This window comes from Symsagittifera roscoffensis, chromosome 6 (genome assembly GCF_963678635.1).
Source record: "Symsagittifera roscoffensis chromosome 6, txSymRosc1.1, whole genome shotgun sequence".
NCBI lineage: Eukaryota > Metazoa > Xenacoelomorpha > Acoela > Convolutidae > Symsagittifera > Symsagittifera roscoffensis.
The window spans coordinates 28,389,960-28,442,094 of NC_087067.1; the positions used below are offsets into that span (position 1 = coordinate 28,389,960).

The 52,135-nt window shown below is 35.3% G+C and overlaps 4 protein-coding genes across 6 annotated transcripts; all 4 read left to right on the forward strand.

Annotated features, from left to right (window-relative positions):
* The first annotated feature begins 2,616 nt into the window (after positions 1 to 2,616).
* LOC134847903 (NSFL1 cofactor p47-like) lies at positions 2,617 to 3,750 on the forward strand. The gene has a single exon (XM_063865169.1). It carries the CDS (start codon positions 2,617 to 2,619, stop codon positions 3,508 to 3,510), a length of 894 nt encoding a protein of 297 aa, XP_063721239.1. The 3' UTR covers positions 3,511 to 3,750.
* A 2,858-nt stretch (positions 3,751 to 6,608) lies between these two features.
* LOC134848677 (uncharacterized) lies at positions 6,609 to 12,117 on the forward strand. The gene is made up of 4 exons (XM_063866194.1): positions 6,609 to 6,999; positions 7,724 to 8,079; positions 11,483 to 11,545; positions 11,917 to 12,117. The coding sequence occupies exons 2-4, from the start codon at positions 7,840 to 7,842 to the stop codon at positions 12,115 to 12,117; spliced, it is 504 nt and encodes a 167-aa protein (XP_063722264.1). The 5' UTR covers positions 6,609 to 6,999; positions 7,724 to 7,839.
* A 1,435-nt stretch (positions 12,118 to 13,552) lies between these two features.
* On the forward strand, positions 13,553 to 37,620 carry LOC134848901 (equilibrative nucleobase transporter 1-like). Of its 2 annotated transcripts, XR_010162966.1 has the most exons (13): positions 13,553 to 13,916; positions 17,333 to 17,395; positions 17,767 to 17,939; positions 21,434 to 21,480; positions 21,791 to 21,870; positions 28,070 to 28,162; positions 28,658 to 28,889; positions 29,295 to 29,450; positions 30,060 to 30,230; positions 30,671 to 30,763; positions 35,753 to 35,951; positions 36,209 to 37,153; positions 37,318 to 37,620. XR_010162966.1 is itself a non-coding variant. In XM_063866439.1 (12 exons), the coding sequence occupies exons 1-12, from the start codon at positions 13,677 to 13,679 to the stop codon at positions 36,534 to 36,536; spliced, it is 1,875 nt and encodes a 624-aa protein (XP_063722509.1). In that variant the 5' UTR covers positions 13,553 to 13,676; the 3' UTR covers positions 36,537 to 37,620. The 2 variants fall into 2 exon arrangements, 1 of the variants encoding a protein (XP_063722509.1); XM_063866439.1 differs by having other exon boundaries at positions 36,209 to 37,620.
* A 1,646-nt stretch (positions 37,621 to 39,266) lies between these two features.
* LOC134848902 (cyanocobalamin reductase / alkylcobalamin dealkylase-like) lies at positions 39,267 to 43,468 on the forward strand. 2 transcript variants are annotated; one of them, XM_063866440.1, is made up of 4 exons: positions 39,267 to 40,324; positions 41,469 to 41,892; positions 42,204 to 42,416; positions 42,877 to 43,468. In XM_063866440.1, the coding sequence occupies exons 2-4, from the start codon at positions 41,568 to 41,570 to the stop codon at positions 43,146 to 43,148; spliced, it is 810 nt and encodes a 269-aa protein (XP_063722510.1). In that variant the 5' UTR covers positions 39,267 to 40,324; positions 41,469 to 41,567; the 3' UTR covers positions 43,149 to 43,468. The 2 variants fall into 2 exon arrangements, with proteins under 2 accessions (XP_063722510.1, XP_063722512.1); XM_063866442.1 differs by having other exon boundaries at positions 42,866 to 43,008.
* Positions 43,469 to 52,135: the final 8,667 nt, after the last annotated feature.

Genomic DNA, 52,135 nt, shown 5'->3' on the forward strand with positions numbered 1-52,135 from the left:
TTTCTTAAAAACAACCCTATCAAAGTTGAATCAAAGGAAGAGGTCGCATTCATTTTTCCTGCCAAATCGGCTGCTCCCTATTTTTTGTAAGAGGGTTATGTCTTTAGGTCTCAAAAATGTACTTTCTTACCTATTTTAGTAGAGAAACAACTAAGGTCTTAGTCAAAGTCCAATTTTTGGAATAACGCATTTCGTCCCGCATCATTATAACAAAAATATCAAACAGGTACCTCCAGTTTTAGCTGGGCTCTAGGTGTCCTTCATAGAGACATTCTAAAATTATCGTTAACTAGTTTTTTAAAACATTTTTTATTTTTTTTCGGCTTGTGCTTTCTTTTGTGACTGTGTTGTATCGCAAATGGTGCGAAGCTCCGCTTCACCTCTGTATTAAACCAATTTGAATGTTTACAATGTTCTTAATTTGATGGTTTTTTAAATAAAATTTTATTCAAGCAACTTTAAAAAGCGATTACGAAGTATATTGAAGGAAATTGAATCCGTTCTTTATAAAAAAGTTATTTGAAAAACGACATATTAAAACATCTCACAAAAATATGGCCAAATTTGTAACTGGCTGTGGTTCTAAATTTTTTTGATATAATTGGTTGAGATTTTATTTTAACGACGCGATCGATAGAATTAAGTTCATCAAAAAGACAAATGACCCTTGACGTCACTGAAAAATGACCCTTGACGAGTTTTTCTTGACGTATTTTTCTTGAACTTTGCGCTGACAGAATTAAAAATTTATGATATTAAGACAATAGGAGCGAACTGTATTTTAAATGGTTGCAAGAAAACTGCACTGACAGTTTTCATCTGCCAGACGACTGTTCAGTATTTTTATAGCTCATTTGGTGTTATAGACATCAGATGTTTGATAACAGAACGCGTGGTTTCTTCAAAAGATAATGGAGTGGAATTGGAATAGTTTGTTTGATAAATAAGTTGTAATTTGCCTAAAACAAGACATACTATATGATGAGACGCTCAAACATCTGGGTATTTAAAACGGGCTCTTTTCCAGTTCCTGCCCTTTCAAAATACCGAGTTTATGTTTGTTTTACGAGTTATTACGACTAAATACGTGATGTTACGCTGATAAGTATGAAGAACAAATCGGTTCAGAATTGTCGATTTCTTCACCACGGCAAATTTCATTGTATTATGACAACGTTAAATAGACTTTTCAAAATTGAGTTTGAAAGGATGGCATCTGGAAAAGAGCCATAAAATGTTACCCTTGGTTGATCTCTGAAGCACTTCTTGCGCAGAGTATCCCATGGTTAGGTCTTTTTGTTTTTGGTCAATTTAAAATTTTTTTTGACAGTCTGAGCAGTAGCGCGAATGATTTGAGTTGTCTTTTAAGCATTCGAGTATCTCTATCTAAAAAATCGTACTGGTTAGGATTTCGAAGAAATTAATTCTAGATAGTTTTAGAAATCTTTTTCAGCGAATTGAATCGTTAGAAAAATAAATCAAACGGATTGAAATTTATTAATGATCATAATTCTTCCGATTACTTTTTTATTTTGATGGAAAATTCAACGAGAAATTGTTTTGAAAGAGTTCATTGTGTCAGTCCTTACTGTTCTTCTAAACAAGTTTTTTTGAACCAGCTAAATCGTATAACAAAATTTTATAAAATTTTTTGTATGATTTTGATTCATTTTTCTTTCTGAATTTCTTATTATAATTTGTCATTTTTCAATTCAAGTGTTTATGCGAGAGTGAATTATCAGCTTTGAATTCCACGATGCACTGAGGTAAATTATATTAAGTTTGTTTTAGTAAGATTTTATCTTTTTGTTTTTGATCCTGCTTCCCGTCGGCTCCCTGCTCAGTTGCAATTAGTTTGTAAACGTTCATCAGGAAGGTAAATCAGGTTCGCAATATCTTCTACTGCTGCGTTTCGGACAATAAATGAGGCCTAGCAAGTCTTTCTTTTCGATATCTTATTTTCACTGTTGTTTTCCAGTACGCATTAGCTGAGGAACCAGTCTTTTTCACCTTGCATATGGTCCGTGAGAAAACTCTGTCTCCTGTCTTAGAATTTAATTTTTGAATAGCTCTTTCTAGTTTAATTTCCTTGGAATTCAATTTTTGCAAAGTAATTTGTTTTCTCATTAATTGACGATCTACTACATAAGCACGCGCAGATACCTGAAGTTGCTAATTTTCAGTTTTAATTCAGACTAATATTTCGAGTCCAAAACAGAAGATTTTCAAGTTTTGAACACTGGATAATAAATTGTGTTATGAACTTTGTTTTTTTAACTAGTATTCAAGTTTGTTGTATTTCAAGCTAATCTGAATTACTTATCATTCAAAGTTACCAACTTGAAAATTAAAGGTTTTTTGTTTAATTTTCAAGTTGGTAACTTTGAATGATAAGTAATTCAGATTAGCTTGAAATACAACTTTAAAATTTTTCGTTTGCAAAATTTGCTCTCAATTAGTTCAAACATTTCGTGCTTAGTGATGCCTAGTTTAATCAGCTGAGATTTAGAGCCCGAAATATTTAGAATTGTATTTAAAAACTCCGGAGAATTGCGAATTAGTTTGTCAACCGAAAAGAATTTAGCCGAATCTGTCAATTGTTATGCCTTTTCAGATATGGCTAGTGGCGCTGGCAGCGATAGTAGCGACGAAGAAGGTCAAGCTTTTTACGTTGGAGGCAGCGAGCACTCTGGTCAGCAAGTCGTGGGCCCGAATCGCAACAAACCCGGCAAAATTATCCAGCATATGTTCGAATCCGCTAGAGCCCATGGAGCGGAACCGGTTGCAGGCGGAAGTGGCTCCGAAGCACAGCCGACTCAAAGGTTCCGAGGCACTGGCTACAAATTAGGAGAAACTGGAGATGATACAGAAGTGATTGCAGACCCCTCCGGAGGAGCTGCTGGAGGATCCAAAACCGTTGACATTGTTTTAAAATTGTGGAAAAATGGATTCTCAGTTTCAGGCGAAGGCATAGACGAAGAATTGAGATCGTATAGTGACCCTAACAGCGCAAAGGCGTTGAACATGATTGCTAAAGGTCAAGTTCCTGATGAGTTTGTAGCTCTTGCAAATGGAGGCAAGGTTAACATGGATATGGAGGATCACAGGGAGCAGGATTTTGAACCGCCTAAGAAGAAGTTGAAGGCGTTTTCAGGAGCCGGTCAGACGTTGGGAACCCCGACGCCCGCGGTGCTCAATTCTGCAGAAGCGAACAAGCCTGCAAGTTATACTTCATCGGCAGTGACCACTACGCCGACGGTTCCTTTGGACGAAACGAAACCGATGACAAATGTTCAAATACGATTGGCCGATGGTTCTAGAAAAGTGCAGAAGTTTAACCACACCCACACTGTTGGCGATTTAAGGCAATTTGTAGCTCAAATTCCAGGCTATGAGGCAGTGACTTTTGTGCTTCAGACAAATTTTCCAGTTAAAAATTTAGATGATGATTCGCTTACTTTGAAAGACGCTCAGTTATTGAACGCTACTATCATACAACGCCTTGTTTGAAACCGTTGTGGAATTGAGTTGAAATTAGCCGATTTTTTAGTTGGATCTGGCCAGACAGGTTAAGTAGATTTAGACAGGGTGACTCTAATTTAAAAGCCATTTGAATTTTTTTTTCGGCTAGTTTCATGTGAGCTGAGTTTGAATAGCTAAAAATATGTGTAAATTTTCAGTAATTTTTGTTGATATTATCCCGATGTAATTTAATCATTAAAAAGCTTTGAATTAAAGTGGTACACATTTTTTTTAAAGTCCGTGGCATCATGTGATTCAATCTCGGTTCAATATCAAAACTTTTAATGGTGCGAAGTGCATTTTAGTTGGTAATTACCAGCGCATAAACAAATTTTAATTGAATTGGATTAGTTTATACAAAAAACTGTGCATCATAAAAGTTTCTTGAAGTTTTAAAAGCTATAAAGTGATTAAAATTTTTTGAAACTCGTAGGATCAAAACGTATCTGCCATTTGTTTCATCAGTTTTTTGTGTTATTCAAATTTGTCCAATTTTCCAATGGCTGGATTAATGCATTTTAGAACGGCCTTTTTTTAATGCGCGGCTTGTGAAATTCGTCTTCGCGTAGCCTCTTAGACTGTGATGATTGTTCTAAGTTAAACTTTTTTGTACCTAATTTTTTTTCGTCTGCAATTTTTGTTCTGTTTTTCCTAATCCTATGAGATTTCGGAACTTCACGGAAGAAGGAGGAATCGGTTCAATTGTTTTCTTTAGATCTTCTTTCATAGTTTCTTCTCTGTCCTTTCTAAGTTTCTATTTTCCCTGTTGCACGCGTGAGAAAAACTGAGCTTAAAGGTTTCTTAAGCTTTTAAGAAAGATTTATGTCTGAGAAGGAAGAATTTTTGAATTTTTTTTGTTTCAAGTTTGTTTTAAGTTTTTATTTCGAAAATGGACCATCATTTTCAGAGTTGCGAGCGGTATAAGCAAATAGCTTTTTGACCCAGTTTTCTCTAATTCGGTTAGTTTTATGAAAATCAAATGGTATATTTTTAAGAATATTAAAAATTAGAGAGCTTTAATTTGATGTATTTTTTGTCGAAATTCGAAAGCTTTTCTGGTTTTCTTTATTGCAATTTTTTGTTGGCTTAGTTTGTGGTTTTGTTGTTCCAGCTGTATGTTTGCTAATTTCAAGCGTATTGTTGTCGGGATGCTGATTTGCTTTTAGTTACGGCTAGCGAAGAAGAATTCACCTATTGTTGCGTTTTTGCTGACCATTGAAAATGGGGAGGAAATTTGTTTTCTAGTGAGTTTTAGCTATTTTTTAGGTTTGTTTCCTACGCAAAATCAGATGCCAAAATAATTATCAAACTGGTTCGAATCATACATCGTATGGAAGCCATTCCAGTCTTGAATCGATCTACATTAGAAAAAGATTGAACGTGTCGAGAAAAATTTTTCGAAATTTTTGATTTTAGGTGCTTACTTGTAATTATCATTGCGACAAGCAACGGTTTTGCAACTGGGTATCAAATTTTCTTTTCCGTAAAAAAGAACTTTGTTTACAGAAAGTGGTAAATGCAAAATAAGTGTAAGATGCAAGATTTGGGGTATAGATGGAAGATAGATGGTAGATGCAGATAGGTTGCTTTGTTGGTGGTAGAAGCACCTTTTTGTTGCTGCAATTGTTTCGTCTATTTTTCAGCTTATTAAGAGTCTGTTATAGTTCCGTCGGCTCATTTACCTAATGATTTTTAATTGTTATGGGTCGTTTTTTGATACTGACAAATTCGTCTTTGTTCGATACTTTTCTTTGATACTTCTTGAGCGGCATGCTATTTTTATCATATTATTTTTGGCGAAGATAATTGAAGTCATAAGTTTATTCGCATGTTTCTTATAATTTTCAATCAGTTTTTTCGTTTTGTTTTGGTTTAAATGCTTGCTAGCCTATATGTTTTTGTAATACAATAAGTTCTCTAAACAAGAGACTCGGGTTTATGAGGCGGTTAGTGCTATCAGGTCGCAAATAACCTTTATAAACTGATTATCACGTTTTGCTCGTAATTTTCATATTTTTAAAGAAAATAACATATTTAGTTTGTTTGCCATTTGTTTCAAGTACTCAATGTTCTCCTAATTTGGTTTATTTTCGTTGTTACTTTCTAGGACACTTAATGTAATTAAACGTTTTGTTTTTATACCTACCAAAGTTTTCGGGATAGCGAAAAAAAAAACGAAATCGACGACAGTTTTTTTGCTAGCATTTTTTGGATATTGTTTTTGTCTTAGTTTCGTTGGACTCATTTCTAGCAGGTTTTCGTCTTAATTCCTTGTGATCTTCTAAAGTTTTTCAAATTGATGGCACATTGAGTTGATAGAAAAAATCAAAAATTTTTCTACATTCTCTGCTTTTAAAACATCTCACGTTAAATTTTTTCATGACCATTTTCCTCAGTTTTGTCTTCATAGTTACCGCTCAGTAATTTTGTAATGCTAATCCAATGCTGACGGTTGTGTGCCACCGCAGGTTCTCAACAAACTGAGTTTTGTTAGAGACAAAAACATAAAAATCAAAGGTGTTGATTTTTCAAGTTTTAGTAGCGTTTCGTTGTATTTCTGTATTGCAAGTGTTGCGAAGCTCATCTGAAACAAAATGATAGATTATGACTAATTTACCTATGATCTAAGGGTTTGTTTTGTTCCTCTCGTCGCACTACAGACAAAGTGGTCGGAACTTTTTTGTGCTACTTGCACAGCAACTGTGTACTCTTGATCCAATTCACTTTTATTTTAAGTTGCTGGAACGTTTTCTCGCAGAGCTAGTCCTTGCATAATAAGATGTATTCTTCTCTTTAAGCAGCTCTTGCTCGTCTGCCCGTTATCATAATCGATTTTAAAGTTTAAAAATGATCATTCAACTGGTATCATTTATATCTCTAATCAAGGTTCAATTATGTGGGTGTTTTCACATGCAAGCAAAATGTGGGTGTTTTCTGTGATGCTGCTCAAATTTACCGGAATGTTAAATGACAATCTCTGTTCTGAATTAAGTCTCAGTTATGTTTCTTAGTATTGAAGTCCAACATGAGTAACAGAAAGACCTCGAAATGTGTTCATATATGTCATCATCAATTACGATTAGATAATTTTCAGACCATTGAATGGTAATCCATAGTTCATCACACAACATAATAATGGTGTTTTGGGATATTTAGAAGTCTGGCATGACCTGCTAATCTGTCCAAAATTATCATCTTAATTTATTCATCGTCTTCATTCATTGCTGATCACGTGATTACAGTCTAGAGGAGTATTTGAGGTCACGGGTAATACATAATTACATTGTGATGCTGTTAAACAGCTGAACTAACGTTCGTAGTCAAGTTTTCTTCAAATTCATCACTTGTGCTGGTAGCGAGAGAAATTGTTATTCAATTAATTGGTCTTTTCAGTTTTGTCTACTGTTAGCTTTTATCATCGACATTATTCACCAAATTAGCTAATCAAAAGCATCGTTAAAACCTTCTCAAAGTGAGGTTGTCAGTGATGTCTACAATGGTTAACAGAATTTGAGTTATTGGCTACTATTCCCAAAGCGTGGAAATAGCAATCAAAATTCAAAAATCAGTCCCATAAGTCCTAAAATTATTCAACTCGACATCTGATTTGTACGTTTTGAGTCAACGAATGGTTAAAATAATTTTCTATCGTTCAAATTGCATAAAACCAAACAGCAAAAAAGTGACAGCGAAAAAGTTGTTGCGAGCTCGCCAATCGAGGTTAAGCGTCTGTAAAAAAAAAGAACCGCCCACAGGCAACTTTAAACCGAGAGTTAAAAATTGATTAACGGTAGCCGACTCGGGAGTTTTTGACCAATTGATTAGTTTCTAGGGCTTATGCGACTGCATTTTCAATTTTGGGGTAAATTGAAATGTTTTTTTTTTTCATGAATACCCAACAATTTTCGAATACTTAAGCAAGTTTTTGGGACTGATGCTGTATTAACGAAGAAATTCGCTTCGGGTTATGTACTAGACAAGTACTTCAGAATGATAATTGGTTCTTTTCTTAATAAGTGTTGGCGTAAAGGCTTTGGTCAATGCTTTGGTCTTGCGTGAAAAAGATAACCGAAAATAGATTTTTCGTAAATTAGCTTGACTTCACTAGTAAAATGATTATTCATCGAATTTATAACATAAAAAAGTAAAAAGATTTAAAAAAATTGAAAGTGAACTCTGGACATCGCTGAATTTGTACGAGGAGGTGAAACTGAAGACCTTGTTATATAGTTGTTATATCAGAGAAGTTACCTAATTTTTGATTTACAACTGAAGTAAGTTACATAATCGCGAGCAACCAGAGTTACTTAATCAATCATGAAAGGGGAGAAAAGAGTGAAATACCACCGGGAGTTGAATGTAGTTACGTTCGTATTGGCGCTGTTCGAATGTCTCTGCTTCGCTGGCATTATATTCGGCTGGTTCAGCATTCGGCCAGTGTTAGAGCAAGAAGGCTTTTTTGGAGCTCAGACACACGAAAAAGCCATTTCTATCAGTAAAATGATGGATAAAATGGGGTCAGGAGAAAAAAATGCGAATGAAACAATAAACGGACCGGTAAGTTCATCAGTTTTCATATTAATTGATTATTTATGTCTGTATGTTGTGTTAATGAAGCAATTGAAAGCAAGCACCTTTTGCAAGAATTGAAAAAACATGAGTTTAGTTTCGAAGAACAAGGATTTTAATATGTACTCACAACACACGAGCAAGCGAGCTAAGTGTTTTATTGAAAATCATATTATCCTTTTTTTCTATCCCAACTCGCATAGTGCTGATTAGGTGGCGTTTTCGTTGCTATAGAATTGGCAACATCAGATAGCATCTATTGTATCTGCTTTATTGGTGGCTAGTATTATCTTATTAACAAGTCGCAGATGCTAATAAGGATAGCCGGTTGCTGTGCAAGTAGCACAAAAAGTTCCGACCATAGTCTTAAGAAATACAACAAAGATTTTTCAAATTATAGTCGTTTTTTTTCTGCGTAGTGTGATAAAAGCATCTGAACGAAATTATAGAGCTTAGGTATATTCGACAGTCATAGAAAAAATAAGCAGATTGGAAGCCAATTTTTGTGGAAAATGACTCGAAAAAAAAATATAAAAAACGCAAGAATTTTTTCAAGTTGTTTTTTGCAGTTTTTTGAATTATTGACATTTTTGTTTTCAAAAAGGCGCTAATATACGAAAAAACTAAGTTTTTACCCCTTAAATTAAGCAGTTGAAAGCTTTAAGCTATTTACATAAACTATTGTAAGCCTGATCGATAATTCGAAATTAGACATTATCAAAAATTTCAAACCGTTTTTTTTCGATACTGGGAAAATTTTTTGAATTTTGTAATGTTGTTCGAAAAATAATACAATTTTTGTAATGTTGGTCGGGCTTTAAAATGATATATCGCTCAACTCTCTCCGATGATTATTTAGGTTTGTTGATTTTGCGTGGAAAAAAAGAACAACAAACTAAAACATGATCTCAGGGAAAAAACATCAATGGTAAAACGTTTTCGACATTATGTCATCATCAGGAACTGCAAAATAGCAAAATTGTACAAATTAAAAGCACATTAAAAAAAGGAAAACTGGAAAGCAATTAAAAACAGATAGAACTGTGATAAACAAGTTTGATTGGAACAAGCCACTGGAATGTGGGACAATGTAACAATGTTACAGCTTCAGGGTCAACTCGCGAGCCTTGTACTCTTCCTTCCGGTTGATTGAAGGCTTTCTCTGGTTGATATGCAATGCTTCCAAGGTTAAAAGTTTAGCGGAGTCTCTTGCTGTGTCAATGATCTTTACTTCGGAGCTGTCAATGGTAACACCACACCAATTGAGGTGTTCTCCTACTGGGCTAGTACCTTAGGAATGTTCGTGCACTCTCGTGGCTAGGTGGCGGGTTGTTTGCCCGACGTAGCTAGACTGGCATCTAGAACAAGTGATTTCGTAAACCACGTTGCCACGAACATTCTCTGGTGTTTTTGGTTTCAGCGATGGTAAGGCTGTCTTCATCTGTCTAGTTGTGAAGATGACAGAAATATTGGCCGTTTTTCGGAGACGCTTGGAGAAAACGTCACTTTTGTTGCCCCTATATTGCATAACAAAGGGTATCCGTTTCTTGGTAGCTTTTTCTGGTGTCTTGGTATTTGTGTCTTGTTTCATGTGTTTCTCAATGATCTTGTTAGGAGTCTCATGGATGATGGGTTCATATAACTGAGGTGGGTATTGGTTTTTCTCCAGCATACATCCAACCTCAGCTATGCTTTCCGTGAAAGCATGCCAGTTGGAAGAGGCATTAAAAACACGATGCACAGTTCCTTGCACAATGTTCTTCTTGTATCTCATCGGTGCTTTTATGAACCCATCATCCGTGAGACTCTTAACAAAAACTAAAACACACCCGAATACAAAATTCCTCCCAATTTTCAAATGGTCGGAGATGAACAACAAATCACAGATGAATCCGGCACAGACATTTTTTTCAAGGCCTATACTCACAGTTTTTTCCTTATTTTAGCGTTTCACCTTTTAAGAGCTTCTTTTTGCCGTTTTCTTGCTTGTGTTTGCGATGTGCAGATTCGCCATTGGGTAAGATGTTTCCATTGAGATGCGAACGAATACTGATTGCCTAAACAGCACATTAAAACTCCTATATGCTGACTTAACGAAAAGCTGAGTATTCTTTTTTAGCTTATTTTTCGGGCTATTCTTATATCAAAAAGGCCGAAAGGCTAAAACACTCTGGGTTTGTTATTGGTTGGTACTCTCTAAACGATGAAAGCTGAAATTAAATCATTGTTAAAAATACTTAAAAAACTAATCCGGTTCAGCCCACAGTGAAGCAATAGCTTCGTGAAAATTAGTTTTCTTTCCTCGCAAAATCAGGTGTCTCAAAAGATCATGGTGCCTCAAATAGGTGCTTCAAAAAATCATCCGAGAGAGTTGAGTGTTATATCATATTAAAGCGTTTACAGTCCTGATTTGAACGACATAAAAAGTTTTGAAAATTTTTTTCAATTTCGAGAAAAACAGATTTTAAACTTTTGATTGATTTTTGGTCTAACCTCGAAAGAATAATATGAGCGAGCGGGCTTACAATAGCTCATTTATGCTTAATTAAAACCGTGAAAACCTAGTTCTACTTTAGTAAAAGTTCGTTTTTGGAGTTTTTTAGCGCCATTTTGAAAATGGGAAGGAAATTTCTGTTCGTGTTTTTTTTTTTTTTTCCACACAAAGTAAGGAGCCACAAATGTTCACCGGGTTGAAGCATATTGAAGCCTTTTCAGTCGTAGTTCGAACGACAATGAAGAAGTTTTTGCAAAGTTCTCCCAGTATCGAGAAAAACAGGTTTAAAATTTTTGAACTGTGTTAAATATTTGAACTTTTTTGTTGTATTTTTTGGACTATGATCGGAACGTTCTGTGCGACTTGCACATCAACCATCTATCCTTGTTTTGATTGTTTTTTCATATAAATTCTCTCTAATATAATTCACAGTACGTTCCGTGTTTTCGATTATTTCTCATTTTTGCAAATTTGTAGGTTTGTTTAATATTCTGGATATCAGCCACGGCATCGGCGTCATCTAAATTGAGTTTGTTTCATTTTCACTCTTTGGAAACTTGATCTGCCTAATTTATCCTTTAAATGGGGCATTACCGTAAAGACCCAAACTCACTGATTTCTCCACTTTCTGTCAGATTTTTATACCGAATGTAATTAGCCTTTCAAACTTTTCGTCATCCTCTTCCCTTCAGCGAAGGAATTCCTCATATTCCAAGGACCGATTGCGCGAAAATTTTGCCAACCAATCAGAGCTCAGTATTCAAAAATTCGAAAAAAGTTTTAAAAAATTTTGGACAGCTTGGGCATTAGATGGTTGAAGTTTTGTGCATTCGCTTCTTCCTGCATGAAAATAGCCCCCTTTCCAGCATGATTTAATATTTGGCTGAACTGTTTCAGAACGAAGTCCCTGATCCAATAGCGACACAGAATGATACGTCTGAAAATGCAGATCCAAATAAGGTAGCTAGTTTAACTTGAGCGAAAATGATTTTTCCATTGGGAGAGCTATGTCTATTCGCTCACGCTCACTCCAGAAATAGCTAACAGTTTTTGGCAAATGTGGAGCGTCCGTTAGTTTGCTCGTAAAAAAGTGACTATTTTTCCTTCTCATCTGCGAATTTTCACTAGTGATTCTTTGTTCTTATTTTCCGATTGTTACAAAAATTGGCTTTCGGACTAATTAGGCCACAAACATTTTTGGTCTTCAAACTCAACCTTGTAAAACCCGTCGTCACGCCGTAAAATGGGGGGAGGAACCAAAAAAATTTCATTTCTATTGAAGAAATTTCTTTAAGAGGAACAAGTGACTAAATCGTAGTTCGTATATTTAGACTTCAGAATGTATTCTTGGATCTTCATCTAATTCAAGCTCAAATATGGCAGACAGTAACGCCCAGTTCAATCTCGTGTTCACAGTGTCCTCCTCTGCTCTCAACTACTCCTCACTTCTAACTGGCTTCCTTCTGGACAAGTTTGGAACTCTGGTGTCCAAACTACTCGCCAGGTATACTATTAATTACTTCAAAAAATAAGTAAATTTTGTTTAAAAAAACAGTCCTGACTCTCCATTTATAGATCCCATCTAATCATAGCAAATTTTAACCACTACCTAATTGTAAAAGCAGAATAAGCCATTTAACCACTACATAATTGTAAAAGCAGAATATGCCAACAGCTCAATTTAACGATACAAATGTCTTATCATTTGTTTGTGGATTCCACAAACTGTTCTGGATTCCGCAAATACAGTTGCGGATTCCGCAAATTCGCCTATTTTTGGAGCGATTTTGAGCGATACAATGACTTAGGTATTTGTTTGTGGAATCCAAAACAGCATAGAAGATCAAAGAAAAGTAGCAATGTTGCGGATTCCGCGACAAATCTGATTCTAGCCTTATGCGGATTCCGCTTACAATGCAGAGAATGCACAGTTTGGCCTCGTAATGTGGGGTGCTATAGTTTTTTTTGCTACTAGCAGGGGTGGTCTAGGTTTTTCTCTTGGGGGGGATTTTTTTTGGTTGGAAAATTTTGACCAAAAATAGCGTTTTTTCGGCGCGTTCACCCTCAAAGTTAGTTAAAATTGGCGCCAAAAGCACCTTATGAAAAATTTTAGGGTCAGGGTACCAAGCATTGAGGTCTTAAAATAGTACCAAAGGGGGACCCTTTGGGTATTCAGGTGGTCGAATCGGGAAGAGTCAGGGGGCTATATTAGGGAAGATCTATAATGCACATCTTGGGTCTTTTTGCTCAAATTATGTTAACTTAATAGCATTAGTAATTAAACGCAAGATTTCTACATGTTGGCTATTTATTTGGCTCTTATTTAGTTCACCCCAAAAATCAGTCCCATAAGTCCTAAAATTATTCAACTCGACATCTGATTTGTACGTTTTGAGTCAACGAATGGTTAAAATAATTTTCTATCGTTCAAATTGCATAAAACCAAACAGCAAAAAAGTGACAGCGAAAAAGTTGTTGCGAGCTCGCCAATCGAGGTTAAGCGTCTGTAAAAAAAAAGAACCGCCCACAGGCAACTTTAAACCGAGAGTTAAAAATTGATTAACGGTAGCCGACTCGGGAGTTTTTGACCAATTGATTAGTTTCTAGGGCTTATGCGACTGCATTTTCAATTTTGGGGTAAATTGAAATGTTTTTTTTTTCATGAATACCCAACAATTTTCGAATACTTAAGCAAGTTTTTGGGACTGATGCTGTATTAACGAAGAAATTCGCTTCGGGTTATGTACTAGACAAGTACTTCAGAATGATAATTGGTTCTTTTCTTAATAAGTGTTGGCGTAAAGGCTTTGGTCAATGCTTTGGTCTTGCGTGAAAAAGATAACCGAAAATAGATTTTTCGTAAATTAGCTTGACTTCACTAGTAAAATGATTATTCATCGAATTTATAACATAAAAAAGTAAAAAGATTTAAAAAAATTGAAAGTGAACTCTGGACATCGCTGAATTTGTACGAGGAGGTGAAACTGAAGACCTTGTTATATAGTTGTTATATCAGAGAAGTTACCTAATTTTTGATTTACAACTGAAGTAAGTTACATATTCGCGAGCAACCAGAGTTACTTAATCAATCATGAAAGGGGAGAAAAGAGTGAAATACCACCGGGAGTTGAATGTAGTTACGTTCGTATTGGCGCTGTTCGAATGTCTCTGCTTCGCTGGCATTATATTCGGCTGGTTCAGCATTCGGCCAGTGTTAGAGCAAGAAGGCTTTTTTGGAGCTCAGACACACGAAAAAGCCATTTCTATCAGTAAAATGATGGATAAAATGGGGTCAGGAGAAAAAAATGCGAATGAAACAATAAACGGACCGGTAAGTTCATCAGTTTTCATATTAATTGATTATTTATGTCTGTATGTTGTGTTAATGAAGCAATTGAAAGCAAGCACCTTTTGCAAGAATTGAAAAAACATGAGTTTAGTTTCGAAAAACAAGGATTTTAATATGTACTCACAACACACGAGCAAGCGAGCTAAGTGTTTTATTGAAAATCATATTATCCTTTTTTTCTATCCCAACTCGCATAGTGCTGATTAGGTGGCGTTTTCGTTGCTATAGAATTGGCAACATCAGATAGCATCTATTGTATCTGCTTTATTGGTGGCTAGTATTATCTTATTAACAAGTCGCAGATGCTAATAAGGATAGCCGGTTGCTGTGCAAGTAGCACAAAAAGTTCCGACCATAGTCTTAAGAAATACAACAAAGATTTTTCAAATTATAGTCGTTTTTTTTCTGCGTAGTGTGATAAAAGCATCTGAACGAAATTATAGAGCTTAGGTATATTCGACAGTCATAGAAAAAATAAGCAGATTGGAAGCCAATTTTTGTGGAAAATGACTCGAAAAAAAAATATAAAAAACGCAAGAATTTTTTCAAGTTGTTTTTTGCAGTTTTTTGAATTATTGACATTTTTGTTTTCAAAAAGGCGCTAATATACGAAAAAACTAAGTTTTTACCCCTTAAATTAAGCAGTTGAAAGCTTTAAGCTATTTACATAAACTATTGTAAGCATGATCGATAATTCGAAATTAGACATTATCAAAAATTTCAAACCGTTTTTTTTCGACACTGGGAAAATTTTTTGAATTTTGTAATGTTGTTCGAAAAATAATACAATTTTTGTAATGTTGGTCGGGCTTTAAAATGATATATCGCTCAACTCTCTCCGATGATTATTTAGGTTTGTTGATTTTGCGTGGAAAAAAAGAACAACAAACTAAAACATGATCTCAGGGAAAAATCATCAATGGTAAAACGTTTTCGACATTATGTCATCATCAGGAACTGCAAAATAGCAAAATTGTACAAATTAAAAGCACATTAAAAAAAGGAAAACTGGAAAGCAATTAAAAACAGATAGAACTGTGATAAACAAGTTTGATTGGAACAAGCCACTGGAATGTGGGACAATGTAACAATGTTACAGCTTCAGGGTCAACTCGCGAGCCTTGTACTCTTCCTTCCGGTTGATTGAAGGCTTTCTCTGGTTGATATGCAATGCTTCCAAGGTTAAAAGTTTAGCGGAGTCTGTTGCTGTGTCAATGATCTTTACTTCGGAGCTGTCAATGGTAACACCACACCAATTGAGGTGTTCTCCTACTGGGCTAGTACCTTAGGAATGTTTGTGCACTCTCGTGGCTAGGTGGCGGGTTGTTTGCCAGACGTAGCTAGACTGGCATCTAGAACAAGTGATTTCGTAAACCACGTTGCCACGAACATTCTCTGGTGTTTTTAGTTTCAGCGATGGTAAGGCTGTCTTCATCTGTCTAGTTGTGAAGATGACAGAAATATTGGCCGTTTTTCGGAGACGCTTGGAGAAAACGTCACTTTTGTTGCCCCTATATTGCATAACAAAGGGTATCCGTTTCTTGGTAGCTTTTTCTGGTGTCTTGGTATTTGTGTCTTGTTTCATGTGTTTCTCAATGATCTTGTTAGGAGTCTCATGGATGATGGGTTCATATAACTGAGGTGGGTATTGGTTTTTCTCCAGCATACATCCAACCTCAGCTATGCTTTCCGTGAAAGCATGCCAGTTGGAAGAGGCATTAAACACACGATGCACAGTTCCTTGCACAATGTTCTTCTTGTATCTCATCGGTGCTTTTATGAACCCATCATCCGTGAGACTCTTAACAAAAACTAAAACACACCCGAATACAAAATTCCTCCCAATTTTCAAATGGTCGGAGATGAACAACAAATCACAGATGAATCCGGCACAGACATTTTTTTTCAAGGCCTATACTCACAGTTTTTTCCTTATTTTAGCGTTTCACCTTTTAAGAGCTTCTTTTTGCCGTTTTCTTGCTTGTGTTTGCGATGTGCAGATTCGCCATTGGGTAAGATGTTTCCATTGAGATGCGAACGAATACTGATTGCCTAAACAGCACATTAAAACTCCTATATGCTGACTTAACGAAAAGCTGAGTATTCTTTTTTAGCTTATTTTTCGGGCTATTCTTATATCAAAAAGGCCGAAAGGCTAAAACACTCTGGGTTTGTTATTGGTTGGTACTCTCTAAACGATGAAAGGTGAAATTAAATCATTGTTAAAAATACTTAAAAAACTAATCCGGTTCAGCCCACAGTGAAGCAATAGCTTCGTGAAAATTAGTTTTCTTTCCTCGCAAAATCAGGTGTCTCAAAAGATCATGGTGCCTCAAATAGGTGCTTCAAAAAATCATCCGAGAGAGTTGAGTGTTATATCATATTAAAGCGTTTACAGTCCTGATTTGAACGACATAAAAAGTTTTGAAAATTTTTTTCAATTTCGAGAAAAACAGATTTTAAACTTTTGATTGATTTTTGGTCTAACCTCGAAAGAATAATATGAGCGAGCGGGCTTACAATAGCTCATTTATGCTTAATTAAAACCGTGAAAACCTAGTTCTACTTTAGTAAAAGTTCGTTTTTGGAGTTTTTTAGCGCCATTTTGAAAATGGGAAGGAAATTTCTGTTCGTGTGTTTTATTTTGTTTTTTTTTTGTTTTCCACACAAAGTAAGGAGCCACAAATGTTCACCGGGTTGAAGCATATTGAAGCCTTTTCAGTCGTAGTTCGAACGACAATGAAGAAGTTTTTGCAAAGTTCTCCCAGTATCGAGAAAAACAGGTTTAAAATTTTTGAACTGTGTTAAATATTTGAACTTTTTTGTTGTATTTTTTGGACTATGATCGGAACGTTCTGTGCGACTTGCACATCAACCATCTATCCTTGTTTTGATTGTTTTTTCATATAAATTCTCTCTAATATAATTCACAGTACGTTCCGTGTTTTCGATTATTTCTCATTTTTGCAAATTTGTAGGTTTGTTTAATATTCTGGATATCAGCCACGGCATCGGCGTCATCTAAATTGAGTTTGTTTCATTTTCACTCTTTGGAAACTTGATCTGCCTAATTTATCCTTTAAATGGGGCATTACCGTAAAGACCCAAACTCACTGATTTCTCCACTTTCTGTCAGATTTTTATACCGAATGTAATTAGCCTTTCAAACTTTTCGTCATCCTCTTCCCTTCAGCGAAGGAATTCCTCATATTCCAAGGACCGATTGCGCGAAAATTTTGCCAACCAATCAGAGCTCAGTATTCAAAAATTCGAAAAAAATTTTAAAAAATTTTGGACAGCTTGGGCATTAGATGGTTGAAGTTTTGTGCATTCGCTTCTTCCTGCATGAAAATAGCCCCCTTTCCAGCATGATTTAATATTTGGCTGAACTGTTTCAGAACGAAGTCCCTGATCCAATAGCGACACAGAATGATACGTCTGAAAATGCAGATCCAAATAAGGTAGCTAGTTTAACTTGAGCGAAAATGATTTTTCCATTGGGAGAGCTATGTCTATTCGCTCACGCTCACTCCAGAAATAGCTAACAGTTTTTGGCAAATGTGGAGCGTCCGTTAGTTTGCTCGTAAAAAAGTGACTATTTTTCCTTCTCATCTGCGAATTTTCACTAGTGATTCTTTGTTCTTATTTTCCGATTGTTACAAAAATTGGCTTTCGGACTAATTAGGCCACAAACATTTTTGGTCTTCAAACTCAACCTTGTAAAACCCGTCGTCACGCCGTAAAATGGGGGGAGGAACCAAAAAAATTTCATTTCTATTGAAGAAATTTCTTTAAGAGGAACAAGTGACTAAATCGTAGTTCGTATATTTAGACTTCAGAATGTATTCTTGGATCTTCATCTAATTCAAGCTCAAATATGGCAGACAGTAACGCCCAGTTCAATCTCGTGTTCACAGTGTCCTCCTCTGCTCTCAACTACTCCTCACTTCTAACTGGCTTCCTTCTGGACAAGTTTGGAACTCTGGTGTCCAAACTACTCGCCAGGTATACTATTAATTACTTCAAAAAATAAGTAAATTTTGTTTAAAAAAACAGTCCTGACTCTCCATTTATAGATCCCATCTAATCATAGCAAATTTTAACCACTACCTAATTGTAAAAGCAGAATAAGCCATTTAACCACTACATAATTGTAAAAGCAGAATATGCCAACAGCTCAATTTAACGATACAAATGTCTTATCATTTGTTTGTGGATTCCACAAACTGTTCTGGATTCCGCAAATACAGTTGCGGATTCCGCAAATTCGCCTATTTTTGGAGCGATTTTGAGCGATACAATGACTTAGGTATTTGTTTGTGGAATCCAAAACAGCATAGAAGATCAAAGAAAAGTAGCAATGTTGCGGATTCCGCGACAAATCTGATTCTAGCCTTATGCGGATTCCGCTTACAATGCAGAGAATGCACAGTTTGGCCTCGTAATGTGGGGTGCTATAGTTTTTTTTGCTACTAGCAGGGGTGGTCTAGGTTTTTCTCTTGGGGGGGATTTTTTTTGGTTGGAAAATTTTGACCAAAAATAGCGTTTTTTCGGCGCGTTCACCCTCAAAGTTAGTTAAAATTGGCGCCAAAAGCACCTTATGAAAAATTTTAGGGTCAGGGTACCAAGCATTGAGGTCTTAAAATAGTACCAAAGGGGGACCCTTTGGGTATTCAGGTGGTCGAATCGGGAAGAGTCAGGGGGCTATATTAGGGAAGATCTATAATGCACATCTTGGGTCTTTTTGCTCAAATTATGTTAACTTAATAGCATTAGTAATTAAACGCAAGATTTCTACATGTTGGCTATTTATTTGGCTCTTATTTAGTTCACCCCTTTGAATTTGTCTAAATTCGATTTGCGAAAGCCTTTTTAAAATGACTTCTGATGTTCTAAACTGCCCTAAAGTATGTTATTATGAACAAGTCAAGAGTATTACAGTTTTTATTGATATGTAAATTTATGTATGAATGACTTTAATTTTGTATTGTGTATTTACGAGGGCCGTGATAAACTGGAAAAGAGCCAGTCATTTGATTTCAACCAATCGGGTGCTACAAACTCAAACTTCGTTTACACATTTTCCAATTTTGCAAATTTGGTCCCTTTAAGCAAAAAAGATACGCTATTTTACTAGTCATGTCTGAGTCACCCGCCACTTATTACCTGAGTTCTATAAACGTGAAAGGAACAGAAAACACTGGCACCTGGTAGCGTGTCAAGGCGATTTACCTAAGTTTTGTCCAACATCCGTTATCTAGCCTTATATATAGCCCAGCATCCGTTAAATGGCCCGGAAGCAGCCCTTCAGTTGAACGCAAAGTCGAAATATATTAAAACTATTAAAACTATATTAGAATATAGACAAAAATAGATGATTAATTTTGAATCTTCGACAATTTTGTGCTTCTGAAGTAGCCATTTTAGACAAATTAAGTCCAAATGCATCACACGGCATGTTTTGCATTAGTTTTTTAGCAGAATGAAAAGCATATTTTTATAGATGAAAGATTGTTTTTCCATCGCTAGAAGACATTTGTTTTGGTTGAACATTTGAGTTTTTCATCCCTTCTGAGAAACCAAACTAAGCTGACGGTAATGGATATCAAGCGAAAGGAAAAAACTAAGCAGATAAAAACTTTACATATGGCCAATTTCACACAAAAGTTTTTTAAAAAGATAGTTTTGCAGAAAACTTTCATTAAAGTACACATTAATGGTTAAATAGTTTTTCTGTGACCTTTTTATCCACAACTCAACTTTTCAACACTAGGCAAAATAACTAGCAAAAAAAATTGCCTAATTGCGCCGAGTATTCCTCGATTTGAAATTAACGACATTTCAATGTTTCTTTTCCTCTTAAATAAGCCTTCTGGCTCTAATACAGTAAGCGGCAATTTAGAGAAAAGCAATTTGGTACAATTTGCTAACAACCAAGGAAAGTTTGCGGTTCGTTCATGCTTTGCCCTCTATGCAGTGCTGATTTAAATTATCCGGACAAAATGAACAAAACTTGAATTTTCAAACGCGTTTTTTTCTATTTGGGTCAAGATTAGACAAAAAGTGAAGAGAACAAAAAGTGCTTAGAATTTCATCCTAATTATTATGGTCCATATTGGCTTTTGATCTATTGAACAAAAATTACTTGAAACTACTTCGTTAATTGATGAGGAATATATATCACAAGAAACTGCTTACACAGTCCAACAAAGTTCTAGAAGTGCTAAATCCTCAAAAACCTGTGTAAGAGAAAATATTTTTGCTTGATTTTCAAGAAACCTGATTTTTTACTATGTAAAACCCAAAATCTTTGCTTAAAAACAAATTTTAAACAATTTACTCAAATTTTTGGAGATTTAACGATTCTAGAACTTTGTTGGACCGTATAAGATGTTTCTTGTGATATATATTCCCCATCGATTAACACAGTTGTTTCAGCGTAATTCTTCGTTAATTGAAAAAAGCCAATATGACCCATTTTTGGGGTAAAATTTTGGTTGAGAATTTAGAAGAAAAAATTGCACCATAAAAATTGTGGTGAAATTCTAAGCACGGTTTGTTCTCACGTTTTTTCCAATCTTAACCTGAATTGAGAAAAACGCATTTAAAAATTCAAGTTGTTCGTTTTGTCCGGATACTTTAAATCAGCACTGTAGTTGAACCTATTGTTGAAACATGGTCCAATCAAAAACAAGAATACTTATGATCCCAGAAAAAAGTGCATGAAAAATGTCTTCCGATTATAAAAACGGAGCACTTGCTTTCGGCGACTATGGAAGTGATCATGGTTTCAGACAGGGGCGGACGCCCCCTTCAGGGACTCGACCCCCTGCCGACCCAAAGGGCCCCCCTTTGCACTATTTTGAGATATCCATTTTTGGCTGACTGACCCTAAAAATTTTCTAAAAGCGCCTTTGGCGCCAATGTACACAAATTTTGAGGGGGGAGCGCGCGCCGAAAACACGCAATTTTTCGGTCAAAATTTTCCAAAAACTGCCTAAAAACGCCTTTTTGGACCGTTGTTTCAAAATGTGACTGCGGCGCAGAAAGTGTGGCCAAAACGGTGTTTTTATTGCATTGGAAGAGCTCGCAAAATCAATTTGGACGACCTTTAAAAATTTCGATGAAATTTTTGAAAATCCGCCCCCTCGAAAATCCTAGATCCGCTCCTACATCTACCATGCCTCCGAATCTGTGGTAGGGACCACACACGCACACTTACACTCGCACACCCACAATTCGCCCTGATACTAGCAATTTTTTTGTGGATACCTCATTATTTCTGTCATGTTTTTTTTAGTTACTGACAACAAAATACTTTTGTCAATACCTTAATCCTGGAATCTTTATATTTTTCCTTGTTTTTCACTTGAATCAGATGTATAACAGTGTATTTCTTAAATCAGTTTTTAGAATCAAATATTTTGGCGATTTCCGTGTTGATCTCAATACAATAGTGATTAGATCTTGAGATTGCATATAGTAGTTTTGAATTTCAGTCTTCTCATCACTTCGGGTCTGTTCATCATGGCGTTCGCAACACCAGGTGCGTTTCCTTCTTTCTTTTATAAGATAAGGGTAGCTGACCCGATAGAAAGTTTTGCTAATGAAACGAAAAATTGAGTTCAAAACTTCAAAAACATCATTGAGCAGTCTTACTTATTGCGATCTTTTTTAAAAGCTTTATCAGGACAGAAGGACCGAATGAGGAAAAAATTCAATTAATCATTGTCCCTTAAACTGTTCAAAAATAACTGATTTTCCAGCTTCTTTCTTTCAGATCAATTTTAGCTATATTTAAGAAGAGAAGTTGTATCATGTAGTATAGTTGTGTCACGTTTGTTGTTAATGTGTAGAGAACTCGTGGCTTCTGTTCGTCTCATTCTCCTTCCTCATCCCCATCGGAGGGTACTGGCACTTTATCTCCAATTTCCAGGTACATGTATTGAACATTAAATAAACAACGAGAGGACAGTTGCTTTTAATAGCACAGCATGTTCCGACCACAATGAATTTAGAAAATAAATTCAAACTGAAGAAAATTTTTAAAATGTCAAAAAAAACGTTCAGTATAATTTAAGATTTTTTTTCAACTAAAACTAAGAATAAGAGGTTATTTTATTAGCCAGTCATTAATTACACTAGTGATTAGCTTTGTGTTTTGTTACGAACCATCTCTATATTACGAACTTTCTATTTTTCTAAAAATTAACATCTGTGCGAATAAGGACACTAAATAGTTCTCTAATTAATTTCATTATGAATATCCTTAAAGAAGTTTTAATTGGGCCTAAACAGTCAATAGACAACCTTATGCATTAAATCAGATATTTTTAAAATTGATTGAGACTACTTCAGCAAATTGTTTTGGTAAAAAAGTATTGAGATTTGTTTTTAAAAAAATTATTGAGTCATAAAGCGTACACCCGAAACAACATCGTATTTATTGAAATGAAAAAAATAATATAATATATAGTTTTCGAGTCTGAAAATTGTTATTTTGGCTACTTTTATTTGCTCGTATATGATCCTGAAAAAAATTTAATCAGATGCAAGATAAGTGAACTGTTAGGTTTCGAAATTTCAGTTTTTTTCTTTGAACTTATTATCTTTTTTTTTCTGGATAAATTTTACATAGATTAAACAATCATTGCATATAACAGTACTTAATAGAACGTTCTCAGCGGCGCTTCAACAGGTTGAATTAACTTCTGTGTTAGCTCAAATTGGAGCTCTTTCAAAGATAAGTTTTCAATATTGTTGGATTGTTACACAACTTGAAAAAAGTTTATTGTATCTAAGCTAACTCGCAAATTAAAGTTCTCATTAAAAGTGTTCACTTATTTGGAAATTTCACTGTAGCATTGGAAATTGCATAGCATCTGTTCTCTGCTTTATTGGTGGCTAGTGTTTGGTACCTATTAATCATCCGTGGCTGAGTAGTTACTGTATGAGGTTCTTAATCTCTAGATCGCAGGTGCGAATATCAGACAAACCGAATTTTAAATAATTCGAGGCTTATTTCTAATTTTTCTTATTGCGTTTTATAGAGCTGCTTTTAGTTCTATTCTCGCTTTTGTCTGCAAAACGCAGCTTCGCCTCTGTGTATAATTTTGCCTGTAAGCGGAAATTTGCACACCAGTGTTTCTCGACTCATACAGTTTCTTTTTTGGACTAGAACCCGAATAAGATAACCCACTTTACTCTCCTACGAGCTGTCTTTGATGCAGTCAAAATGCGTAGGAAAAACACCATACCATTCGGGGGGGGGATGGTCGGAGCAATATTCTTTATTGTTTATGTACCCATCTGTCCGTTGCTATTTCCAGTAGAAAGTCAGATATCAATAACTTTACACACTTTTTAGAATTAAACCTATTAAACCTCAAAAGTGGTATTGAAATTGAAGCTTTTTGCTCCGTCTATTTGAAAGATGGGGAGGAACTTTGTATTCGGTAGTGTTTTAGTTTTGGTACCACGCAAAATCGGTAGTGTTTTAGTTCTGGTACCACGCAAAATTAGGTACCAGAAATAATCATTGGACTGTGTTGAGTGATATATTATATTAAAGCCCTTTCAGACGTGATTCGAACCACATTAAAAAATTTTGAAAAATTTCCAAAAAAACTTTCCCAGTGTCGAGAAAAAATATTTGAATTTTTTTGTTTTAGTCTCAATTCGAGCGAATAAAACGAGCGAGCAGGCTTACAACAGCTGAATTAGGGCTAATTTAAGACCTTAAATTTTTATTTTAAGCAAGTAAGACTAGTTTTTGGACTTTTAAAGCTTCTGTTTGGGAACCATAAACTCCATTTTTTAAATTTTTTTTAGTAATTTTTTTTACAAAATTTTTAGTCCATTTTGCATTTATTACTATGACTGTCTAATGTGCCTAAATTATATTTTTACTTGAGATCATTTTTATCACACTAAGTAGAAACAACTATACCAATTTGGAAAAAAAAGTTTCTAAACCGTAGTTTTCTAAAGACCAGGGTCGGAACATTTCTTGCTACTTGCATAGTAACCGGCCTTCCTTGTTCCATTTACAGAACTGCTCATGGTGGGGAATTTGCGTTGGATATTTAGGTTATATAGTGAAATTTCTTTGAGAGTTCATTATGGAAAAATAGCCATGCATCACGATATCTCTTAATGGGGCAGTATTTTAGGAGTAATGAACGTAGTGAAGCCTCTTATATAGGACTTGCTGATTTCTTTTTGTTTTTTTTTCAGGAAAAAGACTTCAAATATTGATGCACTTAGTTATATATGCATTTTTGAGGTCAATTGAAATTCATCTGCTGAAAGTGACGTTGCTCCAGTTTTCTCAAGTTGCGTTAATGTTATCAAAAAAGGGCCAATCATAAATAGTTCTAGAAATTCCAAGAGCTTAAAGGGCTGCTATTTTTTTCTTTGAAGTTTGAAAGTTGAGATTTTTTCAACAAGTCAGTGTTTTTTATGTTTACTTGTGTTCATCACTCTTTTCCGATCTTCGACTGGCTATGTTATGAAAAGTGTCTATCAAAAATTAAGACTCAGAAATGTCTATCGGCAGTTTTTTTTATCCTTGAACAAAGTGACATAATTGGCTTCCTTGGTTAGTTAGCTTCAATGAGCGAAGTGATTTATTACGAGTAATGAACGTAGTGAATAATCTTATATAGGTCTTGCTGATTTTTTTTCAAGAGAAAGTTGATTACTCTTTTCCAACTGTCCTTTTTCAGGAGAAAGTTCATTACTCTTTTCCAACTGTCACTTGGCTATGTTCATTTAATTGGGTCTTGTGGTTTCCACTTCTATGAAGTCGGCCGCAAATACGTATTCGATTCTACTGGTCCAATTCCAGTCGGCCAACTGTCTGCTGGCTGAAAATTTGCGAGTATGCTTTTTGTGTATCACTGATTTTAATATAAAAATGACTTTGAAAAATTCAGACTCAAAATGAATGTGTTGCGAGAGAATATGAAGTCAGCTGCAGATAGAATTTTATATATTTTTGGGGAAATAGTGTTTAAAAATACTTCAAAGCCTTTTAGTCAGTAAAGAATACTCAACAGAGTTTTCCGAATTTAAAAATCAATGTTAGAATTGAAACACTTAATATTTCCGCTCAGCTCAAAAAGTAACTTTTTCATTTTTACTAAATTTGTTTGCCTGTAATTTTCATCTTGGCCTTTCAGATTTGTTCAATGCACTTGCTTTGATTATTTTTTATTAAATATGTTGTATTGATTTATAGACTTCAAAAGTTTGGTCTCAGAGCGAACCTAATTTTTAATCGCCTTATCTGCAATAGACTCGAATATGTATCAGTTGTCAACTTCACAGACCTAGTGTTTTCCAAGTAAAGGTTTTTCACTGGCAATTTTTTTCAACCTCATTTGCCCAGAGGAAGGTACATTGCGCTCTCCCCTGAGAAAAATGGAAATCGAGCAAAGAAATTTAAGTGACTTCAATCGTCTTTGTTTTTCATGTTTCCCAGCGAAATATAGGTAATACCTGTTGGCCTAGTTTTTTTTATTGGGAACTCCAAGTGCTGTAAAGTGATATTTTGGTATCTATTTTTAACAGAATTAGATCGATAAGCAAGTAACTTAGTTCAAATAACTTGAATTCAGCGAAAAAAACTGATTCACACTTTTCATTTCAAGTTTTTTCTACCATAAAACTACCATATATAAGAAAATGTTTTTTTTTGTTAACCACTTAAGGTAGCCGACGCTACCGGCTAGTTAGTTTAGCGGTCAATATTATGACTATGAACTGAAAAAAACCGTCTTCGGGAAATGATCGAACTTTTTTTACTATAAAAAACACTGCTTAACACAGCAATAAAACTGGAGCGTATTCGAACCCTGGTCTTTTGACCACTGGTTAACGAATTACACGTTAGGTTATATAACTTAGAGCTGTAAAACCTTAAGATATATAACTTAGAGGTAACCCGGGTCTTATAACCACTGGTCAACGAACTACAAGGCTATATAACTGAGAGATAGAAAATTAGTGACTATTTAGCTCAAATAAAATCACGTGGAAGTTCGCCGGACGAGGTTCGTAGAACGGCGGAACGGGCAACTTTTTTCGCCTTAATGCAGTGTGACGATGCGTGCGAGCGAATAGTAGCCACTCGGGATGTTCCATTCAACTACCCAAACGAGATCAACAGTCTTGACGTCCACTATGGTGGAGAGCAACACTTATTAAGCTTGTTGAGTGAGGGAGCATGCTCCCTCAGCCAGCGTGACCATTTAGCCTTAGCGTACGATTGTGCTCGAATATACCGTTTCTTATGGTCAAAGCAATCGTCAGCAAAAGGAACGGAAAACATGCGCAATTTGCCTAAGCAGAAAGTGGTAAGGCGTAAGCGCCTCTAGATTGGTTCGGTCCAAGCTGTCTTGCAGAGAATTCAAAAACTTTCCACTGAGCAGAAAGTCGTACGGAGAACTTTGTGAGTCAATTTACGTGAAGGTTCTCTGACATCTGTGTACCATTCTTTCCCAGGACCCACTATGATGGGTTGCTGATGGGTTTATTTTCCTTGTTATTGCCTAATAAAGTAGGAGGGACGGTGCTCGCTTATTTAATTTACGTATGCAGTGGACTTAATCCTTTTCCACGACAACGAATTTGGTCCTGTTGTCGGACCAAAAGACGGAAGTTATTCCGCGGCGCGCGATAAATTGCTCTATGCCCATCACGCAACAGCTTGTATCTAAGGAGGGTACAATTTCGATATGAACGGCACGGGTGTTAAGATAGCTGAACAAGAACTTTCACCTTTTCTTCGAGCTGCACCGGATGGTTACATGATATGGCAATACTTTCGATGGTCCGGGGTAGTGAACGCAACTTAAGTACCGCGAAGAGCAATTGAATAACGGAACGTAAATTATCAATGCTCTGATGGTGATGCTCGCCATGAAGTGACGGATAAAGAAGACTACTTATAGATGACGACCATCCAAGGTTAGTATGTTTAGCATCGAAATCTGTTTCCGACTAGCGCCTAATATGGCCGGCGGAACGAAGGAGGTTATTTTGATCCACAAAACGCAACGGCGAGTAGGTTGCAGTGTGACCATTTGACTCGACCTCCTTGTTAGTTGACAACAATTCGAATTCTTTTGGGAATGATTTCAATTAAGACAGCCATAACTTTTTTTCGCAATATTAAGTTCAGATGGGTCTTTTGTTGCCGCAGCCGTTAAGCCAGAATGCGTTTCGAACGACGGAAAGAGCTAAAAGCGCTCCAAACATTAAATAGCTTTATAGGAGCACTGGTGCTTCCTACGAAGTTAAGGGTCGTCTCAACAATATCAGCAACCGGGTTCTGTTTGACGAATTTTGTTAATGACGTCTGTTGATGGTTTGAATGGCCAATTATTTGTTAGGGCCCATTTACTTTCAAATTTTCAACTCAAATGTTGCGGGTACCGGTGTCCGCAGGATGTCGCCATTAGCGACATAGGACCACTCATAAAAAACTAAATAATAATGCGAAAAAGTAGCGGCGCAAAACCTGTTTCATGAGCTGAATGAGTTGTATCAATCAAAAAGATTTTTTGACAACCCCTATGAGGGAATCCGAGGATACGAAAGCCTCAATTTGATATATAACAACGAAGTACGGGAGCGGTTTCCAGGAAACCAAACGTTTTGCGTCGGAAAAAAGCCATGTTTCAGGTAATTTTCCCCAAAATATTTTAAAATTTTCGATAATGTCTGATTCTTAAATTTTGCGGCTTTGTTTGAGCATACAAACAATTAGACTAGTTAATTTAGCGGTCAAGGTTTTGACTTTGAACTAGAAAACCGTATCTGGTTGATGGTCCACCGTGTCCTAACAATTTCACCATAAACAATTACTTAATGACCTGGGGACGATGCGCGCCCTGGTCTTATGACCACTGGTCAACGAATTAAACGTTAGACTATATAATTTGAGAGAAAAAGAGGTAAGAGACTATTTAGTATAAGTAAACTTGAGTTTAACAGTCTCCGAAAACCAAAAGTTTAGTTTATGTTCAACGGCCATAGTTTTTGTTGTAACGTGAGTCTTTGTTGTAGTGTGATTTAGCTGTATCTTCAATTATTTCAATATTGAATTTTTGTTATTTTGTGTTGTGTAGATTGGTAATCTGTTTGGAAAGTGGCAGGGAACCATAGTGACCATCTTCAGCGGAAGTTTTGACTCCTCTTCATTTGTGTTCCTCCTGTTTGCAGTGAGTAGAAGATTTAAAATAATTGTAATAACAAAGAGAAAAGTGCAAGAATGCCATCTAATTTCAGTTATCACATGCAGGCCTAAAGACTAACTTATAGCTAACATTTATACCTATTTAAACAAACTAGGACTTGCTTTTTTGTGGTAATTGAATCTGTATCAGTTAAATAAGTGTCTAGATTGAGAAGGAACAAAATTCTCAAAGAAATTTAAAAAGTACAAATATGAAAATAAACATCCCAAATATGAAATTAAACATCCTATTCCATCCACTGATCAACTACCCTTGATCAGAACACATCTGAAAAACACTTTGATGATTAGTTTCCAAATTCAAAAAAAGACTCGCGATAAATTCCCTTTAACTGATCTTCTCGTTTGATGGTTTGATACGATTTCGTAGTGATAGTGTTTTAATGCATGGTTTAAAGAATGAGCATAGAAAATAAAATTGATGAGCCTAGAATATAAAACAAAAGAATATGTTGTTTAGGAGTTGTATGGATTCGGTATTTCTCTTCACACCATATTCTTCGTATACGGATGTGCAAGTTTGTACCTCTTAGTGAATGCTCTCTTCTTTCTCCCCCGATCTTACATCCCCTTCCCCCTGCCCCAAAACTGGACGAGGAACTACAAATTGAAGACCGAAATAAGCGAACATGAGTCCAAGAATGAAACAGAATCGAAGCTCCTCGGAGGAGGAACGGGAAAGACCTCAAAAGGTGAGCTAACAAAGATAACTCGAATTTAAGTTTTTGAACTCGTAAACTTATGTGCAAGTTGGTTAGTTTGTTAACTTGTTGGTGTTCAATGTTCAGCATTGTAGGTTCTGGATAGAGAGAAATCTTCAAAAGTTCGTATTTTCCAAGAAGTAGATCATGCAATAGCTTCTTTTTCAACCATTGACCAAAAAAAATCTGATGAATTGAAAGTTTTGGACGTCTTGTAGAAGCGACGATTTTAGCGTGTAGAGTTAGGGTTATAATAATATATATGTGTTCTATTATCTAATTTGGTTGAAAATTAGTTTTTTTTTCGGGTTTCTTCCGCTCGTTTTCATTGACACTTTTTCAAATGTCCGTTGGCTGGGTTTTAGATTTCGGAATTGATTGATTGTTTGTTTTTAGAGGAGGAAGGCGGGGGCGATGAGGATGACAGTATCATGGTGGTGGCAGATGACGATAACAACCTGAAGGAGGTGGAGATTGTAGACTGCAAGGAGGAGAAACAGGAGATCAAAATGGAAGTGGAAGAAGATAAGGGAGAGGATGACGTAGACGCAGGTAGGTGCGATAAATTGTAATAAGGATAGCTGGTTGCTGTGCAAGTATCTCAGTATTTTTCGACCTCTGCATTTTAATGAAAACAATTATAAAAAAGTTTATAGTTGCTTTGCAAGTATTACAGAATGTTCCGAACTCGGCGTTTTAATGAATGCAATTATAAAAAAGTTTATAGTTGCTTTGCAAGTATTACAGAATGTTTCGACCTCGGCATTTTAATGAAAGCAATTAAAAAAAAATAGCTTATATTTGCTTTTTAAGTATCACAGAATGTTCTGACCTTTGCAGTTAGTGAAGTAATTATAAAAAGAAGGAAAAATAGAAAAAATTGAATCATACATATTTCTCTGGTTCATTCCTAAGTGTGCATTAGTGGACTAATTTTTTTGGAATGATGTCTTTGAAATTTTTTGCAATGTATTTGAAATGATAACACACTTGGCCACTACAAGTTTTCATTGAGGATCTAAAGTCGGATGAAGTTAACCAACGCACACTATAGTTCCTTCCCACCCCTCTAATGAGAGAAGGTGCAGGTGGTTGGAACCATAATTGTTTTAAGAGCACCACTGTTTATAAATTAAATAAACTATCTGTTCTGTTTTGCAGTGGCAGCAGAAGACAGAGAGGGCAGCAGTTGTTCATTCTGGCGTGACTGTGTGTTCACATGGAAATACTCTCTCCACGTGGTGTTCGTGTCTGTCAATCAGCTGAAGATCTATATCTTCCTCTCGGTCGTTTTATCTTTCTTGGAAACGTTTGAAGTGGACCAACAACAGTGTGAGTGATTATGAATTTGAATGAGTATTACCGCTAGCCGTGTTTTATAAGAAATGGAAATGTGGTCATTCAGTTAATCTAAAAAATCCGCAAATGTGAAATCATGATCCCAAGATTTTTCCTTCTTGTTGCAGATCAGACGAGTTTAGTGTTAAATTACATACATTAGGTTTGATAAATAGTATTTGGGCCGCATTTTTTTTGGAACTTACGCTCAAATTCACCTCTTTATTGACTGATCGATTTAGACGAAAGAAGCCAAAAAGTTGCCAAATGTTTTTGTAAGCAATGCTGCTTAAAAGAAACAAGCTGAATAAATCCAAATATTCAAATGTCATTTTAAAACAAAACCAAAAATTGAGAGCACATTAAGTTGAAGATTTAGTATGTATTTTCTTTGTCCTTGAAACTGGACGCGACTGAGTCATACGTCGTTGCAGTTGACACGATGAGACGGACTCTTGGAGTGGTGCAGCTAACTGGCATTTTCTGGTCGCCCATCGTGGGACTGATCGTAGACAGAAATAAGAGAAGTAAGTTGGATAGAATTCGTAAGAAGTCATAGATTAAAAACGAAGTGCATTGAATGTATATTAATAAAACACAATTAATATGAAATAATCTACCAAGGATAGCTGTTTACTGTACAAATAGCTTGGAATGTTCCGACCATAGTCTTAAAAATACATATTTTTCTTCAAAATTGTGATTTTCTGTGTAGTGTGATCGTAAGATCTGAACGCAGAAATAGAAATTAGGCATATTAAACAGTCATAGTCAAATTGACCAATTGGAAAAAGGTTTTTGTTAAAAATGAATAGAAAAACAAATAATCGTAAAAATATTTTAAGAAATTCTTTATTTTTTTGCAGAAATTTTAGATTCCCTAATTGGCGCTAAAATTTTCGAAAATTTTTGTTCGAGTAAAACTAAGCTTTCGCGGCTTAAATCGAGCTTGAAAAAGTTATTGTAAGCCTTCAAACCTCGTTTTGACAAAACTTATTAGCTCGAAACTAGATCAGAAATCAACAATTTCAAACCGGTTTCTCTTGACTCTGGGAAAAAATTTTTAATTTCGTTTGAATCACGGCGGAAAGGGCTTAGATTTGATATATCGCTCGACCCATTCCGATAATTAAGAGTAATGAACATTTTGAAGACTCTTGTATAGGTCTTGTTGATTTTTTTTAGTTCAGGAAAAATCTGAAAAGAATTTAATAACTACAGATTTGCATTCATACATATTGATGCATTTAGGAATGCACTTAGATATATATGCACTTTTTGAGTTCAATTGAAATGCATCTGCTGAAAGTGACGTAAATAGCACTCTCCAAATATGAACGTGGAAATGGCGCGAAAAAACGTGAACAATTTCTAGTTTCGAAACTGGAATTAAGGTTTTGGATTTCCAGCGGAATAAAAACTTACCCATTGATCCAGTTTTCTCTAGTTGGGTTCAAGTTATCACAAAAACGCCAATCATAAATAGTTCTAGAAATTCAAAGAGCTTAATGGGCATCTATTTTTTTCTTTGAAATTCGAAGTTTTTCCAAGAAAGTCAGTGCTTTTATGTCTATTTGCGTTCACTACGCTTTTCCATCTCTGATTTGCTATGTTCATTTGTGGTTCCTGATTTTTGCATGGAAATCAAGCCGAAAGAAGCTAAAACACACCCGAATACAAAGCTTCTCTACTTTTTTCAAATGATCGTAACAATAACCCAAAATCAAAAAGAAAAACGAAGTCGTTATTCTTTAGACGAATTCCACGTAATATTCAAAGGCTGCAACTGTTTAATTTTCAAGGTAAGCTTATTACTCAAGCCAAGCGTAGCGTAATATTACGAACATTTTTTTGTAACCTAAGTCGCAAATAAAAGTGCTCATTTAGTGGCACTGTTAGTATTTGTCAATCTATTATAAATTAAGTTTATTTAATGACATGAGGCTGCTTAATTTTCGTTGTTGTTTGAAAAAAAAACTGTTTCATGAAAAAGTGAGGAGTTTCTTGTTGCTCGTTTTTTTGCGACGCTTTGGAAATTTTTTGCAGAAATTTCAATGTTTCTCAAAAACTATCGATTCAGTTTACAAAAAAAGTGTCAATGGAAACACCGGCTGCTCTTCAATGTGCCTGCAAATTTCGCTAGTCTCTTTTCATTCAACCTCACGTTCTACGGCCTTCGAAAGTTTCAGAAGAGTGATTTTTGGCCTATTGGTTTTGAATTTTTTCTCAAATATTAAATGCAGAAATCTGAGATGAAGGTTTCAATCAAAAGAATAAATTATGGGCATCTCCATTTCTCAGCGGTTGTTCCATTTCTCACTAAAAGTCGCAAATAAAAGTGCTCATTTAGTGGCACTGTTAGTATTTGTCAATCTATTATAAATTAAGTTTATTTAATGACATGAGGCTGCTTAATTTTCGTTGTTGTTTGAAAAAAAAAAATCGGTTTCATGAAAATGTGAGGAGTTTCTTGTTGCTCGTTTTTTTTGCGACGCTTTGGAAATTTTTTGCAGAAATTTCAATGTTTCTCAAAAACTATCGATTCAGTTTACAAAAAAAGTGTCAATGGAAACACCGACTGCTCTTCAATGTGCCTGCAAATTTCGCTAGTCTCTTTTCATTCAACCTCACGTTCTACGGCCTTCGAAAGTTTCAGAAGAGTGATTTTTGGCCTATTGGTTTTGAATTTTTTCTCAAATATTAAATGCAGAAATCTGAGATGAAGGTTTCAATCAAAAGAATAAATTATGGGGATCTCCATTTCTCAGCGGTTGTTCCTTGAGCTCGGTTAAAAAAGTTAAGGCCTCAAAGAAGCCCATATTTTGACATTTTGTGTTAATTTTTATAACTGTTAGTTTTTTTTCAAAACTATCCAGCCAAGTTGGAGATTATGGGTTTAATCGAAAGAAAAAATCAGTTGTGCGATTCTTACCCTGCACTGCGTTTTGAGAAAAATATGGACTTAAGAAACGTCCAGTTTTTGACATTTAGCCCGTTTTTTGAAAGTTATTCTTGTTTTTTGAAAACTAACCTGCTGATTTTGAGATTGATAGGTCCTTAAAACTATGATGCTTAGGTTTTCCCTGCGTAATCTGTTTTACCCTGTTTTTTTTTTGTAGAAAAGCTGATATGGCTTTCGAAAAAATTCCTTTTTTTTCCAAATTTTCACCGTTTTTTTTAGAAATTTTGTCACTATTCTGGAAAACTACTATCTAAAGAAAACTACCTGATATTAAGGGTTCAATCTCAACAATATGTTAGCTCATGCTTTATTAGAGAAAAGTTTATGGATTTACGAAAAGTCATATGTTTGAATTTTGATAGATTTTTGGAATCTTCTCACTTTTTTTTCGAAAGCTACCAATCTAAATCTGAGATAAATACTTCATTTGAAAGAGCGAGTAGTATTAAGCTGTTAAGATGTTAAACTTCCTACAGAAGCAGAGAAACACTAGGGATTAGCGTTGAGTCCTTTTTTTAAAGTTTTTTTTTAAAATTCCGTATCAGTACAATATATGATTTAAAGTATTAGAACAGGTAGATCCAGCATCATTAGCTGGGCCTTTAGTTTACGTCCGAGCAACCATGGCACAGATACGAGGACGAGACTCCTAATCAACTGGTCGGATTTTCAAATCCGGAACAGTTAAATAGTTTTATTTTTTTGTCGAATTTTTGCTTAAATTGGAATTTTGATAAAACGTAGCTGCTTTATTGGTGGCTAGAATTAGTTTTATTACAAGTGGTCTTGAGGTAGATTTCAGAATGTGATACCCTTAATCTCGGCATTTTTTTTCGAGTTGTATTCTTCATCTTGTCCTTATTTTTTTGCCTGTTTACAGCTCTTTTGCGTTTTTCTCGCTTGTTTGTGTGAAAATTGTTCTTCAGTCTGAATTCAATTATATTATAGTTTATCACGTTTTCAAGTACAATAGGTTATTTTATGTGCTTAACACGAGCGTAACGTAGTGTGAAATAACGGTGTAACTTTTTTTCCAATCCAAGACGCAAATAAAAGTTCTCATTTTGGCAGCTTTTTGAATCAGTTGGCTGAATTAGCATTAAAAGACCAATGGTTTTGACATTTAATAGGTAATAATTTCACACAGTTGGTCCTTTTTTGATTCACCAGTTGCACCGAATCTGAATAAGCACAGTTCTCTTAAAACAGTTTTTAACCGAAATTTATTATCATTTTGCTGTATGAAGACGAGTTGTTCTGTTCGGCAATGTTCACTTACTTGATGATATGGATAATCTAACATGTAATTTCTGATCTGAGAAGAACTTAATCGATTGTGTCTCGAATTTAATTTCAATTTTAGAAAGAATCGTATTCGAGACTAAAACAGCAGTTTTTATGCCCAAATTGTTTTGATGAAATTACTACTAGTGAAGTAAACTAGTGTAATTTGCTCAAGTTATGTATGTTCATCAGCAGCAATCTCGTACTTGATGAATTGTAATGGTTAAATACCACCTCGCATTTTTAGCATAAATTTTGATTCTTTGATAATTAAAAGTATGATCGATTACAACACCACAATTTTTGACCATTCTTTTTCTTTAGTTATCACATTTTTAATGTGAATGAAATAAAATTTCAAGTATGAAGAATGAAATTTCAATATAGGTCTAAAGTATTATTGTTATGACTTAAAAATGTTCGACATGCGCTCTGTTTTTTTCTTCAATTTTCCGATTTCCAGATGATCTGAAGGTTTTCGAGTTTTTCGGGAGTTAATAAGATTTTGGCTATTTTCCATTATGCCCCAAATTTTGAAACATGGAAATTTATTTTTAAATGGATTGAATTCACTGATTATTTTCAATAATTGCATCAAATAGGTCAACTCAAGTAGCTTTTTTTCTACATAAGCTTGCATTAAAAGAATCTAACAGTCCTGTGGGCTCCTCAATGTCTTTTTTAAAATTTGGCAATGTTCCCTAGACCTTCAACAAGGTTACAATTAGCCCATGCTCCTGTGGATGGGTCCACTAAAGTTTCGGAATGCTTATCGGTTCTTATTATACTTTCTTGTGATAAAATAACTTCATCAATTTCCACAGTGAAGCCTTTTCCATCGTTTTTTATTTCGTTCAAGTAAACAAAAACTGTGGACATACCTCAACTACGTAGGTATTCCAGTTTATAGTTGAACTATGTCTAATACCAAGCTCCTTACCAAGCGCAGAATTTTTGGTTGTTTATTTTTGCGACCAGCTGTACAAAAAACAATAAGTTGTTGGTAGGTGACATTGGTGCCTCCTTTACCTGCTCCCGTTTTTTTGGCATTTTTGTTTCGGACTGAGCCATCTTTTTTAATCAGTATTTCTCTGCAATTACAAGCTCCTCATTTTTGTAGAATTTTTCTGTTTTGCCGAAATAAATGCCTCTGATTATCTGCGAGAATACTTTCGGTCGTTCTTTTTTGTTGAAAAAGAAGCGCTTTCGTCAATATGACATCATCAGCAAATCATTTGAAGCAACATAGTAGGACTCGTGTATGTTTTAGGTTCTTCCTCTCCTAAAACGGACACGGGGGACTGCTTAGGAGACTTCGCTCTGCCCCTTTTGATCACATGTGTGCTGGGAACAGTATGCAGTGCTAATCTACTGGTGCCATATGCCTCGGCTCAATACGCATCATTCTTTCTTCAAGTCATCCTGAGAGCATTCAATTATGGACTGGCTTTCTCTTTTGTTGCTTGCAAGTTAGTGAAGTCCATATATGGAGGAAATTATATCAATTTAGAGCTTGTTTCAAAACAATTTTTATCACAGTAAAAATCAAAATGTTGAACACGGGATAGTTTTCTGAAAGGCGTGTTCACGAAATTTAAAAACCAATTTTGTGAACTCTTCTTTAAAGATTTACTAGTTGCAGAAGGGAAAAAGGTCGTTCTTTAAAGATTTACTAGTTGCAGAAGGGAAAAAGGACATTTCAACTTTTTTGATGGCTTGTTTTCAGTTTTCCTCCTCAACACATTGGCAAACTAATCGGTCTTCTAATGGCCATAGCTGCCACTTTCTCCTCACTACAGTACCCAATCATACAATATGTTCACGCAACTGCCACGCCCCCATCAGAATCATCATCACAATCGTGCTATCCTCCCGAACCGACCCTGGATTACACACGAGTGCATATTTTATTATTGTTATTGGGAGTGTTACCATTTGCACACCCAATGATGGTATGGTACCAAGCGAGACAGAAACTAAGGAAAGCGTCTCCTAAATTGCAAGATGATTACGTGCTAACTGATTTGAAACGAACAAGAACTTCAACTGCCTGAAATTTCTCAAAAGTTTTTTCAGAATCGTGTTTTGTGAAGTAAAATTAAAACTCTCCACGCGTGAAACTTTGAATATTGGATTGAAGATTTCTTAAAACTTGAAAGTATAGTAGGTTAAACGTGTACGTGCTCTGGGGGTAATGCTTGATCTTCTATATTAGATAAGGAGCAATATTAGAATAGGTGGCACATTTACAAAAGCTAATTTTTGCATGATGCTCAATTGTATTTCAAATTAACTTTGTTTTAATTAAAAGGTGAAAATTCCATGGATCAAAGGCGAAATCTATTTTTCTATAGGTTTTATTTAACTTTTATCTTATTTAAATAGCCATCGATGTTCTCAAAGAGATCCGATGTTCTCAGAGAACCGAAGATAACATTATCTTATGTTAACATCCAAATGTACAACCTAAGCCAATAAATAATCATATATTTCTATAATTGAACAACCCATCAGTTTAGAGAAAAAAGGTTCAAAGCAGAAATGTACCTAAAATCATTACTACCAGGCTAACTCGAAAGGTAGCTTTCAATTAGGAGCACAGAATTATCTTTCTGTTACCACTTGCCATTTTAAGCGCTATGATGTATCTTATATGATATGTCGATGAAGGGTTGAGTGTAAACATCCACTAAATCAAACATACGAACTTACATTGGGCACATTACATAACCATGCTACATAAAACTACGCAACTATATCGTTAAAAATAAAAAACATATATAGTTGCTTTAGCTTCGTACTTTTCGGATGTTTGCACTGTACTCGTTGATGAAGTCAGCTAATTACGAAGATCAATTTCAGTTTTCCTTCGGGTACCAAAATAGTAGTTAATTTGTACCGTCCGTAATTTGATTTTATCCTGGATTTTTCTCTTGCTTTACGTTTTGTATAGTTTGAACTTGAAGATATCAAATACTTAAATTTTGGATTTGATTAGATGTATCATATTTTTACAAGATAACCCAAATCCAATTTGCAATTGAGTTATGGCGTTCCTGGTTTCTATCCATTGCTTTGTCTACAATTTCTTTTTTCTTGTTACTTCGAACTGGATATAATATAGTGTTTGTTGATTGATATTTTCTTCACAAGTGTAGTAGTATCAGCAATCCAAGATGACGAGTCCTTGCTCAAGCTGAGCGCTGTATTATTTAATACGCATTTTGTGAGATACAACGAGTTTTATGCCGAGTTTGATGATACGGAATTTATCTTATTCCACAAGCAACGCTTTTGCTATAATTCGAGTTCATTTTTCCTGGCCAAAGTTGCACATTTGGTTGCACTGTTTTTAGCGCTATACGGTTTCTTCATTAATTTTAAGCAGCATGTTGCTTGATTTTTTAAGAGTAGATGAACGCAATAATTACCCTGGTACAGCTGATGTTGATTTTTTTCAATGTGTTTTTCGAAAAAAGTTTTTGTGTTGTTCAGGCTCAAATTATTTTACGCTGTTGTTGTTTTTCGCACAAAATGGCGCGAAATTTGTGATAGAATTGTAGTTTCAAAAATACATTTAAATTTTCAGAATTCTCAGCGGAATAGTAAAATTTTCTTCTGATCACATTGGGTTAGTTTTATTAGGAGTCATGAACGTTGTAAATACTTTTGGATAGGCCATGGTGATATTTTAATATTTTTTTATTCAGGAAAAGTCCCAAATTTGTTTCCCATGAAAAATTTGATTTTTCGCGTCTGACTTTTCATTTCTTTTTACGTTCAGATCATTTCCTTTGTTAAAAGCAAGGCAAACTCCACTGTCAAACAGCAAAAGTAGAGATCACGAAAAATGTGATCGGCTTAGTTTCCAAAGTGTAATTTAATTTCAGATTTCTTTGCGAAATGTAAAATTTAGATATTGATCCAGTTTTCTCAACTTGGGCTAATTTTATCAAAAGAGTCAATTATTGAGTGTCGAACAGCGTAAGTGTAAAGGTCACGAAAAACTTGAGAATTTCTAGGATATTTGAGGCTATTAATTTTTTTTTGAATTTTTCGTACCCATTTCAAGAAACAAGTCAATATTTTTGTGTTTACTTGCGTTCATTGACTCTTTTCCAATTGTCTGTTGTTAATGTTTTTAGTATTCCGGCGGTTTTGGTTTTTCATTTACTTTTAACTGAACGTCTTGTTTTTTTTTGCGAGATGGAGTTCAAATTACATTCTCTAATAATATGAACGTATTTGCTCGCAAAAGAGCTTCTTTATAAGAGTCGATAAACATAGTGAAGTCTTATATAGTTCGCCATAATTTTTTTCAGGAAAAAAATCTAATTTGTTTTTTTTTGTCGTTTTCCACGCTAAATTAGGTACCACAAATAATCATCGGACTGAGGTGAGTGATTTATCATATTCAAGCTCTTTCAGTCGTGATTGGAATCACTCAAAAAAATTAAAAACTTCCCAGTGTCGAGTAAACCCGGTTTGAAATTTTGATTTTAAGTCCTTTTTCAAGCGAATAAAGCGAGCGAGCCGTCTTATTTTAATTGCTTAAAAGCTTACAATAGCTTTATTTGAAACGTAAAAATCTAGTTTTACTTGAGTAACGTTAGTTTACTTTGAGTATTTTAACGCCTTATGCAATCAAAATTTTCAAAAATTCAAAAAAAAAACTGCAGAAAAACTTTTTTGAATTCTTATTTTGTTTTTTATTTCGTTTTTCTAGTACTTCTACAAAAACTGTTTTTCAATTTGTTTATTTTACTATGGCTGTCGAATATACCTAATCCCCAGTTTTTTTGTTCAGATTCTTTTATCACACCACGCCAAAAAAAACACAATAATTTGAAAAAACGTTTTGTATTATTTAAGACTATGCTCGGGACATTCTGTGCTACTTGCACAATTACCGGCTGTACTTGTTCAAACATGATCTTCGATAATCTTTTCGCTGGACTAAAAGTACTTCGATAATCTATTTTTTGATGTTGGTAGTCCTTGGCTTTATTGAAATCGAAATTTATAACTAGATCAATTTGTGTCATACTTTAATTGGCACAATCAATGGAAAAGCTTTTAGCAAGTTCTGGTCACAAAATTTTAATAAATGAGAACTGTCCTTGCTCAAAGGAGCATTTAGATACAACTACGAAACTAATAGTAGCAATTTATGTATGCGTAATTCAAACTTTCCTCGAAGTCACTGCTCTTGGGAGATTAACTGGGATGTTAGGGAGGTTAACTGGAGAATATAACATGAATGTGTTCATAATTAAGCTTAAATTAAAAGCAACATCACGATGAGCGCTATTGTCTCAAGTTAAAGCGTCAGCCTGTTGGAGTTTTCGATAAGATTTTTTTAACCTTTTTTCTTGTATAATGTCATGTCAGTTCAATATATATTATTTAGGTTTTTTGTTTATTTGTTGGTGAAATGCACAAAAAAACTTTCAATTTTTGGTAGGTTCTTTTTAGTTTAATTGTTCGGACTGAGGTTCTGTCAGATTAGTCGACCACGTTGAACTGAATTAGTTTTTATTAGGAGGCGGCTGTTTCCAATAACGTTGAACAAATAATTGTACTACTCTATCTGAAAGATTTTTCCTCCGTAGATTTATACTGCAAAAGCTATCTTGACTGCAAAAGTGCGTTGATTGCTGCTTGTATTTATTCTTTTTCTTAGTGATGTCTTCGCTTGTTTTAAAGTTACAACTTCGCCGTCAAAATCTTCTTTAAACTCTCAAATTGAATTTGGTTGCTATTTATAGCTCCACAATCCCCAGTTTTGGGATTTTTGTCCTCCCTGAACTAAAAGTTTGTCATATTTTGGAGTGTTTTCAAGGTATGTATCCCTAGTTTTTAGTTTTCTCAATTTCTGTCAATTTTTCCTTTCTATTTATAGCAAGTGGCGTAAATAGAAATTTATAGCAAGTGGCGTTTCTACTTCGCCCATGTGTGCCCATAGGTTCTCTGACATCTCGTTAAGGTCTAGATCTTAAGTTAGTGATTTCGAATTACGTTGGAGCACTCTGATGACTTCTTTCAAATTACTAATTCCTTTGGCTCTTTTTCCTTCCCCCCCCCCCCCCCCCCCCACCTCACACAAACATGAATTTTATGGTCTACCGAGAGCCATTCGTTTTAGTATTGCATGCTAACGACAGGTCTTAGATGGTCGAGACTTCGGCTCTTTTTGAGTTTTTAGTCGCTTTTGTAGAATTGCGATGTCAAGTACTCGGAAATTTTTTAAACCTCAATGTGCATGTGAAACCAAACTGTTGTTCAAATCTGTTCACGTTCTTACTGACTTTATGATAGATGACGACAAAAGTTATTTTAAATAGGTTTTGAAAATTTCACTTGAGAAAAACGATGGAGGAGTAGACTTGAGCATCCTGCCTACTTGGTTTGTATTGATAAACCGATCTACAGAAATTAAAATTTTGTCGCATTATTAATATTTTGTCGTAATCTTCATACTTTTATAAACCTCACACACGAATTACCGGAAGCAATCCTATACTTTAGAACTAATTTACGGAATCTATCTTTTGCCCTGAACACCTAAATATTTTAAAGGTGATATTATTGACCAAATTTTATTTGAGAATTATGGTTAAAAGGCGCTTTTGGTCAAGATCTACCATTAAATATAGATTCTCTACGGCCCCAGTGGTCATGCTAAAACAACTTTTTTGCGCGATTGAATGACATAGTTTAGGTCAGAGGTCAATTTTTTTTGAGAAAAAAGTAATCAGTCTGCCTGGACTGGAAAAGAACTATGACTTTTTTGCCAAAGTTTTGCTCATCTTTGCTATTACAATTTATGGTTGAAAAGAGGAAAACGTGCGAGTTAAGCTACCTGTTACGCTCTACACTTTTTACAGCTATTCTGAGAGCTGCTATTTTTGTTTATCTCATTGATTTAGCAAATTAAAGGAGATGAACCCATTGAAAAAAATATAAACAAGTTTATTTTGTTTCAGCTTGTATTATGGAGTGTTTGGAATAGATAAACTTTAATGCGTTCAGCATTAAAGTTTCATCGACATCAAATGATGCTTCCCAGGTAGTGAGCCCAAATCATGGATTTATCTCAGGAAGAGTTTGAGCTTATTCAGTCACTTCTAGAGTCACAACTCACCCCCTTTGGGTTCGAATCCAGTCCGTTACTAATCAAATGGTACAACGAGCAAGTCGACAAAAAGTTCAAGTTCAAATCCATTCATGAAGATTCGCTGGCGTTTTGTGTGACCAGTACTTCTGAAATGTTTGAGCGGGGCTTTCTCCCATTTGTGTTCGAATCGGGAATTTGTCGCGATTTACGCAATGCGTTGGACGAAAGCATCGGATTTTACTTGAAGAAAATGTGCCAAGATTTGCAAAATTACCAACCGATCTTCTATAGAGGTGGGTATTGAAAGTTTGAATGGAAAATTGGCAACAGTTTTCAGTGATATTTTAGTAAAATGAGAGCTGCTGTTTTTACTTTTTGAATCATCACCGGTGGTCACTTGCCAATGAACTATAATATAACTAAGTGAGGCGGGTTTGCAGAGAATTTGGTTCAAAAATTGTGTTTTTTTTGGCAAGCGTTATCCTCAATAATATGGCGCATCAAAAATAGGGAAATGATCAACATACAAGCTGTTCCGCTTTAACGGAAATACGCTTGCTGTTGTGCCCTGGATAATAACTACATGCTTTTAAGTCTTTTGTAGACTCCGATTTGGAACCGGGAACAAGGCGACCTGCCTTCTTAGCCCAAACAGCCGCTCACGTGAGCGGAGTCGCCTACTACTACCACCCTTCGGAGATAATCCAGTCGGCTAAGAGAGAAGGCATCCCATTGCCCTGGAGTGAAGAAGATCAGCAGGGCAGAGTTTACGGAGTGTCCATTCACCATAAATATGGGGGTTGGTTTGCAATCAGAGGTGAGAGTTTAGCCAGAATTAAATGCAGGGTTTAAAAAAACCGCTTTTTACGAGTCGATAAACGTTGTGTAGACTCTTATATTGATCGCGATTATTTTTTTCCAGGAATTTTCCAGGCTCAAATTTACTTTTGGGATTTGATTTTTGATTTCTTTTCAAGTTCCGTTCATTTCCTTTGTTAAAACGAGGGCAAATTTTACGATCAAGGAGCAAACATTTAAAGGTCACAAAACACGTCTTCTAATTTTGAAAATGGAAATTAGTTATTAGATTTAAAAGTAAAAGCGAAATCAAAGTTTTAATTATTGATCCAATTTTCTCAAATTGGGTTAATTTTATCGAAAACGTGTCAATTGTAAATTGTCCTAGAAATCCGATGAGCTTTAAGGGCATCTATTTTTTTTTCTTTGAAATTCGAAAAATTAGATCATGAAGTTTTATTTGTTCAGTTTTCCTGCAGGTCTCATCATTCTGCAAAATGTGAAATACAAATCTCTTCAACAAACACCTCCACCAGATGTGGTCGAATCAATACAGCTGAAGGTGAAATTACTCAACGATTTCAATTTTAGTAACTGGAAAAACTGGAATTACCGAGATATCATTCCGGTTCATCCAAAAATGAAATACAGTCAACTGCAGAGAAAGTATTTCGAAACAGAACCTAAATTGAGATACGATTCGTTGCATGATGAATTGAAACAATCTTGGTTGAACTTGAAAGAAATGTGAAATGACTTCTTATGTTTGGTAAATGAATATTGTATGACAATTTGAATGTTTTTTTTTGCAGAAACTTGTATGTTTTTTTTGCAGAATCTTGTAAGTTATTTTTTGTGCAGTAAATTTTCTTCAATATAGCTTGAGTTAATCTTAATAATTTACTATTAGTGTGAGTAAATTTTTTTATTTGAAGATTCATTCATAAATTAATTTAAGTGAAATGTTGCACCCGGGCAAAAAGTTGCTCACTCAACAATGCAAAAAGTTGCTCACCATAATTTTCCATTCTTGGAATAATTTTCCATAATTTTCCATTTTGCATTTTCCAAACTCAATGCAAAAAGTTTCTCACCATAATTTTCCATTCATGGAGTCTATGGAAAATGCTTATCATGTAATTTCTTACAACCACACCATTATGCTGCAAAAAGAAGCTCTATGTGATCTAGTGATTTTAAATAATATGAAGTAGGTAGGGTTCTGACACCGCCAATTTGGAGCTTAAGCCGTACGATTTGTATTTCAATTCGCGGCTTCAATTATGATATCACAAATATTGGCTTCACAAATATTGGCTTCATCGCAAGTTTTTGGCCGGAAAGTGCTGATTTTGTACAGCATTTATTGCAGCAAATGAGCTAGTTATGGAAGTAGTTTTTTGGGCTGTTTGTTTTTGATAAAAAATACTTAATTCACCCGTGAAACAGTTGCAAGTTGCTTACAACCATGCTGTACCAAAAAAATTAGGAAAATTTTCTTAAACCAAGATCTTACTCAAAGAAACCCTAAAATTTTTTCCTAAAATTTTACAGCATTTTGCCGGCATCCAAATAAGCGATTTAGCAATTAGCAGTTCAAATAAAGCTAAAATCTACATGAAACTGAAAGACTATCAGCGACCGATTTTTATCAGCCGGGATCTTTTTGCTGAAGAACTCAAGATAGAAAAACAACTACAGGCCACTCGCTACAGTTTCATTCAAGAAAAATTTTCACCAAGTAACAATTGCGCTTTAGAATTGTGAAGCTTTTCGTAAAAACTAGCAATGATGAATGGAATGAAATGGGAATGCTGGCTGACTCGATCAGTGATAAAAGACACGCGGTACATGCTCTGATAGTTCGAAGATTTTTTTGTTATTCAATGTACATGGTATCATTAGCTAGTGCAACGACTTTAGGTATCTCAGCCAGCAATTGTTTGTCACACGGAAACGTGGCTAGATAGCTCTTTTTTTAATAACCCAGTTTTTCTTGTTGCTGAGTTCAAACGAATTGGGCGCGCAAGAAGAGCATCAAGTGAGCATACTGGAGTTTTAAATGCATTGTCAAATATTCTCTATAACCAAGTAGAATTTTTTTGGCTTGTAAGTTTGAGACATGATTGGTGCCTGTCTTTTAAACGTACACAAGCGATTTGTCTGCTTCATCGTTATCTACTACCCTCTGTACTCGTCATACTACAGGATCGAAGCTTCTGTTTTTCGGTGAAAGTTCAATGAGGCTCACAAGAATTTGAATGATTTTATTGGAACTCTGCACTTGAATACCAATCAATTAAAACGGTTTTTAGTTGATTTGAATTTACCGAGTTGATCTGGGAGCACATTACGTCTCCCCTAAAAGAAGATGAGGATATATTTAAAGCTTCCTTGAGAAAATCCTATTCCAACTTATTGGAGATCCAACTCATGAACGTGTTAATACTCTGGATATAGTCTTTACTTCTGCATCCGACCAATGTTATCTGACTCAGAGTGATGTTTGTTTCTCGGACCACTATCTAGTCACAATTATATTCAAAAACATTCAGATCTGTACGGGACAAGCTTAGTACTCACTCAGCTCATTCGATATCGATTTATTTAGCTTGCATCTTACTAACCTGGATGACATATTAGAAGACCCAAACAATAATGCTGCGAATCGTCGCTTGCGACCAATTGTCGCTTGCGATGAATTGTCACCCTACGCAAAACTGGAGACAGCACTCACAGCGAGATTGAAACTAAAACCGCTAACAGATACAAGTTGTTCACTTATTCTACAGCTCACACACAGTGCACTGTTTGAACAAACTGCGAACGGCCAATAAGAAATGGGAACCAAAGGATCAGCGGGTTTCGAATCCTCCAAAAAGGTTGATTCTATAATTAACATGTTTACTGTTATCCTATTTGAATCTACCTAAAGATTCACTAGACATGAAGATTTTCAGCTGCTGAAAAATGTCTCATAGACTTCTGTTTATCCCTCAAAAATGTGATGGGGCTCTTGATCCGCTACTGATTACGCTTGCGGGTTAATAAATAGTTAAACATTGAATCAGTTGAATCAATTGCTGCTGACATGCTGCTCAATTTCATGCAATCTCAAGTTCAACTCTTGGGTGCAATGCTTGTTACTGGGAGTTTTTTTTTCAGGTAGAGCGACAATTCGTAACAGGCAAAAATTCGGAAAATTCGTCACAATCGACAATTCGTAACAAGGCATTGGCAAGTAGAATGCGCTTGCTCCGCTGCGCTTACATCTGGCACGAGAAGAATACTGCGCGTGAATCAGTGTTCCTCGCTTAGTCTACCGTTACGAATTGTCGCTTGTTACGAACTGTCTCCTGTTAAGAATTGTCGCCTGTTACCTGTTACGAATCGTCGCCTTACTTTTTTTCAGAGTTAAAATGATTTTTTGTCGGCATGGATTTCGTCGGGTTCTGAGTTTTAATCCGGACCGGGTCCTCTCCTTTTTAACTAGAAATTTTCAGTTTTCTCTTCAGATTATTGTCTGTCTAATTATTTTTGTCGGCTTACATCCCGCTTCACGAACTTTCTCTTTTACTAGATTCAGTTTTCGTTACTTTTGGGAGAGCAAGTTTCTTGTAATCGGGTATTAGACTTTTTTTTCCCGAAAACAACTTTTCTTACCAGAAATTGACCTTACTTTAATTTTGAACCCTAACAAAGTCTGGAGTTAACGTGGTTGCGTTTGCAGCCTAAGGTTTCTGTTTCGAGTTCCGGCAGGTTTTTGCTTCGTTTTCAGTATAAATGAAATTAAAAGTTTTTGGTAAAATTGATGTCGGACTTTCGTTTGTCTGCTGAACTTCCGTTTGTCGGCTTAGATGCCATACCACGGACTTTTATACAAATGCAAGCAAATATTAGCTTTTACTGCAAGCAAGTCAGATAGTAGTTGCAAGTGTTAATCATGGTAGTGTCAAGGGGACTTGAAGTTTTTTGTTGAAGTATTTTTCTTTGGCTCAACTGGTGTCTGATCAAAGTTTGGCGGCTCTTATTCCGCTCCGTAAATTTTGTTCCGTTGCTAATTTAAAATTCAGATGCCTTGCTTGGTCTATTAAACTAGAATTGCTTAAACTAGAAAACAGGTATTAAAAATTGTATGGAATTGGGTTTCTTATTTTTTATATATTTTTTCAGACATTACCGAAAATTTTAAAACTTTGCAGTTTTAGTTTTTCTTAAAAACACGCAACCGATTTCCGTAAAAGGCTATGAATGGAAAGACCATCTACTCCCCTGCGTGCCTCTATATTTTTTTGTATGTTTTTTATTTAGCGCACTGTCAACAGCCATGGAAATTTCTGTCTGGGAGATACCAAATATTTGTTACAAAATTTTTGGTTTCAAGTCTGAGAATTTGGGTTTAATTCGAAAAAACATTTTTGAGAATCTCCCTTGTAATTGCGACTACGCCCAAGTTTTTTCATAGAGCTTAAATAAAACATCAATCAAAAGAACCGGTAAAATTTCGGTACTGACGCGGCGACTCCTTAATTGTTTTGTAGGAAATACTTTATATCTTAACGACGATTCCAATTTCTCAAAGTTTTCTTTTTTCTCACTTAATTTTATCAGAGAAACAACTAAGAATTTGGCCAAAGTCCGACTAGTCAAATAACCCACTTCATTCCGCTTAAGTAGAAAAACTTCCGAACATATCAAAAACCTTCAGGTTCAGCTGTGCCCTTAGTTGTCTTTTAGTCGAGACATACGATAGTTTTGGTTCACTTTTTCAAAAGTTTGTATTGTATCGCAAGTGGTGCTTTGCCTCTGTGTGATAAGTCTAAAATCAAATTGTTGAATGAGATATTTCATTCCGTTTTCAAAAAGTTCATTTATAATGGGTGCCACTGCACGAGCTAAAGATCACCCCAATCTTTTTTTTTTCGAATAAGTTTATTTTAGTATCAAGGATGTTCAATGTCTTCTTCGATAGATCCCTGACCTTGGAACTTAGGTAATTGACTCACTGCTATCATCGATTTTACGGAAAACTTCCTTCTAAATTGCGCCTTCTGTTTGTGCTTTGCCTTTTGTTTTTATCAGTGCCCATCAATGGCTCTCAGTGTGGAAAGGCGCATATGCTACGACAGTCTTTAAGAAGATTTCGTCGGCCAAAGAATCAATTTACAGGCTTGAATTGATTCTTCCTCGCTCAACTTTTTTTTAAGAACGCCTTCTTTTTGAGTAGGTTTACTTTGCAGTCAGATCGTAGTTCAACTACGGGCAACATGGTGCCATGAAAGGAAAATCAACAATTCTCATCTTCTCATTTTTGATGATGTTCTTAACAGCAATTTTGACAGTAGCAACGTAGAAATTGTTGTTTTTTTTTTGTAAAGAAAGCTTTCTTTAGCATATCTCACATGATAATACTCCAAAAACTTTAAATTTGGCTTCGATGAAGCTTTTCCGAAGCTTGCGCAAATATACGTTTCTGATAAATTGCAGAGGGTGAAAACGAATGAAAGTTTTTACAAGCCAGAATAATTGATAATAAGATCAATTTTCCCTGCGAACAAATGAATTTCCTTCCTGCTCCTGCTTTCTTCACAATTGCTACACTTATAAAAATTTCTCAAGTTTTGAGGAACATACAAAGTATCCTTCAGCTGCATGACATTAATTTCGCCTTTCTTTTGTTTTGCTCCGAACGTAACCTCAACCTCATAACTTTGTAACTCTTTCCATATATTTGCAATGCTAACCGATTCTTTGAAGTTCTCATCTAAGCTAACAAACATATCTGGATCCTCAACCAAGTGACTGCTTCTGATTTTCTGCACAACTGTTTCAGTATTGTCAAATCTAATATTTTTCAATTCGAAATTTTGAATCCATTTTTTTATGATACTGCTGAACTTCACCTGGTAATTATACTACTGAAAACTGATTTTCTCTATTTCACAAAACCACATTCATTTAGGTACATACATACATATAAATCTATCAAAAGAATTTTTGGTGTTCCAATTCAGCCAAAAACAAAAGCTTTCGAATTGCTCGCTAATAGGTTCACAGTGATTTACCGAGAATATGATAATCAGCAATAAATATAGCCTAATTGCGCTAGCGAGCGTACAATCATATTGAGAATTCCGCTTTTCTCTGTCTAACTCGCAGTTAAAAGTGCCCATTTGGAAGAGTTTTAAGCATGGAAAACTGAAGAACTTGAAGTATTGTAAAAGTCAGCTGCGCTTTGGTGTTCAATTTTAAAGGCGCTGTTTGTTAGCACGGTGGAAATTTTGTTGAACAGGGCATTTTTGCAAAGGGCATTTTTGAAAAGGGCATTACCAGGCGCAAAAACAAACATTGTAGGCTAAACGTTGCGTGCGTGGATATAAGTTGAATACATAAACAGACAGTCAAATAATTTAATTCAGGGCTTAACAAGAAGTCTTGGTGTGTTTGTAAGAAAAGTTTTTAATATTGTAAGTTACAAGAAACGCTTAAATGTTTCAATTGGAAAATTTTCTGTAGCATGCTTTTTTATACTCTTGGAAACCATTTGCTCAATAAATTAAGTTTGTTGTTTATCTGGGCTGCTAGAAAGAAAGCTTGCTAAATTTTTCATTTTTGCAAGTTTTTCCTTGTTACCACCACTGCAAAAATTGTGAAAATCAATCGCATAGTTGGCATTTTTTGGCAGCATTTAGATATCAGAGGGATTCATAGAGACTAAGTGTATAGAGAAAAGATTATATTATCATGTTTAAACCATATTGCTGTTGAAACGAATTCCGATTTTTGGTCAGAAAATTTTGTTGCGAAAAATGGTGTGCAATTGTTCGTTTTTAAGGCAAGTTTTCCAATCTACATATTCTTAAATTTAGTGCTTTCATACAGAATTTTAACCACTTAAATCCCTTCTCAATAGCTACAAGAGATCAACCATTTTTTTTAGTTGTCTAATGAAATAACCGTGGTCGGGTTATTTTGCCCACACTTGCGCTGCAATAGGCTATTCAGTTTTTTTTCTTTAAAAAATTGTTACAGCAGGTCCTTCAAAAGCGTTGAACTGATTTGAGCAGTCAGATTTTGACATATTGCAGCCTATTTTAATGTGGAATGGCTTTATTTAAGCTTGCAATTAAGAAGTGAGTCATTTGGTTCATAGAAGTTTTCTTGTAAAAATTGTTCAAAAAAAAACGAATAAATATTTGTGCAGGCACGTAAATCAACTACAACACTTCATTTGAATAATGCGCACGTGGGAGAAAAGGAAGCAAAAAGAGCCGGGAGGGGGTTAAGAATAGAAAAACCCAAGATTGCTATCAGCTGGTTCTGGGGCTTTTTCTCAGCGCCCAAATGAAATTCAATTAAGAAAAATTGAAACTTGGCATTGTGAAAAATTAACCATTGTGAACAGGTTTATTCTTATACATTTCATCGTAAGATTACGTCTTTAGCCAAAACACTTAAGGTTATTGCAGTGAAAAATTGCTGATTAATCAATGGTGAAATATAAAAAAATCAGGAACTGATCTTTCTGGTTGAACCGAATAAGATAGATCAATTCCAGTTCAGTTGAGAAAAGTCATCAGAACCGCGGCTTTCAAAACATTCTCACATTTTTACAAGATTTTGTGAAAGCGTCTGCAGGCATATTTGCTATTTGGAAAAGGGTTAAGGGCAACTTCTTCTGTTCAACTAATTCCCGAAGGAAGTGTTGTGTTATGGCAAAATAATCAATCATTGTATGTTTACCTAGGGCAATACCAGCCTGGTTAGCCACAAACACACCTTCAAAGGCATATTGGTCATTGTGCCTCAGTTACAAAGTTAGCCCAATCAAAAAAAAATTCTTTTACTATTTCGGCTACCACAACAAAGTATACTTCGGCTGCTTAAGTTGATACACAACGCTTGGTTTTGCTTGAATTTTTTTACGCTCGATTTGTCGCAATTTGAAGAAAAATTCTAAGGTAATTCTCCTATTGTAAATTTTCCTAGCCCAGTCTGCATCCAAACAGCTTACAGGTTTCCTTTCAAGGCGTATCTCTCCTTTTGACTAAGCATAAGCTTTTAGTTCCTAGCAGATTTCTCAAGCAATTTGCTGCAAAGCAAATGTCGGGCCTGCTTGATAAAGCCAAGTAATTCAGAAAAACAATAAATCCTGGTCTAAATCCTTTGGTCAGTTTTTGGTTTTCACCAAAATGTCTTGTTATTGGCTTTTCTTCAACCACTCTAAACCTTGACGTTAATATTTTTTCTTTATGTTTTCCCTGGTTTATCCTAATTTAGTTTTTTGAATAATCATTTTTCATATCTTTAAAATATTAAAAATCACTTGTCTCGCTTGTCTCAATTTTTATTAGAAATTTTGTTTTCATATCAGCCACAGAAACTTTTGACTGCTCAAAAAGTCACTGTGTCATCTAATCACAAGCAAGTTACTTCTTCGATTATTTTCCTCTTTTCTCTGAACAAACAAGCACACACAAAATACTGAAATTTTAAAACCTTTTCCATGAAAATGGCATTTTTGAGTCCTATGCCATTTTCTAGTGGACTGCTCGGGCCCATAAAGAATTTTCTTCAAAAGACAAACTACAAACTTTCCTGTTTCGCGACTCTAATCGAGTCCCTCAGGTTGATTCAGGGATATATCTTCATTTATTTTGGCGTTCAAATATGCCGTTTTAGCGTCTAATCTTCTCATCTTATTTTTAACCGCTAAGCCTAGATGTATTTTTAAAGTCGACATCTTTATAGTAAGCAAGTAAGTTTCGTGCAAATCCCTATCCTCTACTTGGCTAAAACTCTAAGCAGCACATGCAGCCCTAAATCTGGTAACCTAACCAATAGGTCTATACTTCAAAGCAAAATGCAATCTGCTGCCAATAGATTCCTCATAATGTTCCAAACGAAATCCAAAGCCTCAGTTTTCACCACAGAATTAAACTCTTTTTTCGTAGCTCCAAGCGAGTTTGTGCCAGCTATAAAATCTTTAGCGTTTTTTTTGTATTTTTGTGGGTTTTTCCGAAACATACTACAACGCCTGCTGTTTTTTGTTCGTCACTTTATACCTTCTATTTTTTGAAAAAAAAGTAGAGTCTAAGTCCTGTTCATTTTTTCACTACTACGAAAGCAACGTATCTAGACTGCTAACCTTGGGTTAACCCACATTCTGAAGTTCTTTTAAGTGAATCATATTATTATGGGACGTCCCAAGAAAACTCTCGTAGCCGAATTGATATTTTCTCCCACTGCTTACGAAAATTGTTTTTCTACACAACTACACGCTGCACATCCAATGTTTTTTTTTTTGCAAAATTTGAGTTGGTTTTTTCTCCATACATAGACTCATAAAGTAGTTTGCTCTTAGTAGAGTGTAAGCACAAATTTGTGATTTTGTCAGTCATTGAATTGATCTTTTCCCATACTCCTTCTATTTTTCCGTTCTATTGATATCGAGCCATTTTTTCTGTTTCCTACAAACTCGACTAATATCAGGACCAATGTAATAGCCTGAATCATCTGCGACTAAAATTGAAAAAATTCCTACCTCTGCAATGAGCTTTTTCAATTTTTCTGTTGCCTCATCTTTCGTCTTCAGGAATCAGCTTTTGCATGTCTAGAAAAACTGTCTACAAAACAAATACTATATCTTTTTCACCTACTGCTTTCGGGTTATTGGGACCTAAATTCTGTGTGAGTTATATCTAGAGTCCTTGTTACCCTGATGTAACAATTTTTTGG

Bases quoted from the DNA above. Each gene is read 5' to 3' on its own strand.
- LOC134848677 (XM_063866194.1), top strand. From the start codon at position 7,840: ATGAAAGGGGAGAAAAGAGTGAAATACCACCGGGAGTTGAATGTAGTT. The intron at 8,080-11,482 runs GTAAGTTCATCA...GAACTGTTTCAG, and splicing joins ATGAAACAATAAACGGACCG to AACGAAGTCCCTGATCCAAT. The intron at 11,546-11,916 runs GTAGCTAGTTTA...TCGTATATTTAG, and splicing joins AAAATGCAGATCCAAATAAG to ACTTCAGAATGTATTCTTGG.
- LOC134847903 (XM_063865169.1), top strand. From the start codon at position 2,617: ATGGCTAGTGGCGCTGGCAGCGATAGTAGCGACGAAGAAGGTCAAGCT.
- LOC134848901 (XM_063866439.1), top strand. From the start codon at position 13,677: ATGAAAGGGGAGAAAAGAGTGAAATACCACCGGGAGTTGAATGTAGTT. The intron at 29,451-30,059 runs GTAGGTGCGATA...TCTGTTTTGCAG, and splicing joins AGAGGATGACGTAGACGCAG to TGGCAGCAGAAGACAGAGAG. The intron at 30,231-30,670 runs GTGAGTGATTAT...ACGTCGTTGCAG, and splicing joins TGAAGTGGACCAACAACAGT to TTGACACGATGAGACGGACT.
- LOC134848902 (XM_063866440.1), top strand. From the start codon at position 41,568: ATGGATTTATCTCAGGAAGAGTTTGAGCTTATTCAGTCACTTCTAGAG. The intron at 41,893-42,203 runs GTGGGTATTGAA...AGTCTTTTGTAG, and splicing joins CCAACCGATCTTCTATAGAG to ACTCCGATTTGGAACCGGGA. The intron at 42,417-42,876 runs GTGAGAGTTTAG...GTTTTCCTGCAG, and splicing joins GGGTTGGTTTGCAATCAGAG to GTCTCATCATTCTGCAAAAT.